The following is a 72089-nucleotide window of genomic DNA, read 5'->3' as shown; positions in this document are numbered from 1 at the left end:
CAACATGACTTGAGTGCTACTACAGAATCTAAACAAGGTGTATGCAGAAAAGTGCTACAGACTCATTATTACACAAGCTACTCACTCGATGGATAATTGATCATCATCCGTCGGGACTATATTGATTCATCCGTCGGGACTATATTCCTTATCCTTCGAGTGCTACATTTTTCACTAGGTAAAATCTACTAAGGTGTTTTGTTAATGAAATCATCAAGTTCACAACATATCCACAACAAGACTATTGTGGACTCTGTGCAGATTGATGAAAAGTTTGGCACAAATGTCTAAACAGTCTCAGAAAGAAATGGCAAGTGAGCCAACAAATCATCTAGAAGATGATGCTCACTTGCTTGGATTTTCGGCTTCTCCATGAGAGTTAAAGATGGAGAATTTGGAAGTGATGTGTTTATAATGTCAACATCCAAAGAGTGTGTGGGAGAATTTGGTGTTTCAGGTGCTTCTATTATTAGAGATTTTGGTTGTGACTCCACATTTATTGGAGCCACATCAACCTGACTTTGAGAAGGTGCAGTGACTGTGTCTTTAGAACCAGTTTGCACAGTATGTGAACCCTGTGCATCCCCAAGGGTCTTTGATTTCTTCTTTCTAGTGTAATTTTGGGGTGAGCTTGTGTCCCTTACCCTTTTGTCCTGTGCTCTTGGCTGAGAGCTTGTTTCAATGGTAACACCCTTTTGGGAGGATGAAACCAGTAATGAGCTAATATCCTTATTAAGCACTGCAGTTTGTTGGGAAACTGCAGTGTGGCTAGGCTGGGAAACACTCACCTCTCCAACCTTATCCTTAGGGTTTCTTTGATGTTCACCCTGTCCCTCACCTTTCTTACCCACCTTCACACTCCCCTCTCTAGGTTTGGTGGATTTTACAACTGGAATCTTTTGAGAGACACCAGAGGGGGCTTTCTTTGTCTTTGTTTTTGAAATTTTGGATTTGGTAGCTTGGGTAGGCAACTGTTGGGTCAATGACACAGTTTCCATAGTTACACTAGAATGCAAAGTAGTTTGTGAGGTTGGAAGAGTAGAGATAGTGGTAATTATCTCACTTACCTGAGGTGCTTCCATTACTGGGAAGTAGAAGAGTGACACCTCTTTGTGATGGTTTGCCTGTTCAAATCTGTAATGATTCTCCTTTCTTGAACCCAACAATCTAACTTGTTGGTTGGGTTCTCAAGCACAATATCCTCAGAGAGGTGGTTAGCAAGCATCATTTAAAATCTAGCATAGTAAATATTTTTACCCCTCTTATTCAGCTGCCCTAACTTAAACCCCAACTCAAATATGAATAGATCACTAAAGTTGAAAAATTTATCAGTTATTAGCATGTAAAGAATGTTGAGCATAGAGATATTAACTGAATCAAAATTGCTAATTTTACCAGAAAATACTTTAGTGACTACATCACACAGATAACTCCATTCCTTCCTAAGACCTAATCTCCTAATTTCACTTAATTTAGAAGTAGAGAGTGCATAGCCCATGGAATTAAGCATAATAATAATATCAATATCTGTGTGTGGAGTAGTGACAGTATTATCAGGAAGCTTGAAGCATGCTTTAACCATATCACTATTAACACAGAATTCCTTACCTTTAATAGTGAAAGTGATAGTCTTATCAGTTGAGTTGTACACTACAGTCGTCCATATTTCTTCAATAACCTCACAGTAGATGGTGGGTGATTCCAGCATGGCATAGTTGAGTTTGCAGTTCTTCACAAAATCCATCATTTTGTGGTAGTCGCCAGACTGCTGAATCCCCTTATTCACAAGAGCAGTGAAGTTGTTCTTCTCATAGATAAATCCAGTTTGTGACATGATTTTGACGACTGGTGCCATTGTTAGAGAGTGAAGGTTGCAGAGAGAGATGATAATTGCTTTTGAGAAAGAGAGAAGTTAGAGCAGATGATTTGAGATGATAAAAGAAAAGCAATGAAAATGAATTATGCTTTTATACTATCTCAAAAATAACTGGCAAAAATAATAAAGTAAAATAAAGTAACCAATAAGAATTGCTCAAAATAGCTGTTTAAAAATAAACTGTAAAAATTCCATCACTTATCAGTCGTGTTATACTTACAAACTGTAAGTATACTCGATGGATAATGTTCAGAGAATTAACGGCTAGGATTAAGACAATTCAACGGATGAGGATAAACAGTTATCCATCGAGTTATAAAATATTTCAGAAAAATAATAGATTTTATTAACAAATTGTATTCCAACGGATGATCAAACTCGATGGATAATGATCATCCGTCGGGATGTAAATTTTAACTTAGCCAAAATTTTATCCAACACTGAAAAATCAATTAAATTTCTGGCTGCATTACAACTTGCAAATTATCTGAAAAGATTCAAGAGTAATTAAGCATACCTAACTCACTTACCAACCTTGAAAAGGTGGATTCATCCAGTGGCTTGGTAAATATATCTGCAAGCTGCTTTTCACTTGGAACAAAATATAGTTCCACAGTACCATTCATCACATGTTCCCTTATGAAGTGGTACTTGATGTCTATGTGCTTTGTTCTTGAGTGCTGTACTGGATTTTCAGTGATGGCAATTGCACTTGTGTTATCACAGAAAATAGGAATCCTTTCCACTTCTAGACCATAGCCTAGCAATTGGTTTTTCATCCATAAAATCCGTACACAGCAACTGCCAGTAATAATATATTCAGCTTCAGCTGTAGAAGTAGAAACTGAATTTTGCTTTTTACTGAACCAGAACACAAGCATGTTTCCTAGAAATTGACAGGTTCCTGTAGTACTTTTTTTTATCAATTCTGCAACCTGCATAATCTGCATCTGAATAACAAGTTAGATCAAAACCAGAATCTCTAGGGTACCAAATGCCAAGTTTTGGTGTTCCCTTGAGATATGTGAAAATTCTCTTAATGGCTACTAAGTGAGATTCTCTAGGATCAGCCTGAAATCTAGCACAAAGACATGTAGCAAACATTATATCTGGCTTACTAGCTGTTAAGCACAAAAGTGAGCCAACCATGCCCATATAACTTGAAATATCCACAGGCTTTTTAGTAGTGTTTAATTCAAGCTTAGTTGCAGTGGCCATGGGAGTTTTTGCAGGTGTGCAATCTATTAGATCAAACTTCTTCAAAAGATCATAAATGTATTTAGTTTGACTAATGAATATTCCATCACTAACTTTTTTTAACTTGCAAGCCAATAAAGTAAGTTATTTCTCCCATCATGCTCATTTCATACTTACTTTGCAACAATTTGGAAAACTTTTTGCAAAGTTTTTCATCTGTAGAGCCAAAAATAATGTCATCTACATAAATTTGAACAAGTATGCTAGAGCCATTAACATTTCTAAAGAATAAAGTTTTGTCTACAGTACCTCTTATGAAATGATTTTCTATGAGAAACTTTGACAAAGTGTCATACCAGGCTCTAGGTGTTTGCTTCAGTCCATAAAGTGCTTTTAAAATATAGTAGACATATTCTGGAAAATTTGGATCTTCAAAACCAGGAGGCTGATTGACATAGACTTCCTCCTCCAAATCTCCATTCAGAAAGGCACTTTTGACATCCATTTGATAGACCTTGAAATTGGCATGGGCTGCATAGGCTAAGAAGATTCTAATGGCTTCAAGTCTTGCAACAGGAGCAAAGGTTTCATCAAAATCTATTCCTTCTTGTTGACAATAACCCTTAGCAACCAATCTAGCTTTGTTCCTGACTACTATGCCATTTTCATCCATCTTGTTTCTGAATACCCATTTAGTGTCTATTGGATTCTTTTCTTTAGGCTTAGGTACCAACTTCTAAACTTTGTTTCTTTCAAATTGGTTTAGCTCTTCCTGCATAGCTAAAATCCAATCAGGATCTAACAAAGCTTCTTCTACCTTCTTTGGTTCTTCCATAGAAAGGAAGCTGCTATATAGACATTCTTCGTGGGTTGTTCTCCTTGTTTGAACTCTAGAAGATATATCACCAATGATGAGCTCAAAGGGGTGATCCTTTGTCCATTTCCTTTGTTGAGGCAGATTAGCTCTAGATGAAGAGGCCTCATTATTGTCTTGATGTGTGATTGAGTTTTGATTATTAGAAACTCCCCCTGAGTTTATGGATCTTTGATTTGAGAAAGGGGAACTTTGTGTAAGTAATATATTCTGACTTTCAACTTCTTTTGATGACCCGACGGATGGTGAATTTTGAGTACCGACGGAAGAAGCTGGTTGTCTCCTGACGGATAAAGCAGACTGTCTCCCGACGGATGAAGCATTTTGCAACTCGACAGATGTTGAATTTTGTGCTTCATTGGTAGTAGATTTTTCTGCATTATCCTTTGATACTGTTTCTTGATCACTTTCATCATCACTATCATCACTAACCATCTCCACATTGTCAAATTTGAGGTTCTCATGGTAATCTCCATCTTGCAGACCTTCAATCTTTTTATCATCAAACACAACATGTATTGATTCCATAACAATGTTGGTTCTCAGATTGTGGACTCTATATGCTTTACCAACAGCATATCCAATAAAAATTCCTTCATCTACTTTAGCATTAAACTTCCCATTCTGATCAGTTTGATTTCTCAAGATATAACATTTACAGCCAAAGACATGAAGAGAATTTAGAGTTGGCTTCTTGTTCTTGAACAATTGGTAGGGAGTCATGCATTTTGCTTGATTAACCAAAGAAATATTCTGAGTATAACATGCAGTATTTACAGCTTCGGCCCAGAAATATGTTGGTAACTTAGATTCTTCAAGCATTGTCCTTGCAGCTTCAATAAGTGATCTGTTCTTTCTTTCTACTACTCCATTTTGTTGTGGAGTTCTTGCTATTGAAAACTCATAAAAAATCCCATTTTCTTCACAAAATGCTCTCATGACAGAATTCTTGAACTCAGTACCATTGTCACTCCTGATTCTTCTAACTTTGAAATCAGGATGATTGTTGACTTGCCATATGTGATTGATAATGATTTCACTAGCCTCATCTTTAGACTTAAGAAAATATGTCCAAGAGAACTTTGAAAAATCATCTATAATCACTAGGCAAAATCTTTTCCTTGAGATGGACAACACATTGACTGGTCCAAACAAATCCATGTATGGCAGTTGAAAAGGTTCTTCAATTGTTGAATCAAGCTTCTTTCTGAATGATGCTTTGATTTGTTTGCCCTTTTGGCAAGCATCACACAGTCTATCCTTAGAAAACTCCACTTGAGGAATACCTCTAACTAGTTCTTTCTTTACCAGCTCATTCATTGTAGTAACTCGAATTTTTTAGACCTTGTAAAATGTTTAATGAATAGTAACCCTGACGAACGGGAAAAAAAACTTTTGAGCCCACACTATGTAGTGCATGAGAAAATGAGTTTCGGAGTTGATATTATGGTTATACGTACCAAATGAGTATATGTAAACGCTATTAGTTTTCGAAGATTACGAACTTTGAAAAATGACCGTGTTTACAACTCATCGAGGATTACAGGAATCACAATATAATTACAAGATTAAAACCCTACGGATCTATATCCAAGTACGATAATTTAAAATATAAGGAATAAATACGAAAGGAATTACGTCGCAAACCATTTACGATGAAGTATTACGAAAATGTTTAAGCGATCGAGCGAACGCGTAAACGATTAAATAAATGTAACGCACTAACTAACCATGGTAAGAAAGTAACCATGGTTACTTTATCAAGTGATCTAGATGTAGGATGATCAAGCAAGGCTAACCAAATAGTGTGCTAAGGAAGCTAGAACATGTGTTTAGCTTGTAAACTAGGAAGCTACTTAAGATATGTCAATGGATTTGGCAACAAGGAATAAACCTAGGATTCTATACTAGGAATAATATCAATCAATAAAAAGATATCACCCATCCCATTTCCTAGAAGCAACCAAAGGAAGCAAGCATAAACCCCCCCTCCTTCATTCTTCCGTTCGGCCCTTCCTCCCCAAGCAAAGAATTCAAAGTCAAATCTCAAAATCTAGCCATGGTAAAATCCTCCCATTAATTCTCAAGCTTTCTAACAATCAAACTAAGGTAAGAAAATTCTTTGATCTCTTTTTATCAAGGTTTGATGGGTGAAATAAAATCAAGAAAGTTAATTATCATTTAGGCGCTTGAATCGCTTGATTCCGATTTACGGATCAAAAGTTATGGCCGTTTTACTAAAAGTGATTTACGCGACAAAAACTGCTACGAATTACGAATTTTGAAAATATAAAGGATTGACTTAAAAGTGTTCCTAAATTATGAAACTTTTACAGAGAGTAGTATTTTGAGTTTCCTAACTACCATAAAAATTTCAAGGGAAAATAATGATTTTTCAATTTTATAAAAATATCGGAGACGAGACCGCGCGATTAGAAACCGTAGAATCCCTAAGCGGAGCCAACGGCAAAAATTAAAATGAACCTAAGATACTTAGATAAATGAAGCGACCATGATGTGAATGAGAACTTGAAGGAATAATAAGGGTAATATAAGTTGAGAAGGTGCATAATAAGTAGCACATAAGTGTGAGTCACCGTAAATTAGAACGGGACCTAACAAAACGAATTATGTTTATGATTATAGATTTCCGAGCGGAACCCAACTCCATTTTACTGTTGTGTTGTGAAAGAATTGTTTTATTATCATTTCATAAATACCATGCTTGCCATGATACATAGTAATTGAACTTTTTCGCATAATATAGCGATGTTGTACGATAAATATATATTGTAAAATATTTAATTCCGCTTTAAGCGTGTCGTATGATTATAAGACCGAGAGTCGGTCAGGATTTTAAGATAAAAAGCCCGGGAATCATTCTGGTGATATTATAGGACGATTACAAGTCCATAATAGTACGTTTTAAAGGGACTTAACGTCCACTTACGAAATATTAAAATACCTCGAACTTTTATTAAAACGATTTCCCAACGATCAAATTCCCTCAACTATATTTTATTGTTCGAATAATAAATACTATATACATATTCCTTTATTACGGGAGAAGTATACTCCAACAATTATTTATTTCAAACCTGATTAAACATTAAAGATTATTAATTACGTAGACATAACCTAGTTGAGGAATATTATTTTAAATATTCTTTTAGAGAGTAAAACCTCATTCGAGGTTTAATTATTTATCGATTATTATTTAATTATTTATTATTCATTAAATGGTTTATTATTGATTTAAAAATCATAGATCCTGATTTAAAATTATACTTTCTGATTTCAAAAAATCATTCGAATAATTTCAAATCGTCGGAGATTATTATCCCGACTTATTTAATATAGTTTCAAGGAGAAACTTTTCCCCCTTATTAAATTATCTGTTGACAACGCTCGACTCACATCTTTAGTACTTCCTCCAAAAATCTCGGAAGTACGTATAAACATATATACATTTATATCTTAGTACGATAAACTGTTTCTATCAACAAGCAAAACGCTTGGGGAACTTCGATGTGGTTCGAGTTCTCGAGATTGATAGAATTCTTTTTAAAGAACAAGAGAAGGGTAGACTCTGGTACTATGTGTGCTAGATGGACTACCAAAGGTACCACAGACGAAGGTACTCTGTGTACTCAGGAACTTGTGAAGTATGTGTATACCCAAAAATGGGACAGGTAGCCCGAATGCGGCAAGGGTGATAACCGGGATACGAAGGTGTTGTCCTTCTACTAGTAGAAAAAGTTACTATTATCGTATTACGACTGATCATCGTATACGATGGCTCCAACTGGTGTCCTAATTCTTCCAATTGGAATTGTGATGCAATACCGTAACCCAAGACTAGGTGTTGGGTTTACTATTAAGGTATTCGCAGGATAATAAAATCCTCTAAAGAACTGTTTTTATAAGAAGGTGTGTATCACCAAGGAAAATTAATTTCGAATAAAACATAACTATCATATATGATGTTTTATGTAAGGTATCATACAGTCATTTTCATACTGTACATTATTATTTTAGGCATTATAGCTCACCTTTGTTTTCTTAAATTGACACAACACAACAGTTAATCAAGATGCCTACCATGAGAACCACAGCCAGGAAATGGGTAGGAAATGGCCAGCTGTTCCGTAGATTGTTTGGTGTTGTACCACAGGTAGTCCGAATAAGATGGGTTGGTTTTCAGTTGTTTTTAGTTTGGCTTATTTATAAGTATGACTTATGTAAGGTAATAAACAAGAAACTTATATTTGACCGATGGACTAGCCTTACTTAAAGTTTACTCCCCGGTAAGACTTAATTACTTTTGGGTTGTAATAATTATCACTCTATGATTGAATTACTCTAACAATGAATATTTCGTTTCCAAGACAATAACCTGTAAGTGTGTATGTGTGTTAAGTGTGGGGTCGTAAAGCGTGAGTATTTATATATTATAGTGTGAGTTATGTGGTTGTAGTAGTTTAGATGGCGTGGCCTCCGAGATTCCTGAACCCGGGTTTTGGGGCGCCACAGAAATGGTATCAGAGCCTTAGGTTATGAAATCTTGGAAATGATAGGATATAAAATAAGTAGACATAGGAATAAGAAAATAATCAATTATAGCTCAAATCGAGTTCGTCGTCGGGCTACACGGGTAGTCTTGACAGTTTTACCCTCAAGGGAATTCTGACTCTAAGTTAGTAACACCTTGCCTATTCTGTTAGGTACCAGTGGAGCCTATGAGGGAGGTTGACCCTGTTGATGATGTTATGGTTCCTGAGCATGACCCCACTCCCGCGCCAGAGGACCCACCCATTGATGACTCAGATGATGACCCTGCTGAGGATCTCCCGGAGGAGGAGACTGACCTTCCTATCCTCATAGCTGATGACGTTGAGATGACCCAGGGAGATGGCGTAGGCTGGAGGGATGTAGGGATGTACCCTCCCCGACTATTCGCTCTCCTACCCCACCCCAAGGGATTCAGAGCCTTATGCCCTATACTGATGATGATGACGAGGATGGAATATATGCACAGGTCTACGAGGCTTACGACATATCCTTTAGCGACCCAGATTCACCTCTACCACCCCCGACGACCATACATGTAGCTGTACATGACTGGATGGTGGCTCAGCTTAACGCTGAGATCACTGCGGCATCTGCTCGCATTGCGGAGTTACGCTAGGCATTGACTGCTGAGAGAGCCATCCGACTAGGATACCCAGGGGATTTCAGAGCTGCTTCCCCATCCATAGCCCGTAGAGAGATTGATGGGATCGAGCTCCGTACCCGGGTTCAGATGAGGATGACAGCGATTGGAGGATACATCCCGGTAGTTGATACAGAGCTGATGTTGGCAGGAGCGATGAGGAGGATGCGTGACCTCACGCGCAGTGACAGTGACTGAGGGACTAGTGACTAGATATGGACCTTGAAGAAGGCTGGGTGACTTGTCACCAATTTTGATAGGATAGCTAGTAGTAAATAGCGTTCCTAGCCCTTTAGGGTACACGGCTTATGTATTTGCATTTCAGTATTCAGTACAAGTAGTGATGTATTATAATCAGGCATATATGAACTCAGCTAGTTGTTTTGTCCCCCAAGATATAAGTGGGAGACCTTATGAAATATATATCTAACAGTTATTAAGAAGTTGATGTCCATATTATTGTACTTTATAAAAACTTGTTAGATAATGAATGACATGTTTACATAAGAATAAATTAATCCAATTCTAAAATATCACAACTGCGTTGACAAATTTTTATTATCAGAATAATGCGACCCCGTAGAAGAGGAACCAGGGCACAGCCTGCAGAATCTGTTAACTAACAACGGAATGAACCTGACCCTGTAGTGAATGAAGACAGTGAAGAGGACCTAGACTATAATGAATATGATAAAGAAGATTATGTAGAAGAAGAGGCTGAGGATACCCATCAGGGAGGGAACCCCATGAATGAATTTATGGAACTGTTAAGAGCAAACCTGAACCAACAGCCTATTCCACCACAGCCACATGCTGCCCAACAGACTGCAGCCACTGCCTTTAGGGCCTCCAAATCTCTCAAACCCCCAGAGTTTCTAGGATCTGCCGACCCCGTTAAAGCACGGGCCTGGCTCAAGGAGATAGAAAAGTCCTTTGAGATACTAGGTGTAGAGGAACGACACAAGACCATTTTTGCTTCTTACATGCTGAAAGGAGAAGCTAACTACTGGTGGGAGTCCAAACGAAGCCTAGAGACTGATGCTGTGATCCCATGGGATAGATTTACCCGACTGTTCTTAGACAAGTATTTCCCTAGGTTTATGGAGACCCAGATGGAGATTAAGTTTCTGGAATTAAAATAGGATAAGATGACTGTGGCAGAATATGAGGCCAAGTTTACTGAGTTATCAATATTTATGCATGAGTTTGCGAATAACGAAGAGAAGAAAGCGCAAATATTTCAGCTTGGTCTGAAACAGTGGATACAAAACTGAGTGGCGGTGTTAGAGCTGACAGACTATGCCAACTTTGTGCAGAAAGCCTCGATTGTTGAAGCTGGTAGTGAGCAGAGTGTAAAGGAAAAGGAAAATAGGAAAAGAAAGATGGGAAGCCAAGGAATAGGAACTGGGAACAAGAGCCTTCCAAGAAGGTTCGTCAGGAGAGCATGTCCCAACCTGCACGAGGCCCCGGATTCAGAAAGGCCCCGAGTGAGAGTGTTGGCCAGGGCGACGGACAATCTAGGGCCACATTTCATAGCCAACCCCGTGCCCCAATACCGGAGTGTCAAACCTGTAAGAGAAGACACCTTGGAGTGTGTACCCAGGCGAGAGCCCCTCTAAAATGTTACAGGTGTGACCAAGTCGGACACCTTGCCAACAACTGCACCTGACCCAATGTAACGTGTTTCCAATGTGGAAAGGTAGGACACATGAGAAAGGATTGCCCGACATTAAAGCCCCCAGCCTCAGGGATGAGCAGAGCTTCATCTAACCGACCCCCAGCTGCTAGGACCTTCAACATGACTATTCAGGATGATGTCCGAAACACTGGCGTGATAGCAGGTACCCTTTTATTAAATTCCGAACATGTAAATGTCCTATTTGATTCTGGAGAAACCAAGTCATTTATATCTCAAGATTTTGCTAAAAAGTTAAAACTTAATGCCATACCCCTACGTGAGATATTACAAGTGGAAATAGAAAACAAATAAATAATTCCTGTAAATCAAGTACACCCTAAGTGTAAGTTGAAATTAGAAGGGAAGGTCTTCGAGGTTGACCTATTCCCATTTGCGTTAGGAGAATTTAATGTAATCTTAGGAATGGATTGGTTATCCAGTTCGGAGCGCAAATAGATTGTGAACGGAAGAGTGTAAAGATAAGAGTGCAGAATGAAAAAGAAGTAGTGTTTAAAAGTCAACGACAGAACCAGAAATTTCTGACCATGCTACAATCAAAAAGATTGTTAAGGAAGGGAAATGAGACCTATTTAGCTTATGTGATAGATACCAAGAAGGGAGTCCCTAATATAAAGGACATACCCGTAGTGAACGAATTCGAGGATGTATTTCCAGAGAACTTACCAGGGTTGCCACCTGACAGGGAAATAGAATTCGTTATAGAATTAGCACCAGGAACGACACCAGTATCTAAGGCCCCATATAGGCTAGCCCCAGTTGAGATGAAGGAACTAGCTTCTCAACTACAAGAGTTATTAGATAATAGAATTATAACACCCAGTGTGTCGCCATGGGGAGCGCCAGTACTGTTCGTAAAGAAAAAGGACGGCAGTATGAGATTATGCATAGACTATCGAGAATTGAATAAGCTGAATATTAAAAATAGGTACCCTCTCCCCATGATTGATGACCTATTCGACCAACTCAAAGGAGTTGTACATTTTTCCAAAATAGATTTGAGAACAGGATATCACCAGTTGAAAATCAAACCGGAAGATATACCGAAGACTGCTTTTCGCACTAGGTATGGGTACTATGAGTTCTTAGTCATGTCGTTTGGGCTAACCAATACACCCGCAACCTTTATGGATTTGATGAACATAGTGTTCAAAAAGTACCTAGATATATGTGTGATAGTTTTTATAGATGATATTCTGATCTACTCAAAGACAGAGCAAGAACATGCAGAACATTTGAGGATAGTCTTAGAAATCTTGAGGAATGAGAAATTGTATGCCAAGTTCTCGAAGTGCGAGTTTTAGTTAAGAGAAGTTCAGTTTTTAGGACATGTGGTGAGTAGAAAAGGAGTTTTAGTTGACCCTGCCAAAATAGAGGCGGTATCCAACTGGGAAAGACCAACTACCCCGATAGAAGTTAAAAGTTTTGTGGGTTTAGCAGGATATTACCGAATATTTGTGCAAGATTTTTCTAAGATAGCCGGTCCACTGACTAGACTTAACCGAAAGATAGAAAAGTTCGTATAGACAGAGAAATGTGAGGAAAGCTTTCAGGAACTGAAAAGGAGGCTGGTGTTAGCACCAGTGCTCGCTCTTCCTGATGGAAAGGGAGAGTTTGTGATTTACAGCGACGTATCGCTTAAAGGATTAGGATGTGTACTGATGCAGCACGACAAAGTTATAGCGTATGCCTCTCGGCAATTGAATGAGTATGAGAGCAGATACCCGACGCATGATCTAGAATTAGCAGCCATAGTGTTTGCCCTAAAAATTTGGAGACACTACCTATACGATAAGAAATGCAAGATTTACACAGACCATAAGAGCCTCAAATATATTTTTACTCAGAAGGAACTGAACATGAGATAGAGGAGATGGTTAAAGTTGATTAAGGACTACGACTGTGAAATTTTGTATCACCCGGGTAAAGCCAATGTGGTGGCTGATGCCCTTAGTAGGAAGGAAAGACTCAAGATGATAATGACATCAGAGGATTTAATTAAAGAATTTGAGAAAATAGAAATCGACGTGAGAATGACCGGTAAAGGAATGGAAGGATTATTTGAAATTAAGCTAGTGTCAGAACTGACTGAAAAATACGAGTATGTCAGGAAAAGAAGATGAGCAAAGAAAGAGGAACGTTGACCGGTGAAGAAGTGAGATGCGAGAAGGACGAGAAAGGGATCATGAGGTATGCGTCCCGAATTTGGATTCCAAATGTGCAAGAGTTAAAGGATGAGCTGCTGCACGAAGGGCAAAACTCCAGATATTCAATCCACCCAGGAAGTACGAAAATGTACCGTGACCTTAAGGAATATTATTGGTGGCCTAACATGAAGAGAGAAGTAGCAGAGTGGGTCAGCAAGTGCTTGACATGCCAGAGAGTGAAGGCGGAACATCAGCGACCTAGTGGATTATTACGGCCCCTGGAAATTCCAGAATGGAAATGGGAGCATATAGCCATGGATTTTGTGACAGGCCTACCAAGGACAAAGACCAATCACGACGCTATACGGGTTATCATAGATAGATTGACCAAGTCCGCACACTTCCTACCAATCAACGAAAGATACACCGTAGACAAGTTGGTGGATATTTACTTGAAGGAAATTGTAGTAAGACACGGCGTTCCTATAGCCATAGTGTCAGATAGAGACCCAAGGTTTAATTCTCGATTTTGGAGAAGCTTCCAGGAATGCGTAGGCACCAGACTAAACATGAGTACCGTTTACCACCCCCAGACTGATGAACAAAGCGAAAGGACTATTCAGACCCTAGAATATATGCTACGAGTGTGTGCCATTGATTTCAAAGGAAATTGGGATGACCACTTACCCCTGATCGAATTTGCTTACAACAATAGCTATCACGCTAGCATAGGAATGCCTCCGTATGAAGCTCTTTACGGAAGGAGATGTCGCTCTCCCCTATGTTGGGTTGAAGTTGGAGAACACAAGATATTAGGGCCAGAGTTAGTCCAACAGACCATGGAAATGGTGAGACTCATTAAAAAAAGACTGGTAGCAGCTCAGGACAGACAAAAGAAGTACGCCGACCAGACCAGGAAGGATAGGGAATATGAAGTAGGAGATTCTGTGCTATTGAAGGTATCTCTGTGGAAAGAAGTGATGAGGTTTGGGAAGAAAGGGAAACTGAGTCCCAGATTCATAGGACCCTTTAAAATATTGAGGAGAATAGGACCTCTAGCTTACGAGCTCGCCTTGCCTCCTAATCTGCAATAACTGCACAACGTGTTCCACGTGTCCATGTTAAGGAAGTACCATGCAGATGCACGACATGTAATAGAATACGAGCAAGTAGATTTATAACCAGACCTGACCTACATCGAGCAGCTAGTAAGGATAATGGACCAAAAAGAACAAGTGATGAGAAGCAAGACTGTGAAGCTGGTTAGAATCTTATGGAGGAATCAAAATATCGAGGAGTCAAATTGGGAACTTGAAGACGCAATGAGGAATAAATATCCCCACTTATTCACTAATTGATTCCGGGATGGAATCCTTGTTAGAGGGGAAGACTGTAATAACTCGAATTTTTGAGACCTTGTAAAACGTTTAATGAATAGTAACCCTGACGAACGGAGAAAAAAAACTTTTGAGCCCACACTATGTAGTGCATGAGAAAATGAGTTTCGGAGTTGATATTATGATTATACGTAACAAATGAGTGTATGTAAATGCTATTAGTTTTCGAAGAAAACGAACTTTGAAAACCGACCGTATTTACAACTCATCGAGGATTATGGGAATCACAATATATTTACAAGATTAAAACCCTACAGATTTATATCCAAGTACGATAATTTAAAATATAAGGAATAAATACGAAAGGAATTACGTCACAAACCATTTACGAGGAAGTATTACAAAAATGTTTAAGCGATCGAGCGAACACGTAAACGATTAAATAAACGTAATGCACTAACTAACCATGGTAAAAAAGTAACCATGGTTACTTTATCAAATAGTGAGCTAGATGTAGGATGATCAAGCAAGGCTAACCAAATAGTGTGCTAAGGAAGCTAGAACATGTAGTTTAGCTTGTAAACTATGAATCTACTTAAGATATGTTAATGGATTTGGAAACAAGGAATAAACCTAGGATTCTATACTAGGAATAATATCAATCAATAAAAAGATATCACCCATCCCATTTCCTAGAAGCAACCAAAGGAAGCAAGCATAAACCCCCCCTCCTTCATTCTTCCATTCGGCCCTTCCTCCCCAAGCAAAGAATTCAAAATCAAATCTCAAAATCTAGCCATGGTAAAATCCTCCCATTAATTCTCAAGATTTCTAACAACCAAACTAAGGTAAGAAAATTCTTTTATCTCTTTTTATCAAGGTTTGATGGGTGAAATAAAATCAAGAAAGTTACTAGTGAATAGTATGAATAGTAACTCTTCTTTGATTTCTTGATTTCAATGGTGGTTTTAGGTTCCAAAAATCATACCAAGCACTTCCAAGACTCCACCATCCTCAAGAACACATCTCAAGATTTCAATAAAGGTAAAAATCTTTGACCCAACTTTATTTAAGATTCAATTTCAAGATCCATTTAGTATGTAGTTATAAACCTAGTTTTAGAGGTGATGTTGTTGAAATCTTGATGTTTAGCTAAGTAGATTTAAGGGTGATTGTTGTTGCCTCAAGAACATGATGTTCTTGAGAGGAGTTTGTGTGTTGATGATGATATGATGATTGTTGGTGGTTGTATAAAGATTTAGGGCATAAACGAAACTCTGATCGTAAACGTAATTCTGTTGAAACGAACAAATCGTAACTTTAAGTTTCTGCAGAAAGTCCCGAAGATTTAAACTGTAATTTCTTGAAAAATAACCCCTGATTATGATAGAAAATGTTATAAGGATCGTTTAGGCGCTTGAATCTCTTGATTCCGATTTACGGATCAAAAGTTATGGCCGTTTTACTAAAAGTGATTTACGCAACAAAAACTGCTACAAATTACGAACTTTGAAAATATAAAGGATCGACTTAAAAGTGTTCATAAATCATGAAATTCTTACAGGGAGTAATTTTTGAGTTTCCTAACTGCCATAAAAATATCAAGTAAAAATAATGATTTTTCGATTTTATAAAAATATCGGAGCCGAGACCGCGTGATTAGAGACCGTAGAATCCATAAGCGGAGCCAACGACAAAAATGAAAATGAACCTAAGATACTTAGAAAAATGAAGCGACCATGTTGTGAATGAGAACTTGAAGGAATAATAAGGGTAATATAAGTTGAGAGGGTGCATAATAAGTAGCACATGAGTGCGAGTCGCCGTAAATTAGAACGGGACCTAACAAAACGAATTGTATTTATGATTATAGATTTCCGAGGGGAACCTAGAGCATCATCCACCTCGAGATACCCAGGCAAGTTTATGAACCCAACTCCATTTTACTGTTATGTTCTGAAAGAATTGTTTTATTATCATTGCATAAATACCATGCTTGCTATGATACGTAGTAATTGAACTTTTTCGCATAATGTAGCGATGTTGTTTGATAAATATATATCATAAAATATTTAATTCCGCTTTAAGCATGACATATGATTATAAGACCGAGAGTCGGTCAGGATTTTAAGATAAAAAAAACCGGGAATCATTCCGGTGATATTATAGGACGATTACAAGTCCATAATTGTATGTTTTAAAGGGACTTAACGTCCAATTACGAAACATTAAAATACCTTGAACTTTTATTAAAACGATTTCCCAATGATCAAATTCCCTCAACTATATTTTATTGTTCGAATAATAAATACTATATACCTATTCCTTTATTATGGGAGAAGTATACTCCAACGATTATTTATTTCAAACCTGATTAAACATTAAAGATTATTAATTACATAAACATAAACTAGTTGAGGAATATTATTTTAAATATTCTTTTAGAGAGTAAAATCATTTGAGGTTTAATTATTTATAGATTATCATTTAATTATTTATTATTCATTAAAGGGTTTATTATTGATTTAAAAATCATAGATCCTGATTTAAAAATATACTTTCTGATTTTGGAAGATCATTCGATTATTTCAAATCGTCGGAGATTATTATCCCGACTTATTTAATATAGTTTCAAGGAGAAACTTTTCCCCCTTATTAAATTATCTATTGACAACGGTCAATTCACATCCTTAGTACTTCCTCCGAAAATCTCGGAAGTACGTATATACATATATACATTTATATATTAGTAAGATAAACTGTTTCTATCAACAAGCAAAACGCTTGGGGAACTTCGATGTGGTTCGAGTTCTCGAGATTGATAGAATTCTTTTTAAAGGATAAGGGGGGGGTAGACTCTGGTACTATGTGTGCTAGATGGACTACCAAAGGTACCGCAGGAGAAGGTACTCCGTGTACTCAGGAACTTATGAAGTATGTGTATACCCAAATATGAGACACGTAGTCCGAATGCGACAAGGGTGATAACCGGGATACGAAGGTGTCGTCCTTCTTTTAGTAGAAAAAGTTACTATTATCGTATTATGACTAATCAGCGTATACGGTGGCTCCAATGGTGTCCTAATTCTTCAATTGGAATTGTGATGCAATACCGTAACCCAAGACTAGGTGTTGGGTTTACTATTAAGGTATTCGCAGGATAATAAAATCCCCTAAAGAACTGTTTTCATAAGAAGGTGTGTATCACCAAGAAAAACTAATTTCGAATAAAACATAACTATCATATATGATGTTTTACGTAAGTTATCATACAGTCATTTTCATACAGTACATTATTATGCTGGGCATTATAGCTCACCCTTGTTTTCTTAAATTGACACAACACAACAGGGAATCAAGATGCCTACCATGAGAACCACAGCCAGGAAACGGGTAGGAAATGGCCAGCTATTCTGTAGATTGTTTGGTGTTGTACCACAGGTAGTCCAAATAAGCTGGGTTGGTTTTCAGTTGTTTTTAGTTCGGCTTATTTATACGTATGACTTATGTAAGGTAATAAATAAGAAACGTATATTTGACCGACGGACTAGCCTTACTTAAAGGTTAGTCCCCGGTAAGACTTAATTACTTTTGGGTTGTAATAATTATCACTTTACGATTGAATTACTCTAGCTATGAATGGTTCATTTCCAAGATAATAACCTGTAAGTGTGTGTGTGTGTATGTTAAGTGTGGGGTCGTAAAGCGTGAGTATATATATATTGTAGTGTGAGTTACGTGGTTTAAGTAGTTTAGATGGTGTGGCCTCCGAGATTCCTGACCCCGGGTTTTGGGGCGCCACATTCATGGTTTTGAAGTTTAGATGGGATAGCTTCTTGTGCCATAACCAACTTTCATCTTGACTTGCTTTACTGAGAAGGCAAGTAACAGATTCTGCATTTGATGAGTTGAAGTCAGCTAGGTACATATTTCCTTTTATCACTCCAGTGAGAACCACTTTGTTGCTCCTCTTGTTAGTCACAACACAGGCTTCTGAGTTGAAGGTTACTGAATTGCCTTTATCACAAAGCTGGCTGATACTCAACAAATTGTGCTTGAGACCATCCACTAAGGCAACCTCCTTAATGATGACATTGTCTTTTGAAATCAAGCCATATCCCATAGTATAACCCTTGCTATCATCTCCAAAAGTAATACTTGGGCCAACTCTCTCCTTGAACTCTGTGAGCAGGGTAGAATCACCAGTCATGTATCTTGAACAACCACTATCCAAGTACCACAGATTCTTTATGTTTCCCTGCACACATTAAAATCAAATCAAGTTGATTTTGGTACCCAAGTTTCCTTGGATCCTGCCTTGTTAGCTTTTTTCTTTAGTTTCTTAGGTTTGATCTCATTTGAGTTGGGGATATCAGATTCATCCTTAGTCATCTGAGTTGGACCTTTGAAATCATTCATTAAAATAGAATTATCATGCACATTTTGATTAATAGGAAATGACATGCTATTAGTAAACATGTTATTCCAGTAGGGCATTCTAAATGGCATTTGAGGCATACTAAATGCAGCATAATAAGGATTAGGTGCAAATGGCATATTAGCAAATTGTGCATTCATATTCTGTGTAGACATAGCATTCATAGGCATAGAAGGCATGGCATTCATGTTAGGAAAAGGGGAGGGTACAGACATAGGAGTGGGTACAGACATAGGAGTAGGCATGGCAAATTTGCAATTAACAGACAAATGATTAGCACTACCACACTTAACACAGATTTTTCTAAGAGCGTATTTATCAGGTGTGTAGTTGCTATATTTGTTAATCCCTACTTTCCCATTTCTATTGTTTTTCCTTTTAGCCTCGGTGTTAACCTCAATCTTTTCTAGTCTATCATTCAATTGTTTGATAGACAGATGACCAACATTCACTTTCTTCTCCATCTTCACTTGACTAGATTCTCCTGAAATGAAGTTTTTGGAAACTGATCCATATTTTTCATTTAACTTGGCAAGTTTGGCTCTACTCACAGATTTGCTTACATTCGGCGGATTAGGATTTATGTCACTCGATGGATAATCCTTTTGGTTATCCGACGGATGACTCTCATCATCCGTCGAGTCCACATCTGTTAGCAATCCTTCAACCAAATTGGATTCCAGCTTGTCCATATTCTTCTTCCAGGCTGCATCACAAAAGGACTCAATACCTTGAACTTTGGTGATTTGAGCATGAACATCTCTAGATGTTTTCCATGCCTTAATCACCTCATGTTCTCGTTCAAGCTGCTTCTTCAAAATCTCTTCTTTCTTCAAGGACTCAGTTAATTCCTCCTTAGCAATCTTACATTCTATTCTCAATTTCTCAAATTCAATAAACTGAGACTCTAGCACATTATTCCTCTCACTTAAAAACAAATTATTTTCTTTGATTTTAGCATTTTCCTTAGTGAGGGACTTAAATGTAACATGCAAATGCTATAATTCTGTAGACATGTCATTTATTGCATCATTACACTCAGCTTTAGATAAATGTGCAAGGTTAGTGGTGATTACCTGATTACTTGAAGAACTTGTCTATGTTTTATCAGACTTGGCCATTAGGGCTAGATTGACATAACTGACATCCTCATCCAGACCATCTGCTGCCCAGTCATTTTCTTGTGTAATGAAAGCCCTTTCCTTTTATTTGAGCAACTCAAAATACTTCTGTTTATAATCCACAGGCTCAAACTTCTTCTTGCTGGAATCTGACTTTCTACACTCACTGGCAAAGTGCCCTGCCAAGCCACATTTGAAACATTTGAATTTTAATTTATCCACCATGTATCTATTTGGCTTAGCTGCTCTAAAGTTCTTTTTGAACTTGAGCTTGGAAAATCTTCTGGAAAGAAATGCTAGATGTTTATCAATGTCATCCATATCATCTTGGCTCAAAGAATCTTTATTCTCTGCTACCAGCCCCTTGCCCTTGTTTTCACAGACCTTTGAAGCAGACTCAACAACTTTTATCTTCATCTCCTTCTCTTTCTCTAACTCAGAAACAGTGCAATGGATCCTCCTTTCTTCTTTCCTCTCTCCATCCTCTCAACTTGCTATATTTCAAGCTCATAAGTTTTCAGGATGCCATACAGTCTCTCCAAAGTAAACTCCTTGTAATCTTGAGAGTTTCTCAATATGACTGTCATTGGTTTCCATTCCTTTGGAAGAGATCTAAGGAACTTGAGATTGGAGTCTTTTGTCTGATAGACTCTTCCATGCAACTTCAAAGCATTCAGTAGTTTTTGAAACCTACTAAAGATGTCAGTGAAAGATTTACTATCTTCACAATGAAATTGCTCATATTGCTTAATTAGCAGCTGCATCTTGTTTTCTCTAACTTGTTCAGTGCCATCATAAATTATTTGAATGGTGTCCCAAACCTCCTTGGCTGTCTTGCAATTGATGATGTTGTCAAACATGTCACCATCAACTCCATTGAATAGAATATTCATGGCCTTCTTGTCTTTCCTGACTTGTTCAATATCAGGATCTGACCATTCATGCCTTGGCTTGGGAACTGATGGCTCATTTCCAGTTACAGCTCTCATTGGTACATGAGGACCTCTCTCTATGCAATTCACATAGGCCTCATCTTGAAAAAATAAATGAAGATGCATCTTTACCTTCCAGTGATGGTAATTATCTTTGTCCAGAAAAGGAATCTTGACTCCAATATCCTTCTTGTTCATCTTGCTGTTTGTTGTGATCTTTAAACTCTTTGTTCTTCAAGAGCTTGCTCTGATACCAATTGTTAGTCCTTAACAATGCAACAAGAATTACAGAAGGGGGTTCAATGGAATTCTTGAAACTTTTTCTGAATTATAAAATGTTCTAACTCAAAATATATATGTAAGTGTTTTGATTTGCAAAGTGCGGAATGACAAGTTAAAATGAATCAAAACACAAAGTAATAAAAACACAAGTCTTTAAAACTTTCTGGTGGATTTGAAAGTATCCACCATATATATATATATATATATATATATATATATATATATATATATATATATATATATATATATATATATATATATATATATATATATATATATATATATATATCGAGAGAACCCTATAAAGCTTGAATAACTCACAGCTACTTACAAGTATGAACAACTAAACTTACAGAGAAATGCTATAGTATACAGCTTACAATTATTTCTCTGAGAAAGTACTTGCTTAGTCTTGTTGTTGTTCTACTTGCTACTCTTTGGTTTATTTATCACCAAGATTACACAATAATAAGACAAGATAATAAAACAAAACTTATCAAGTCTAATACTATGCTGCTTCATTACTCTATTCCAGCATCTTTGAATATCTTCATAATAGCATGGAAATGGCAATGCTTCTTTATTCTCAAAAACCCAGTTGAATAGGCTGCCACATTCCTTTTGCATACACTCAACACATGTGACTGTGTTGTCACTGTCAACGGATATTTGAATTGATCATCCGTCGAGTACATGATCATCGGTCGGGTTGCCTTGTTGATCATCCGTCGAGTAGCTTTGGTGATCATCCGTCGGGTAGGTATTTGGCACTTGACTTTATTTTATTTATGCAGAATTACAAGACATCATCTATTTATAATTAATCAACCTATTCTGCATATCTAATTAAAGTCAACATGACTTATAAGCTACTACAGAATCTATACAAAGTTGTTTGCAGAAATGTGCTACATGACTTATTGTTACATAAGCTACTCACTCGATGGATGTCAAATCATCATCCGTCGGGACTATGTTGAGTCATCCGTCAGGACTATATTGGATCATCCGTCGAGTGCTACATTTTTCACTAAGTTAAATCTACTAAGGTGTTTTATTAATGAAATCATCAAGTTCACAACATATTCCCAACAAATCTAAATGAGCACTGCTCAATTTCTTTCTGGTTTATAAAGTGACGAAGAACATCTCTGTCTTTCAGCACACCAATAACATCTATAATAGATATGCAATATATTGAAAAAAACATTACTTATTTGCTATAGTATAAATATATTAAACAAAACTTGTATAATAGTATTATTTATATTCGTACCAATCAGATAGTTGTTATCTGGCTGCTTAACAATATCCCGGATGTCAGCAATATCGAAGAAGTCGAATTCAATGTTACGTATCATCTTTCCTGATTTCTGATCATCTTCAACCTTTACTACTTTGGTATAGTTGGAAAACCAAATTTGTTTGTCATTTCTAGTGCATCTCAGAGATTCCTTGCGGTACGTCTTGACAGAAAAATTTCTAATGGAATATATCTTTCCTTCTTCAAAAGTGTCCTTAAACTCATCCATATAGTTTGGCCATATGAAAGCATGTATTCTATTGTGTTGTTTTTTCGAGAATAATTTGGAAAAGTATGTTATAATATGAACTGAATTATACGTTTATCTTTGAAATTAACGTTTATAACAATTAGTTTTAATCACGAATTACCTTGTCATCCAGCAACATCATATTCTGGCCTTTAAATTCTTTATCTCCTCTTGTGCTGTAAGAGTCCCACATGTAAATCACCCTAACTTTGATTCTCCATTCATACTTCTTATCATCCAGAGAATCTAAACTGTAATGCTTGATCATGCTCGACATCTTATACTGCAAACACAAAGTTGAATCTTGAAATAAATGTTGAATATGGGTTATAAAATATAAGTTTACAACTAATACCTATTGAGATAATGACTTACATAGCTGGATACAAAATAATATATTGCTTCAGGAAATTACTTTATTATTGAGTGAAAACAGAACGACTTATATAGAAGTTGAGATTTGCCTATTGTGAGAGTAATGCGGCAAAGAAACAGTCATGGCATACAACATATAAGAATAAGGTGGAAACATATCACATTAATTGAGGCTATGATATAGTGATTTGTAGAAAAATAGTAGGCCATTAGTTTAGACATACAACAGATGAGAATGCGATTAGAACATATCACATTAGTTTAGGCTATGATATAGTGATTTATAAGAAAAAAATAGGTTGTTATCTTAGATTGTAACATTTAATATATTTCACATTTATCATGTATGTTCTGTTATGATTCTTATAATTTGTTTAAGATTGTGTACAAACTTGGTGAAGCCAAGTAATAGTCTTATTTAATCAGCTATGTTTAACAGTAACAGTTATCACTTTCAGAACTGTGATACATATATTATATTTATCGAGGTTATTACCCATATATCTTTCAAGCGTGATCAAGATCTTATAATTATAATTTGGCCGGACTCAATAATTACCTTAATTCTTATAATCTTAAAAATGCCTTTGTATTTGTTTGCAACAAAGTATGTGTGTTAATTAATTTGTGTAGTGTTTATATATTCGTGTATTAATAAGGAAAGATTGTCAAATATGATTGTGTGTAAAACGGAAGTTTGAACTCTTTTATGAGTTTGTGCATCGTGGAGTATGACTGGTAATTGCCGCATTTAAATGACATGTTTGGGAATCATACAGTCATCACCAAAATGTACTATAGCATATTCATTTGCTGGAAAAATGATGATCGCAAAGCAGAAGGAACATATCTAAAATTCTATGATTATTCTTTACAACGGAAGACAGACATTTGATACATTTTTCCTTTTATGATATTATTTGCCAATTGTATTTACAGAATGCTGCATAACAAAAGCATGCATCATTGCATTGTTAATTTCATAACTTAATGATGTTTAAGAATCTGAAGGAAACATATAACAACAGATAGATAATTGTAAATTGACTTGTTTTTTAAACAAACTATCTAACATATGTAAATGTTCTACAATTACATCTTCTCGAGGAAACTGATGAAAGAGTATTGCGAATCGATTGTTTATGAGTAGAAGAAAAAGTCAATAATTAACCCATTTGAGTATTGAAGTTGCAAGAAGAATTGTTTTAATAGTTTTAATAATTTGTTTGTGATATCAGTATACATATTGTACAAATGGAATGATTATATTCAGGTCTGATATGCAATACAGTTACAGTTCCAAATTAAATGCCCTGCAACCATAGTAACTCAATGAAAACATCCATAATCAAAACAAAGGCAATTGATTAACATCATAAAAGTATATGAAATGCATTGATGAAATTGAAGATTGTGTCATAAAATTTGAAATTTAAAATAGAAAATATGTCTAAACTTGACGATTTATTTAGATAGTAAATGAAAAATTTTGAAGCAGAGACTTGGGACTCTTGATGCAAATTTGTTGTAATGCATAGTTATCCAAAGATGAAGAAGTGCATAGCTAATCACCTATTTCTCCTGCCAAAATCAACGGAAAATATCAAAAACAGATTTAAAATGAAGCAGCAATATGACATTTAACAGTGTACATTCATGGCCTAGACTAAACTAATTTAAATAAAACAAAATTACCAGAAAACATTGATCAATCATTGTTAGGACCATTATAACCAAAAATATCAAGCCTGGAAGATACAATAATGTTAACAATTGATTATAAACGAAAAGTATTGATATACAAATTATATATAGATTTTGTATTTGCATACCGATGCTTGTAATTAAAGACCTCGTCCCAACCCTCGTTGATATAAATTTTTGATGCTAGAGTATTAGTGATAGTAATAATTCTTGGTAGTAAAGATAATACACGTAAAATAAATTAGACGACAGAGGTTATAATTACATATACTACTTTTTAATAATTACTGGAATATAAGGACTTCCTTTATACATCCCAACTTTTGCACTTGAAAGAATGACCACGGCTGGTGTTTCCAATAGTTTTTCATAAAATGGAGTCATACTCTCAGTTAATTCGCCCCATATATTAACTTTAACAGTGAACCACCTAATTAAAAAATGTGACACCCCCAGATCCGGGGTCGGGAATCCGGGTCATCACGGTCTTTCTTTCCACAATATCATTTCACTTAATTAATAATAATTAACCTTATGCTATGACCCCACACTAACACACACCACAACCCGTTATAGTCTCAGAGATGAAATCGAAATAAGTACAAGTCCTTGAATCCACAATTTAAAAGTTATTACAACCCAAAATGATTACTTGATAAATTTACAGTTAATTGCCATTATCTGCCACAAGTTATAATTATACAATATTTGGTTCCCAAAAGTAGAATGCCTGATCTACCAATAGATCTACCTCTGCAGCTATAGCAGCTACAACATCAACGGGAAGACGCGGGACGCTTCCCACGCGCTTGCACTGGGTCTGCTTGAGTCTGGCCATCTTTCCTAACTGTTGTTGTGTGATGAAGAAATGAAGCAAGAGTGAGCATTACAGCTCGCAAGATAATATATAGTGTAAACAATAATGCAAATATCTAAATGGATAACTTACTAGAATCATTTATCAAGTGTAAGGTAATTACTTACTGGATATAAGCAAAAACAAGGGATGAAGTTACCAAATACTTCACTATACTTATATCATTTTTAGAAATCTACTTGAACTACTACTGTTCAAAGTATAATAAGTTTCAAAAGGTCATCCCATAGATGAGACCACAAGTTAAAACTTGAATAGATTCAATCTTTGAAATATTTTTAAAGGAAATGAAGTTACGAGATACTTCATTCAATGGGAACACCATTAAAACTATTTGATCCTGTCAATGCTTCGGAAACCACCCATACGTAGTCTTTCGATCGAAATGCTCTGGGTAGTGTTGCAGAATTGTCCAACTGGATGATGAACTCATTACGGGAGTTTGTCGCGCCAGGAAGACCACTTACGATGATCAGTCGCAGTAGTACAACCCCACCATTTTCTACATGTAAAGGAGAACCTGTCGGATTTACTTGTCAACCGAACACTGGACTCCTAAGGAATGTACCGTCTTGCGGAACTTCCAGGCCATTTGGGCCAATATAATAAGGCTGGGCCGGCGCCACTCGACCACTTACGCTACTCCTAGTTCAGATGAAATCCATGACTCTGAAACGTAAAGCTCGTCCTCACCTTCCCCAAGTAGAAACTTGTTGATATGACTCCACCAAGAAGTCGTGTCTAGTTGGAAAGGAAAACTTACCGATATTTCCCAGGCGATGCCTGTTAATGGATTAACTTAAGTAATCAAAAACTCTTTTATCAAGACAGCAACCTTGTTGCGAATATAAAACACACCACAGAGCCGGATCCCTCAGGTTTTGAGCGAGTATTTAAATCCCCTTCGAAAGGAGGATCTTAAATATAAAATGAGTTTTGGGATCCGCTCTAACTTTTAAAATCATTTTGAAGACTCGCAAAACATTTTTAAGAATGTTTGGAGTAATGCTGATTTAATAAAATAAATCAGTCCCAATATATTAGAAAATATCTGAATATTATTATTTAAATAATATTCCCATAAAGAATAATCTTTATAAAAATAATTGAAGTAGAAGTTGTAAAAATTATACTTGAAATGAATCTTAAATAACCAAAGATGTACTTATACGAAAGTATTATCTTTCTTTGAATAATCAAAAGTAAGTTTGATTATCGACACATTATTCTTTAATAAAATAAAGAATATTATTTAGTAAATAATCGGAGTCATAAGTCCTCGAATGAATATTCAAAGTGATATTCATTAATAAAATAAACGGAGTCATAAGCTCTCGAATGAATATTCAAAATAATATTCAATAATAAAATAAACGGGATCATAAGCCCTCGAATGAATATTCAAGATAATATTCATTAATAAAATAAAGTTATCGAATAAACCTTATTCGATTCATAGTTTTGAAAACTATTCATATATATATAAATATATATATATTATACTCGGGAGCCTCGACTCCCGGTTTTAGAAAAAGTTCACCTTTGGGTCCCCTATACTAAGGGTATATGCAAATTACCGCTTATCTCTAGCATAGGTATTATCAACTGAATCAACAGATATATGTATCAAGAATACGAAACATGCATGCATATATACCATATCACATGCTACAATATATCGCAAGAATTTGCTAAGTAACCATTATGCATCTATCACAAGATAATGCATGTATAAATGTATACATCACAACAACAGTATAACGGATAGAAAACTTGCCTGAGCGACTGGGGGTTATAAATGGCTTGGGACGAGTCTGGTAACCTATAAACAACATATAAGTTGGAATTAAACCAAAGTCACTTATAAATCTATACTTTAACCAATTTAGACTCTAATGCTCGCTTTGCGCTTACTGATTCTCTTAAGTCGCTCGAGTACCCTCGGCTCCACTACTTTTAATAAATTAACCATTACGAGTTTTAAGGCGATTCTTTCACGAGTGTCTTACCAACTGCCTAACACACTTTACATAAATGTTTCATACTCCAATTAGTCCTTTTAGGTCTTTAACCTATGTTTCAAAGTAAGGCGAGGGGTAATGATTCGTTCGCGAAACGTCGTTACTTAAAACGGCCGTTTCTCCTAAACCGTACATCAGAATCAAACGAACTACATATCAAAACGAAGCTCGTAACATGAACTATCTAATCATGGAAATGGTCAAAACCTAGCAGTGAGTTAACGGGTCCTAATGTTAAGAACAAAAACAGCCTAAAGTAAATCGGACATTACGATGGCTATGTTTACGCGATTACCCAAATTTAAAACACTCTAATTCAACCCACAATCAATCCACAATCACAACCCAATCAAAACTCCATCCATACTACATCATAACAGCTCCAACACTCAACATTAATAATTTATACTTATTCTTAAACTTGAATTTAACTACACTTCAGTTCATTAATCAACAATCCAAGAATTACCACTCCAAAACTTCACAAAACTAACTAAACTCTACATTCACAACAAGCAAGCCTCCCATGAATTAAAATCAACAAAACTAAACCTAATTACTCAAATAAAGTTAGGGTTTGGTGGGGTTATACCTTCCTTGGAGAGTGGAGAATCAAGAGAATGGCTTGGAATCACCCTTAAAGTCCTTATCCAAGCTTAAACTAAACAAAACTTCAAGAACAAAAAATTTAGTTCTTGAAAAACACTATTCACCATCTTCTTCCATGATTTTTAGGAAGAGATTGTGAATGATTTAGGAGCTCAAACTTATAGGATATCCATAACTATGCATAAGGAGTCTTAGATAATTACCTTGTGATTTAACAATGCTTGGAACTTGATTTTTGATTTTCTTGCTTTGGAAAAGAAGAAAAAGCCGAGAGCATGGAAGAAGAAAGGTGAGAAAATGTTGTGTTTTTGGTGAAAACGAATTGTTGGCTTGGTTGGTTGATTTTTTGATTTGTTTTGTTTTGTTTTATTATTTTTTTACCATGGTAACTTTTGTGTGGTTCTAATTCAACCAACAACACACTTGCTTGGTCATGCTTATGTCACCATGTGATGTCACCCTCCCTCCTTTGTCCTCTTCTCATTGGTTTGATGACATCATCCCCACTAATCTCTTTGATTAGCTTTTAATTATTTGGCTAATGACCGCTGATCTGTTATACGGTTCGCTTAACTTTCATTTTCGTTTATCGTTTGAGGGATCATACCCGGGATCTTATTACTTAGGTTCCCTTAACCTTTCTCAATACATTATATTCCTTTTTATGATCCTCTATTAAAATCCTTGAATTTAAATCCTTTTTATCCTGTTACCTTATACTCAATTCTTTCGATATCTGGTGGATTTTCGGAAAAAATCAAAAGGTTCAAATTTGGATTCTGACGATCTTTACATACACTTATATATCATATAGAGTACCAATAAAATCTCAGAATATCCATAAAAGAAACCCTACATAGTGTGGCATGAGAAGTTTTCTTATTCAGCAATATCAGCAAAAACACTATTCATAAGGGTTACAAAAAAAATTCAAAATTTTGGGGTTATTACAAAAAATATTAAGTTTATAAATTTAAAATAGTAAATTGTATAATTGGTATATCAAGTCGTATGAGCAAATTATTTTTTATAACCTGCCATGACAAAGATTAAATTTTATTAGAGGTTTGACTCAAAATATCGTATTCTTCATCATCGCTGGTTCCAGGTCTTCAACTAATCCAATGACATTTGAAAAATGATTTATTTAAATATAAACAACAAAGTGTTTGATATGATTTATGAATAAGTTAAGTGACGATCAATATATAAATACCTATTGCGAAATTTTGATCTGACAAATAAGGTTGTGGATTTGTGGCTAACTCAGGCAGTTGCACAAAGTCGAATTTATGTGTTGGTAAGTTGTTAATTTCATGATTTTTATGAATTAAACGAACCATTGTTGAAGGTGAGAAAAAGATTTTTAGTGCAGCACGAATAGGTCTCAATTTTCCAGATGCTTCCGTAATAAGAAATTTAGATATCTCATATATCTGACCTTCAACAATAGTATTTCCTAGAGCATTCCATAAGTCCGCCCTAACAAAAGCATGCATTTGATAAGACTGGAAAATCCAAAATAAAATCTGTCAGGGCTGTATATTCAACAATATGAAGTTGATCCAAGTAATGAAAAGTATGATTGTCACACAATTTACCTAAGCGTCGATAAGAACCAGATTACAACCAATGAATTTTCCATCTCTATTGTTAGAAGGCCATAATCTTGTAACACGGACTCTTACTCTGCAATTGGTGTTGTATATATCCAGTGAAGAAAGCGAATTGAAGTTATCCGGCTCTATAATGAAATCAGTGTGTGAGCAATTATTAACGATTAGCACAGTACATATAACATTAATATTAATGCTGCAAGTTATCATATAAACTCAGGGATGATTACTAACCCATAATGTTATGAGATTAGCCTAAACAGCGTTTCTGCAGAAGCTTCAGAACAAAACATATCAACAGTTCTTATAACATTGTATTATGATCAAAGAAAGGCCTATAATTACGGAATTGATTACATGTAAAAAAAGATAATACGTTTGATATGAAAAGATATGCATATACAGTTTTTGATTATGTGAAATATTTCAATAAAGATCAGATTACATGTAGTGTTGAAATTTGTTATAGTTGATATGTAGTAGATGAGAAATAGTAGGTGATGATGTTAGAGTATATTATGGTTGTATATATAATTTAGGAGTATTTACTGATTGATTTTTGTTTTAATTTTGGTTAGTAATTAAGTTTTATTTCTCAATTTTCTTTGATTTCCTATATCAATTATTGAGTTGTTGAAATCATATCGATACAAACTGCCAATTACTTAAATAAACACCAAGATAATATTTTTTAAAGAATTATTATAATAAGTAAGGAATGAAGTGTAGAGCATACATGAAATCTTTTACTTTCATTTTGTATCAATACTAAATACACCGTCATAATTCTTAAAATAATTTTAAAAAATTTCTTTTACTTTTTCAAAATTAAATGAAATTTACTGTAGTCCTCCATTGTTAGAAACATCGTATTTGATAAATTGGGGTTTTTTTGGAAAGTAGTTGTGAGTTAGTTGTCGATTTTCCACGACTACACATGTTAATCATCCTAATTATAGTCATATATTTTCAAATTTACCCCTAAAGTATCGAATTGTTATCTCCCAAAGTAAAAACAAATTAATTAAGGAATGACGTATAGGGCACATATTAAAACTTTTACTTTTTATTTTGTATGAATACAATACCTAGAATAACCTATTGCAAAAATTTCTAGTACTATTTAGTCATAATTATTAGTATTATCTTGGGTAGAATCGTTAAAATTGTTGAGTATTGTTAAACGTTGATTTAATTATATTGATTAAGTAAAATAATTTATTTACCTATCCATTTTGGTTCGACATACATTAACCATATAATAATAATTATTTTAACATTATGAAACTATAGTGTAAAGCACACATGAAATCTTTTATTTTATTTTTTTATCAAGTACAGATACAAAAAATATTTTATGCTTAAAAGAATTATTACTATTTAATCATAATTATTGTTATGATCTTATTTACAGTCGTTAAACTTTTGAAATCCATGATTTTTAGCGAAATCAATTGGAACAAATGGTAGATGACACATGCAATCTTTAGATTTTTTTTATGAAGTACCAATAAAATAAAAAGCGTGTGACAACATTGGTGTGCTGGTCAGGTGAAATCTATTACTATATTTTGTACAAATACCAAATATAATGGAAATAAAATTTTGAAAATATTATTATTTTTTCTTGATTTTGTATTTACATATTTACTAAATTTTACCTGTACGATCTAGGTTAGAATCATTATATTTATTAACAATATAATTTTATGCATTTTTGAAACACGTTTCTGGAATTAACATTATAATATTGGTAAAAGCTGATTTTTTATATTGATTAAGTAAAAAAAATAATTATCACTCCATTTTGGTTTGACATACATTAAACATACAAAATAATCTCCATCATAAACTTTAAGGAAATAATCTTATTAAACTAAAACTTAGTAATTAAATTCCAATAAACCATGTTTACTCATAAGGTAACAAATCATAAAAAACTTCTTCGTAAACAATATTATTTATAACACTGCATGTTCCTCCCTGCGAGTTTTCAATGAAGAACGTAAGACCTTCAGGCGAGGTTACACGGCTCACCGCAACATACAACTGTCCATGGCAAAAAACTGCTTCTGGAAAGTAGAGTCCAACACGGTCAAGTGACTGACCCTGAGCTTTGTTTATTGTCATTGCAAAACAAACCTGTAATGGAAATTGTAACCGCACCAAATTGAAAGGCAAATTCGTATATGTAGGACATAGCTCAATCCTTGGAATCAAGTGTTTTATTCCACTGTGGATTCCACCAATTATTTCAAAAATTACGGTGTTCTTATGACATTTCCTAACAATCATCTGAGTTCCATTGCAGAGACCAATGATTTGATTGAGATTCCTTAGAAGCATAACAACAACACCTTCCTTCAAAATTAAGTTGTGTGCAGGAAGGCCAGGCAACTTAATAGAGTTTAGGTATTCTACTGGAAAAGCAGACGTAAGGTTATCATAACAACCAACAGGACTTTGCACTGAATCAGAACTATGATACGTAAATGACTCGCCTGGAACCTTATCCAATATAAGATTATTAACATGATCAACTACTTTATTCGTTAGAGTCAAAATAGCACGCTCACACAAATATCCAACTTGAGTATAACGATGCAACAAATCTGGAAAAATAGCATCAAGGAGTTGGTTAACATCACTTTGTTTAGATTCAATATAGTATTCTGTAGGGATTTTGATAGTTCTGAATATATCGTGTGAACTGCTTTCATCAATATGCGGAATATTACCATCACCAATATCAAGAACCCACCTACTAAAATGCTCAATATGACGTTTCTGCAGTTCTGAACTTCCTTTGCACAGTCGCATATTTTCCTTTAAGATGTATAACTGACAGGCAGACCATAATGAAGACCTAGATATACATGAGTGAACAATATCACTTCTAGATCCTTTGGTAATCACTGGTAATATTTGACGAAAATCACCGCCTAATACTATAGTGATGCCACCAAAAAGCTTGTTATATCTATCTGGACTGACAGACCTCATTATATCACATAATGAACGATCTAAACATTCAAAGGCAAACCTGTTCTGCATCGGTGCTTCATCCCAGATAATAAGCCTTGTCTCTTTAATAAATTTCGCAATATCAGAATTATGAGGAATAGAACATGATGACTCTTCATCCAATTTTAAAGGAATTTTAAATCGAGAATGTGCGGTCCTGCCTCCAGGCAATAGAGTAACAGCAATTCCCGATGATGCGACAGGTAGCACAATTTTCTTCTCTCACCTGAGTTTTGTAATAAGTGTATTCCAGAGGTAAGTTTTTCCACAACATCCACTTCTGTAAACAAAAAAGAAACCACCATCATTTTTGTCAACAGAATTAAGGATTGCTTCATAAACATTCTTCTGTTCCTCATTTAGATTAGATACCAATTGTTCATGCTGTTGCAACATTTCTTTCCGATAATAGTTTGTCTCTTCCAAGACAAATTTATTTTTGCATCTGTCCAGGAATTTTGCAGGTGGCATTGGAATGGTAGGATAATTCTTCAATGATCGTCCAATTGAGTTCAGCAAATGTTCTATCTCTGCAAAAACAATTTTCCATCATGATATTGACAAATTTAAAACATAGAATATACTTGCTTGTACTATACAACATTATTTAAAAGAGAAAAGCATTATATATATTATACCCCCAAGAGTGTAGTATTTCAGTTCTTCTTCACTCAGTTCCAAATTATGACGCCCAGTAACATTTCTCTGTTTCAATAAGATGTCATCAGACATGCAACTCCAGTGTGTTAAAAATAATTTGTAGACATCACCAACTTGGCAATTCACAATTATATGGACAAAAAGGGTTCGCAACTGGTGTGGCATTGCAGTGTCAACATTTTCCTTAATAGCTTCATTCCATTCGTTATCATCATTGAGTAGACCTAAAGCACCACACGCTTCTTGGAATGTATTATATTTTACACCATCTACAGTTCGTACGTCATTAAAGAATTTAGGTCCTCTCACTTGAGAAAGTAACTTCGAAGGTACCACAATTCTCCAGTAGAATAATGTGATGAATTCAATCGACCAATTCGATTTCCTTTTTTTCTAATCCTCCAAGCACATTCTCCTGAATCCCACACAAAATGCTCAGGAATTTCTTGATAGGTATATACTTTAGCCTCCGAAAAATCTCGGCACAATTGGAAAAAGGCTTCTCACTTGCTATTTTTTAGTTCTGCTCTTCTGCAAACTTTTTCCAAATTGTCATTATCGTTAAATATAACATACTTTTCATTCGACAAATGAAAGGATAAACTTTCAACAGATATACTTCGATGATGTATATCAAATCCGAAAATTCTATGGGCGACTTCAGCACCACACACATACCTGTAATGTAACAATATTCATTATAAAAAAAATAAGTTGGATGTTGCTCTTAAGGTTACAAATCAATATGCATATCTTTCATACTACTTAAAGCTGTACTGACATTTACCAACTGGTAGGTTTTTTAAGACAACGAACTTAATATATGCATATCACAAATATGGAATTATATGTAATATGTAATAATATTAATTAATAATATATTTAGATATACTGTTTCTTTATCTTCTTAGAATTATATATAATGAAAAAATTGTTGTAACTGGATATAAGGTTGATGATATACCTGCTATCCAAATATTATTTTAATTTCATTCCTACCCTTCTCCTTTTCGATTCCATTATTTTCAGAGGATTGAATCATCACAGTAGCACGATCAGGTCCCTTCAAACAATATTTGAACAGGTATTTAATGCATCAACCATGGTTACATACTTCAAGATTGATATGAAATTGATATTGAACTATCAAATCCCGGTTATATGGAACAACCCATCTGTTATCCAGCTCAGCTTTTCGAACTTTGACTGTGTTCATAGTTTTCCTTCTCTTGTATATGGGAAATCCAAATTCGTCGAACATTGTACTTGCACAATAACTAAATTAAAAATTTTAAATACAAATTAACATATGATGCATCTCAATAATTTTAATAAAACTTGTAGATGTAGTGAAGTAATCTTACTTTTTAGGAAATCCGTGAGTACAAATATTATCTTTCATACACGGTGACTTGTTGAATTCAACACTGCAAGGTCCATGTATCATATATTGCTTAACTGTAGCATAACCATATGGGTCATCTACTTCATTTGGAATTTCAGCAGATATAAATTTATCAATGTCTTTATTCAATCTTGACTTCACAGCAGGATCCAACCAAATTAGCATATGAGCGTGTGGTAAACCTCTTTTCTGATACTCCACGAAGTACATCACTGCATGTCATGAAGATCTTATCAAACAATATACATAGACATAAAATTTTAGCAAATGCGAATCCATATACTAATAATGACATTGTTATATACAATATAATACCTGAAATACACTTTCCAAATCTATTTTTATTCTTGATATCATCATACAGTTGGTCTAATTTTAACTTAAATACTCGAGAAATTATATATGGTGTTATTCCCAGTGGACTAACAATGAGATTTACAGAAGGGGGGTTGAATGTAAATCTCAAAACTTTTTCAAGTTTTGAGCAGTTTCTAAGGCTAAGTGTTTTTTAGAACAAGTGTGTGAATTGCTTGAAGCTAATACAGACAGATATATATTCAAACACAAATGTAAAGAACACAAAGAACTTAAAAACTTTTCTGGTGGATTTGTTGTTCTACCAGAGATGTGTTATTTCAGAAAATCTGTGATTCAAAGAATTAAATCACAGTTGCTTCCTAGTACAAACTAGATGATTTTCTATCTGGATATTTCTAAACAGCTCAGGAAAATTCTTATCTAATCACTAGCTGCTGCTTGGTTTATATATCACCAAGTTTACAAGTGAAGACAAAACTGTAAAATACAATTAAAAAGATTCTTCACATGTTTCTTCTTCAATTCTTTATCAAATGCAATTTAGGCTTGGCTGTAGATCTCTGAATACTTCCTTGTTTGTATCAGAATAGAAATGCTGCATTTTCTTGATTCCTCCTAGAGGCTTCTACATTTCAGTTTGTCTCTGTCAACCCATGTGCCTCTGTCAGCTTGTGAATTGTCACTATCAACTGCTAATGAACTAAGCATCCGTTGAAGCTTTCATCCGTTGATGCCTTATCCGTTGAGGCTTTATCAGTTGAAGTTTTATCCGTTGATGCATTATCAGTTGAAGTCTTTATCCGTTGAAGCACTTATCCGTTGATGGATATTATCCGTTGAAGCATTAGAGACATCCGTTAAAGCTTTGTTTCTTATCCGTTGAAGGTCTTCAATATTCGTTGATACTTCTTCACTTATACAAAATTACAAGGCATGAAATATTTACAATTAGCCCTCCTATTTGCATATCCACTAGTAGTCAACATGACTGATAATTTCCTACAACATCTAAGAATTACAACTTGAATCCAGAGAATGAAATGTGCTACAATACTAAACTTATTGCTAAGTAAAGCTACTCCTTCAACGGATAGCCAAGATGGTCTTATCCGTTGAGGCTACAAACACTAGATTTCTACTTAAGTGTTTTGTTTAACTTATCATCAAACTAATACACATATTCCTAACAATCTCCCCCTATTTATGTCTACTAGAACTATAGGCATAAATTTGGGTTTAGCTTGATGATAAAAAAACACTTGACAAATATATAAACTGTAATAAAGCAGAAATTCAAAAGTGCTGCAAAAATGTGTATGCTGAGATGGAATTGAAGAATTACATTGTTTCCAAGGGTGCTCCTTTAGCCTGAGCAGATTAGTTTCTTTTCCTTTGATTCCTTGTTTTCTTTCCTAGCCTCCTGTCATTCTCCTCTATTTGAAGTTGAAGTTGTCTGTAAAATTCAGCTTCATCTTTTTCATTGATGTCCAACTTAGATTGCATATCTTTGAGAGTTTCATTACTGGCAATCTTGAGCTGATCTTCAATTCTGAAAAATCTTCTGACTCCTTTGTTGTCTCTGAACTCCATCAATAGATGAGGTGATTTGTGAACTGTAATTCCTCTTTCTTGAATGAGTAATGTTCTAGGCAAGGCATTGGGCTCCCTCCAAGTTTTCCTTATGTTGGCAATCTTGTTGAGAATCTCAGTCTTGGCAGTCCTGGTAAAGCCAGAATCCCTTTGTATGGCTGAGTAGACTCTAATCAAGGTAGAGTAGCCTTCATTCAAAATCCTGTAGAGAGGCCAAGTTATTTCCCCACTTCCTTTATATTTGAACACTAGTCTTTCTGGTAGCTGTCTGTAGGCAGCTATTCCTCTTACTTCCTCCAGCTCATCCAGATAGAGTTCAATGTCTGAAAATTCTTTTATGACACAGATGTGAACATAATCATCCTTAGAGGCTTGAGGCTTAGGCTTAGGCTTCTGTGTGAATTTGATTGAGGCTTTAGAGGGTGTTGATTTGATTCTTCTTTTCTGCTTCTTTGATGGTGGAGAAGAGGTTAAGAAGATGGGCAATTTGATGGTGTCCCAATCAATTGGTTCCTCCTTAGGAATGATTGTTTCACCATGAATGTTCATGAAGGGGTCAGGCACAATGGGTTCAGGAATAGAGGGTAGTGGTTTGGATATTGATTGGATTTCTTCTACCATCTTTCTCTTTGCATTGGCCTTCTTTCTGTTCCCTTTCTGCCATTCTTCTCTTTCCTTACCTCTTTCCTCCATATCAGTATCAACCATGTCCCCCATAGCTTCATCTTCACTTTTGTCTTCAATTTCTTTCTGTTCTTCAGCCTGACTTGACTTTAGCTGTTTTTCAAGCTTTGCTTGTGCTCTTTTGTCAGCCTTTAGCTGTTTGGCTGCTTCCTTCAACCTTCTGGTTTCTTCCCTCTTGGCTATTGAGAATTTGGGATGTCCTTGCATCACACATATGCTCTTTCCTTCTCTGAAGATAATAGCCATGTTCCTCCTTACAGCCACATCCATGGTCTCTTTGAGCTTTGTGATACTTCTACCCAAAAGCTTGTCCTCATCAGCCTTTGGAAGAGGAAAATCCACTTCTTTCAGAGGATTCTTTGTAGAGTCCTTAATGGATCTGTTGTTGGGCTTGAGAACCATAGGTTTCAGATCCTTGGAAGAAGTCTCTCCAACCTTATTCCTCCCTACTGGCTTGAGCTCCACAATAATTGATTCCACTTTTGTGCTGTGCTTCACAGATTGTGATTGAGAAGTTGTAGAACCAAATATTTGTTGCATCTTTTCATCAATCTTCTTCCTTTGCTCTTTGACTTGCAATTCAGCTGCTGCTATCTGGATTAGATCAATTCCATCAAGCTTTCCTTTAATTTGAATAATTGGAGAAGTGGTGATGGCGGGAACTAGCACTTGAGAAATTTGAACTGTTGTTGATGGCTCTCCTTCCCCTTCCCCTTTATTCTCCCCCTTTTGTTATCATCAAGGGTAGGGGTCAAGCCTTGTGCTTTTGCCAGCTGCATGAGTAGATTTGTTTGAGTTTGTTGATTTTGAAGAATAGTGACCATAGAGTCTTCAATGATCTGAACTCTGGTTTCCAATCTGGCCAGCCTCTTGTCAGCATCAGATTCTTTCCTCAGTCTCCCCAACAAATCTTGCATAGTACCATAAGGTATGACTGAATCCAACTTCTCAGCATTGTAGGATTTCAGATCAGCAATGTCCTGCTTGAGCTCATCCACACTTAGATTCTGTTTGAAATGCTGCAACTGTAAGAGATGCAGAGATTCCAGATGAGCTTGAAGTATTTCCTTGGTACCAGCATCTGTAGTCTCCTAAAGGGCCTTCTGAATTGTCATGACTTGTCTGACCAAAGTGACACCAAACTCTCCTGGTGTTGATGTTTTTTCCCATGCCCATTCAGGAAGATCTGGAACAGAACTTGGGTTTGCTACTCCCCCTAAGTTCATGCTCTCATCCAAAGAATCAGAGTCATCATCATTAGAATTTACTCCAAATTCTTCAGATGGCTCACCAGCTTGAGAAGGTAGCCTGTTAACAGCAGCTTTGTCTCTGAGAAGAGATTCTGAAGTGTGTACAATGTTTAAAGTCTGTTCTGCCTCCACATTGCCCTGAGCAGCCAATAATTGATAGGCTGAAACAGGATGAGTAAAAGTGTCAGAATCCAAGGAAATGTTATCAATTACAGCTTTGTAATGTTGCTGAAATTGTCTTTCCTTTTCTGCATCATCCACTTTCATTGACTCACTAGCAATGGCTGGATTCACCCTTATAGCTTCTGTACCTGCCTTTCTCTCATTTTCTCTATTTTCTTGCATCAGGGGCTCCCCCTGGCTCACATACACCCTCACACCCTCACCCTCACCTTCTAAGGTGGCACTCCCCTCACTCACTTTTGCCATGCTGGAAGAAATAGCATGCATATGGTGACTCTCAACCTCTCCTTTTGCCTGGGAGCAACCCAGCCTCTCACTCAAAAGATCACTCCCTTCCCTCAAACCTAAAAGTGATTGTACAGTAACCATGTCCTCTACAGTTGGAATTGTTTCTGTTATGTGTGTAGAGACCATCAACGGATAGGGAGTATCCGTTGAAGTGGAAACTGATGATATCAACGGATAACTGCTGTTAAGCTTATCCGTTGAAGAACAACCACTTGTCAACGGATGAGAGATATCCGTTGAAGAAGGAAAAGATGTAGATATAGAAAGTGACATAATTGTTGAATATGTGTGAATTGATTTTAAGTGTGGTGACACAGATTCTTCAACTACATCTGAAAGAATTGGCTGATGATCCAACAAATCATCTAAAAGATGATGATCATCAGGTTTTGAGTGGGGCTCCTCCCTGAGTTTTAATGAGGGAGAATCAGGAATTGATGTGAATATCATATCCACATCCAGAGAGGGTGATGGAGAGTTTGATGATTGGTGTGTTTCTATTATGAGAGAATGGGGCTGTGACTCCATATTTGCTGGAATCACATCAAGCTGAATTTGAGAAGGCTCAGATACAGGTGGATGTATCTGTGCTGTGTGTGCCCCTTGTGTGGAAACTAGGGTCTTGGCCTTCTTCTTCCTTGAAAAGGCTTTAATTGGTGAATGTGTGGCTTCAGTGTGCCTCCCCCTTTTGTTCTGTGTCCCTGGTTGGGGACTATTTTCAATAGTTACATCCTTTTGGGAGGATGCAACTAGGGATGTGTTAGACTCCTTTGGAACCACCACACTCTTTTGAGAGACTGTGGCTTGGCTGGCTTGGGTACCACTCACCTCTCCCACCTTATCCTGGGGGGTTTCTTGATGTTCACCCCTCCCCTCACCACCCATACCCTGTTCACTCCCTTCAGGGTTTATGGTAGTTGTTACAACTGTTGTCTTTTGAGAAACAACAGAGGTTGTTTTCTTTGACTTGAGTTTTGAAACTTTAGTTTTGGTGGCTTTGGTAGGAACCTGTGTGGACAAAGACACAGATTCCATTGCCACACTGGAAGACAAAGAAACAATGAGGTTGGAAATAGTAGGAGTTATAGAAGTGTTTACCTCACTTACCTGTGGTGCATTCATGATTGGCAAATATACCAATGGCACCTGGCTGTTGAGGTTCATTCTCAAAAGGTCTGCAAGGACCCTTTTCTCTTGTGCCCAACATTTGAGTTTATTATTCTCATTTGATATAACCAATCCTTCAGCAACATGGTTAGCCAATAACATAAAGAATCTAGCATAGTAGATGTTATGTGGTCTATTAGCTTTGTTACCTAATCTGGAACCTAATTCTAGCATGACACAGTTGCTAAAATTAAAGTACCTATCAGAAACTAGCATATAAAGCATATTAACAAGAGATGAAGTTATGGCATCAAAATTGCTAATCTTCCCAGAGAAAACCTTAATAAAGGCATCTCCAAGAAAACTCCATTCTTTCCTAAGGCCTTTCCTTCTAATGCTACCTAAACTAGCAGAATCAAAAGCATAGCCTATGGAATCTAACATAGCAGATACATCTTTATCAGTGTGTGGTGTTATGGCATTATTCTCAGGCAACTTAAAGCAAGACTGTGTATCATCACAGTTAATGCAATAATCCTTACCTTTGAGAGAGAAGGCAATAGTCATATCTGTGGAGTTGAACTCTGCAGTTGTCCAAATCTACTCAATCACCTCACAGTAGATGGTTGGGGCTTCCAGCATTGCATAGCTCAGTTTGCAGTTTTTGATGAAGTCTATCATCTTGTGATAATCAGAATGGGCTTCATTCTTTTCAACCAAGGCTACGAAATTATTCTTTTCATAAACAAATCTTGTTTGAGACATAATTTTGACTACTAGTGCCATTGTTGTGAGTAGAGGTTGCAGAGAAAAACTTGAGAATTTTGGGAGAGAAGGAGAATGAAAATTGCAAGAAAGCGTAAAGTGAAAATAAGAGTCCAATGGGATTTTATACTTTCTTGAATTAAAACGTAAATAAAATGATACTTTTAAGTAAATTACAGCCGTTCAAGAATAAATAAAACTGTAGAAATTCTAAACTGCCTTTAAAACAAATACATACAATAGTGTATATCTGTATCAACGGTTAAGTAAAGAAATCAACGGCTGTGACTTACTGAAAGTAACTGATGTGACACTTCAACGGATAAGGTAAATAGTTATCTGTTGATGACCAACACTATTTTATCCGTTGAGGGATAAAATTACCAGAAATGTATTTGTCTTTCAACGGATAATGAACATCCGTTGATAGAACAATTTTGGCTTTCAACGGATAGGGAATATCCGTTGATAGAATAAGTTTTACTAAAAGCCAACTTTGTTCTTGCAGCAAATTCATTTCAGGCTTCAAAGCAGATTATATAGAGGACATAAATTTATGAATAATTAAGCATACCTAGCTCACTTACTAATCTTGTGAATGTTGATTCATCAAGTGGCTTGGTAAATATGTCTGCAATCTGCTTTTCACTTGGAACAAAATAAAGTTCCACTGTACCTTTCATCACATGTTCCCTAATGAAGTGGTACTTGATGTCAATGTGCTTGGTTCTTGAGTGTTGCACTGGATTTTCAGTAATGGCAATGGCACTTGTGTTGTCACAGAATATTGGAATTTTGTCAACAGTCAAACCATAGTCAAATAGCTGATTCCTCATCCATAGTATCTGTGCACAGCAACTACCAGCAGCAATGTACTCAGCTTCAGCTGTTGATGTAGAAACATAATTTTGCTTCTTACTGAACCATGACACAAGCTTGTTCCCTAGAAATTGACAGGTGCCAGTTGTGCTTTTCCTGTCTATTCTACAGCCTGCATAATCTGCATCTGAGTAGCCAATTAGATCAAAACCAGACTCTCTAGGGTACCAAATTCCTAGATTTGGAGTCCCTTTGAGATATCTGAAGATTCTTTTAATAGCCACTAAGTGAGATTCTTTAGGGTCAACTTGAAATCTAGCACAGAGACATGTAGAAAACATTATATCAGGTCTACTAGCAGTTAAATATAAAAGTGAGCCAACCATGCCTCTATAACTTGAAATATCCACAGACTTTTCAGCCTTGTTTAATTCAAGCTTGGTGGCAGTGGTCATGGGAGTTTTTGCAGATGAACAATCCATTAAGTCAAACTTCTTTAAAAGATCATAAATATATTTAGTTTGACTAATGAAAATTCCATCACTAACTTGTTTAACTTGTAAACCAAGAAAATAAGTTAGCTCTCCCATCATGCTCATTTCATATTTACTTTGCATTAACTTAGCAAACTTTTTACAAAGCTTATCATCTGTAGATCCAAATATAATATCATCTACATAAATTTGAACAAGTATTTTAGAGCCATTAACATTTCTAAAGAAGAGAGTTTTGTCAACAGTACCTCTTGTGAAGTGATTATCTAGAAGGAATTTTGACAAAGTCTCATACCATGCTCTAGGTGCTTGCTTTAGTCCATAGAGTGCTTTCAACAGATAATACACATAGTCTGGAAAGTTTGGATCTTCAAATCCGGGAGGTTGGCTTACATAAACTTCTTCCTCTAATTCCCCATTTAGAAATGCACTCTTGACATCCATTTGATAGACTTTGAAATTGGCATGGGCTGTATAGGCTAGAAAGATTCTGATGGCCTCAAGTCTGGTAACTGGAGCAAATGTTTCATCAAAATCTATTCCTTCTTGTTGAGAATAGCCTTTAGCAACCAATCTGGCTTTATTCCTTATGACAATGCCATTTTCATCCATCTTATTTTTGAATACCCATTTTGTGTCAATAGAACTCTTGTTCTTTGGCTTGGGTACCAGCTTTCATACTTTGTTCCTTTCAAATTGGTTTAGCTCCTCTTGCATTGCTAAAATCCAATCTGGATCCAATAGAGCTTCTTCCACTCTCTTAGGTTCCTCCTGTGATAGAAAGCTACTATATAGACATTCATCTTGAGTAGCCCTTCTAATTTGCACTTTAGATGTAGCATCACCAATGATCAGTTTAAAAGGCCGATTCTTGGTCCAATTCCTTTGAGGTGGTAGATTAGCTCTAGATGAGGTTGCCTCAGTATTGTCATGATGTGAGATAGAATTTTGATTGGTTGAAACTCCCCCTGAGTTGCTGATCCTTTGAAAGGAATTGGGAGCTCTATCAACTGATGAAGTGAATTGATTATCCGTTGACAGACTGTGATCAACGGATGCTTCATTATGAACTTCAATGGATGATGCACTTTGTCTTTCAACGGATGCTGCATTGTTTCTTTCAACGGAAATTGAATTATGACTTTCAATGAATGCAGCATTCTGTGCATTATCCAAAGGTAGATTTTGAATTCTTTTTGAGATGCCTTCTTCATCATTCTCATCTTCACTATCATCACAATATATCTCAATGTTGTCAAATTTGAGTCCTTCATGATTTCCCTCATCTGTTAGTCCATCAATCTTTTTATCATCAAACACAACATGCACAGATTCCATGACAATGTTGGTTCTTAGATTGTAGACCCTATATGATTTTCCAGCAGAATAACCAACAAATATTCCTTCATCAGCTTTTGCATCAAACTTTCCTTTGTGATCAGATTGATTCCTTAAGATGTAACATTTGCAACCAAAGACATGCAGAAAGTTTAAAGTTAGTTTTCTTCTCTTGAATAATTGATAGGGAGTCATGCCTTTTGCCTGATTGATTAGAGAAATATTCTGAGTGTAACATGCACAGTTAACAGCATCAGCCCAAAAGTAAGTTGGGAGTTTTGACTCTTCAAACATTGTCCTTGCAGCTTCAATTAGTGATCTGTTCTTCCTTTCCACCACACCATTTTATTGTGGAGTCCTTGGAGCTGAGAACTCATGCATGATCCCATTTTCTTCACAGAACAACTTCATGGTTGAATTCTTGAACTCAGTTCCATTGTCACTCCTAATATTCCTTACTTTGAAATCAGGATGATTGTTGACTTGCTTGATATGATTGATAATGATTTCACTAGCTTCATCCTTTGATCTAAGAAAATAGACCCATGAAAACTTTGAGAAATCATCTACAATCACTAGGCAATATCTTTTCCTTGAAATTGACAATACATTGACTGGTCCAAAAAGATCCATGTGTAGCAGTTGTAATGGTTCATCAATTGCAGATTCAAGCTTCTTACTGAATGATACTTTCTTTTGCTTTTCTTTCTGACAAGCATCACACAGTCCATCCCTTGTAAATTCCACTAGAGGCATTCCTCTAACTAAGTCCTTTTTGACTAGATCATTCATTGTCTTGAAATTCAAATGGGACAGCTTCTTGTGCCATAGCCAACTTTCAACTACACTTGCTTTGCTGAAAAGACAAGTAATGGATTCTGCATCTGTAGAGTTGAAGTCAGCTAAGTACACATTCCCTTTTCTAACTCCAGTTAGAATCACTTTATTGTCCTTTTTACTTGTGACAATACAGGCTTCAGAATTGAAGGAAACAGTATTCCCTCTGTCATATAGTTGACTGATGCTCAATAAGTTGTGTTTGAGACCATCAACCAATGCAACTTCATCAATGATGACATTTTCTTTTGAAATCAAGCCATATCCCATAGTGAATCCTTTGCTGTTATCTCCCAAGGTTATGCTAGGGCCAGCTCTCTCCTTAAACTCTGTGAGCAGGGTGAAATCTCCTGTCATGTGTATTGAACAGCCATTGTCCAAGTACCATAGATTCCTTCTTTTTCCCTGCACACAACAAAATCAATCAAGTTGATTTTGGTACCCAAGTTTCCTTGGGTCCAGCCTTGTTAGTCTTTTTCCTAGACTTCATTCCTCCTGCATCTTTTGACTTAGGTAACTTTGGGTCAACCTTGATCTCAGATGTGGTTGGTTGAAGTGTAGGGTTAGTCACAGAATCACTTAGCACATTTGATTGAATTTGATAAGGCATGGATTGTGCAAACATGTTATTCCACATAAGCATATTGTATGGCATTTGAGGCATACTAAATGCAGTAAAATAAGGATTATTAATATATGGCATGTTTGCAAAATGTACATGGGGATTCTGATGAGACATAATAGGCATAGCATGCAGAGGTGACATAGACATGTTAGGCATGGAGGGATTTGAAGGCATGGGAGCATTTTTAACAGATTTGCAATTATCAGATAGTTGATTAACACTTTTACAATGCACACAGCTTTTTCTAGGAGCATACCTATCAGGTGTGTAATTGTTATGTTTATTAATCCCTACCTTCCCATTTCTTTTAGATTTTCTTTTAATTTCCTTCTTATCCTCAACCAACTTAAGCCTATTTTTCAGCTGATCTAAAGTCATGTGTCCTATATTCGCCTTACTGACATCTTTGGATGTACTAGCTCCTTCTTTGACAAAGTTCTTGAGAGTTGAATCATTCTTCTTATTGAGATTTTTATTTTTAAAATTACTTGCCTGTTTTAATTGATGAGCCTTCAATAGATGCTCCTTTTCTTCCTTCAACGGATAACTTTCATCATCCGTTGATTCCACATCCGTTGATAATCCATCAATTAATTCTAACTCCTTTTTGTTTTTCTTCCAGGCATCCTCACAGAATGATTCAATTCCCTGAACCTTGGCAATCTGAACGCTAACATCCCTAGATGTTTTCCAGGCCTTGATTACCTCTTGCTCACTTTCTAACTGTTTAGAAAGAATTTCTACTTTCTTAACAGCTTCTTCTAGTTCACTCTCAACAGTCAAGCATTTAAGTTTAATCTTTTCAAGCTCAATTACCTGATTCTCTAACACAGCATTCCTATCACTTAAAAACACATTATTCTCTTTGATCCTAGTGCTTTCTTTAGCTAGTGATTTAAGGGAAACACGCAAATGATATAATTCATTGGACATATCAATTATGGCTTCATTGCATTCATGTTTAGAAAGCTGAGAGAGATCAGTAGTAATTACCTGGTTGCTTGATGAACTAGTTTCATTTTCGTCAGAATTAGCCATCAGGGCTAGGTTGACATATTCCACATCATCATCTTCATTGACCCCATCTGCTGCCCAATCATCTTGAGTGAGAAAAGCGCTTTCCTTTTGTTTGAGCAAATCAAAATACTTCTTTTTGTAATCAACTTGCTCAAATTTCTTTTTATCAGAAGTTGGCTTCATACACTCACTTGCAAAGTGTCCACTAATGCCACAGTTGTAACATTTGAACTTTGATTTGTCCACCATGTTTTTGTTTGGCTTAATGAATTTTGTATTTTTCCTGAACTTCATCTTTGCAAACCTCCTGGACAGAAAGGCCAGATGTTCATCAATATCATCAGAGTCATCCTGACTGAAATTGTCTTCATCCTCAACTACTTGCTCTTTACCCTTGCTTGATTCTGATTTGCTTGTGCCAATTTTGAGACTTGGCATTGTCTTTTCCTCATTCCTGACTTCAACTTTTTCACTGTCAGCTACAAGTGCAACTGATCCTCCTTTTCTCTTTCCCTTTTCCAACAGCTCATCTTGCTCCATCTCAAGTTCATAAGTCTTCAAAATTCCATATAATCTTTCAAGTGTGAAGTCCTTATAATCTTGAGAATTTCTTAGAGAAACAGTCATAGGCTTCCATTCCTTTGGTAGAGACCTTAGAAATTTTAAATTGGAGTCCTTGACTTGGTAAATTCTCCCATACAGCTTCAATCCATTCAACAGTTTCTGAAATCTGTTGAAGGTATCATTCAATGATTCTCCTTCTTCAAAGTGAAAATATTCATACTGTTGAATGAGAAGTTGCATTTTGTTTTCTCTAACTTGCTCAGTGCCTTCACAGATAAGCTACACAGTATCCCAAATTTCCTTAGCAGTTTGGCTGTTGATGACATTGTCAAACATATCTTGATCTAGGCCATTAAACAGAATGTTCATGGCTTTCTTGTCCTTGTGGACCTCTTCAATATCTTCAACAGTCCATTCTGCCTTTGGCTTGGGAATAGACTGTCCAACAGCAACTGTTGCAGTAGCAGCTGTTGCCACCTTGTGTGGGATGTGAAGACCATTTTCAATGCAGTTGATGTAGCTTTCATCTTGAGAGAGAAGATGTAAATGCATCTTCACCTTCCAGTGATGATAGTTATCTCTTTCCAGGATTGGAATCTTTACACCAATATCCTTCTTACTCATGATGTTAGCAGAATAGATCTTTAAACTCTTTGTATGTTAAGAGCAGGCTCTGATACAAATTGTTATTCCCAGTGGACTAACAATGAGATTTACAGAAGGGGGGTTCAATGTAAATCTCAAAACTTTTTCAAGTTTTGAGCAGTTTCTAAGGCTAAGTGTTTTTTAGAACAAGTGTGTGAATTGCTTGAAGCTAATAAAGACAGATATATATTCAAACACAAATGTAAAGAACACAAAGAACTTAAAAACTTTTCTGGTGGATTTGTTGTTCCACCAGAGATGTGTTATTTCAGAATATCTGTGATTCAAAGAATTAAATCACAGCTGCTTCCTAGTACAAACTAGATGATTTTCTCTCTGGATATTTCTAAACAGCTCAGGAAAATTCTTATCTAATTACTAGCTGCTACTTGGTTTATATATCACCAAGTTTATAAGTGAAGACAAAACTGTAAAATACAATTAAAAAGATTCTTCACATGTTTCTTCTCCATTTCTCTATCAAATGCAATTTAGGCTTGGCTGTAGATCTTTGAATACTTCCTTGTTTGCATCAGAATGGAAATGCTGCATTTTCTTGATTCCTCCTAGAGGCTTCCACATTCCAGTTTGTCTCTGTCAACCCATGTGTCTCTGTCAGCTTGTGAATTGTCACTATCAACTGCTAATGAACTAAGCATCCGTTGAAGCTTTCATCCGTTGATACCTTATCCGTTGAGGCTTTATCCGTTGAAGCTTTATCCGTTGATGCATTATCAGTTGAAGTCTTTATCCGTTGAAGCACTTATCCGTTGATGGATATTATCCGTTGAAACATTAGAGACATCCGTTAAAGCTTTGTTTCTTATCCGTTGAAGGTCTTCAATATCCGTTGATACTTCTTCACTTATACAAAATTACAAGGCATAAAATATTTACAATTAGCCCTCCTATTTGCATATCCACTAGTAGTCAACATGACTGATAATTTCCTACAACATCTAAGAATTACAACTTGAATCCAGAGAATGAAATGTGCTACAATACTAAACTTATTGCTAAGTAAAGCTACTCCTTCAACGGATAGCCAAGATGATCTTATCCGTTGAGGCTACAAACACTAGATTTCTACTTAAGTGTTTTATTTAACTTATCATCAAACTAATACACATATTTCTAACATCTGGACAATCAACAGGACTACATGAAGGTAGGAGTGACATCATTTGCAAAATCTCATCCTAGTAAGGATTGCATGTCATTGTCAAGAAGAGATCGGGATATCCAACTTTACGACAAACAACTAGTGAATCTTGAAAATTTTGCTGCATGTACCTTGTTGAGCCAACAAATGAAGAAGGTAAAATAAAACCCTGTCCAACATTTGCTGGATCTACAGCATTAGTACTATAAACCACATCACAAAGATTACGATATAATTCAACACGTAATTTCTTTTGATTTTTTTGAATATACCATAACCTTGATTGTTCAATAGCAGAAAATGCATCAACAATGAACTGTTGATATAGCCTGCCACCAAGACGTAGAGTTTGACCTTCAAAATATTAATAAAAACTGTTAGGTTACTGAAAGTATTAATATTCAGATTTGGAAATATGTATCATCATTGAGATCCTATAAAGACACATACCTTGCTCTATTCTAACCATGAAAGTATAAGAATAATATTCTTTCATGGTCACATTTTCTCTTCTCTTTTGACTGTTTCCAGGTAGCTTTTGGTACTTTATTTTTTTATGAAAACCATCTTCACCATTTGGAAAAAGTATCGGATATTGGAGAGCCATCATTAATGGATGCAATGTAGTTATTCGCTTTAATCCATCGGTTTTACTACTGACAACAATATCACGATCTTCACATTTTGGATCATCATCCCCAATCATCAGAACCGCAATTTCATCTGAAGGAGTTATATAATTTTCGCGACCACTTATAGATCATGAAACCTTCATTACAATTTTCATATCTACAACTTTATCATTTTTGAATCGATCTCTTGCCATTCGGAAAGTTTTTACCAAATGATTATTTTCTTCTAACATCTTGATAAGACCTTCGAGAATCTCTGGATCAATGTTGGATGAGTTCTGTACATTAATTAACTTCATCATGTTTTCAACTTCGTTCTCGGTGTCATATATGTAAAGTTGACAGAATTTAGGTGTCTCTCCATCATTTGGTAATAAACTTCCCATCTTGTGATGATTTACACCTGACATGCGAAATATTTTTGGACCACGACTCCTGTTTATTGAATTGTCAATCCTGCCACCTAGGGAAGAAAAGTTGATCATTGCATTATAGGAACTTATAGAACGCAAGAATTTTGGTCCATAGACTCTATCCTGGTGAAGGTCCATTAGAAACTTTGGTGTCGGCTTAACCTTTGGAAGCTTGATTTCTCCTTTTCCACAACAGATAGAAAACAATGGAGGACTTTTTCTATTACCCTTATTGACACGCTCCTTGTCCCACATTATAGAATTACAATATTGACAGGTTGATGTTGGAGCGCCAAGACTACGATATTCCGGACATATTGGCGAATGTCTGTTAAAAAAAAATTAAAGTAGAATTTGGATTACCATGTTCAGGATCAGACATTGTTGATGCCTGAGTTTCTAAACTATGTCCATTAACCGTTCCAAAAATGAGAAATGTCAAATTCATTCTCAAATGGATTTTCATCTTCAGACTCATTGCCAGATACATCAGAATGTAAATCTTCTGAATAACCATCACTTGAAAAATCATTTGATTCAGTGTCAGAATCCGGTGGGCTGAGTGGAAATTCATCTGGAAAATGATATAATGTAAACGAATATCTGGTCAATAAAAAAACATTATCAAATGTCTGAAAGAATTATACGAGTGAAGGCCCCTGTTTGTGAAGGTTCTGTAAACTCTGGTACAGTTTCATAATCATCATCAGAATTCGGTTGAAGTAAGTAAGGAAATTCATCATCAAAATCAATAATATATTCCGGTTTTGAATATGGGATAATCTGCAACGTAGATTATGCAACTTATAGGTAATTTAAATACTAAAACATGTCTATGATTAGAAAATTATAATTGCACATTATATTTTTGACATACCGTAATTTTCAAAATCCTCGTTTGTATAATATGCCAAATTATCATCAGCATCTGCAAATGACGTATCCAAGTTCCTTGATACAAACTGGATCTTATGTTTGCCTGGGAATATACAAATAAAGTTGCCTCATTTTATGAAACATTTAATAGTTAAATATCTATCACAAAATATGTCTCTTACAATTGACTATTAATGACAAATGTCTTATTGATACGCAAGATACTTAATATAGATTTTAACCTTTTCGTCTTTCTGCACAATTATTGTTGACCATAGACATGGATACACTCTTGTATAATGTCTGAGCTGGAAGAGCTGTAAGAAGTGGAACACATTTTTAGGTTAGTTGTATATACATTCTAACTTAGTATAATGTAGTTCCTTTTATATATGTCAAAATAATAAATATATTACCGCTTTGTTTTATGATATCACTATTTGGTCATCTTCTTACTCTTGAAGATGAACAACTACCTTGAAACATGGTCAGACCTGCAATATTTAGGTATAAGTGTTTGTAAGAACTGGAACATATTTTTAGAACTTGTTGTATATACATTCTAATTTAGTATAATGTAATTGCTTTTTTGTATATCATAATGATAAATATACTACCGCTTTTTTTGTGATATCACTATTTGCTAGTCTGCTTTCTTTTTTAGGTGAACAACTACCTTGAAACATGGTTCGACCTGCAACATTTAAGCATAAGTGTTTCAGTTCAAATAACTCAATACTTGTGCATACTGCAATGTAGTATAATCAAGTAACCAACCATTTTCAATTATTGTTCGATTTGTAACTGCACTTAATGGTAATGCTGAACTGTTGCTCCAAACAGATTTGCTAAATTTCTTTACAGTGGATATATCACCTAGTATGGCAACTCCGTTAAAGAAGTATATTTGGACTGTACAATGTCTTATAGATTTGTGCATAGATATTGATTATGCAATCCAATTAAACCACTACAGATGAATAAATGAGTTCAGTTGTGTACCTTTTTCGCTTTTTGTAGAATGATAGTTGTTCTCAAACATGGATACACTCTTGTACAACATATTACATGGAATAGCTGCAAAAAGTATAGCATATAATTACATTAGTACTATATATATTTTTACCCAATCAATGTAATTTAAATGGTTTTTTATATATCAAGAAAAAAAATATATTACAGCTTTGATTTGTGATATCACTCATTGGTCGTCTGCTTTCTGATGTCGGGAATGGATACCGTAACTTGAGGCTAGAAACAGGATTGTTATCTTCTTTTTCACCAACTGTATTACCTAACATTTGAATTTTTAAGTGACATATTTATGTAATATTAGAAATCAAAATCAAAATAAAATTATCACTCAATTACAGATTTCTATCACTCATTACCGCTTGGTTTTGTGATATCAATCCTTGGTCGTCTGCTTTGTGTTGAAGGTGAACAGCTACCTTGAAATATTGTTCGTCCTGCAGCATTTGGGTATAAGTCATACAGTTCAAATTATTCAATATATGTGAATGTTAGCTAAATTAATAGAGGACTACTTTAATCTTTCAAAAATACTAATCCAGATATATGGAGCCTTCAAATATCTAAGCACATATTTAAACTGAACATATGCACAAGTTTGAATATCTAACCGGTCGTATTTATCGTTGGAGTATTCATATTCTTGCCAGAGTCAGGTTCAATATTCTCTTCTCCACCAAATTTCATATCTAAGAGGGAAAAATCTTAAATACATATATTTATGAAGTCGTATAAGAATAAATAATAGTATCCGTGATACCTTTTGATATATGGTCAGTAAAAAACTTGGTTGATTTAAATCTGTCTTGATTAACTGGACTTGAAACAACATTCTGTTTTTTTGGCCTTCCTCTCTTCTTGACAGGATGATTTTCTGGATTGACATGAGTAACCTGTGCGTTTGCAAATGAAATGTCCTTCCGAGGTCTTCCTCTTTTCCTTGGTAGTATATCGACATATGACGCACTCGAATCAAGCTTCACTTTGTCGGGAATATCTTCACAAGCATTATCTCTTTTTCGTGATGATGATTGATCCATTACTTTGGGTGTATTATCTTATTTTATGATTTTTGACATATTGAAGAACATATGATTCGAGTTCATCCATGAATGCATAGATGAGACCAGTGATGTGTTTTTTGTTTTGAATTACATAGATATTCAAAATATGGAAACCATAGATACTGTTACAATCATATGATCAACTGTGATAAATGATAAGCATAAAAACAGGCTCTAATGTTGGATGATTGTATAACTAATTAGGTGACGTGGCTTTTTTTAAGATTTTCCAATTGTAGTCAACTACAATAACATTAGGATAAGGAAAATAACATTCCATATATATATTTATGGTATATTTATATTATCTTATTTAAATTCTAGTTATATATTTGAAATGGTTGATGATGGAAACATAAGTATTTTATTATTAAATATAAGATAAGGACTTTTGATTCCTTATAAATAAGAAATGAAAATGGATCTTATGTTTTTTAGGATCCAATATTGTTGGAGTTCAAATTTATTAAAAAAATTCTAAAATATAGTTTAAGATCCAAGCTAACCTACTGGAGTTGCTATAGTTCCTTTTTTACGAGGAACCCAAAGTCATTGTTTATCTTATTTTTAATAATAATTTTTATTTTTCTCTCATCAACCACTTAAAAAATATTATTATATTTTAAATATAATAGTATAATAATACTATGATCCAAATATAGGAAAAGTTGTTGGAGTTGAAATGTCATAAAATATCCTAAATTATTAGAATTTATTATTTTAATAATATTTTTAAGAATTATATTAAAAATTTGTTAGAGTTGCTCTAGCGGTGGATCTTAGGTTGTATATTATTATTTATTAAAGACGGAAGGAGTATTTTTAAGCAAGACCCTGAATTCCAAATTATTCATTCACAAATTATTGTTTAATATCATGATAACTTTTTTAGTTATATCCCTAAGTAATTGACAAAAGTGCCAATATAATTTCAGCCATCGGATTTTTTTTGACAAACAAGAGATTTTATTAACATAAATCCGCAATAAGAGCTACATCCACTTCAGTAGGAACAGAGCTCCTGTCGAAAAATCGATCTGGAAAAGAATACGATGCCCGAACTAGCTCGTGTGCAACCATATTAGCAGACCGCTTAAGAAATAACGACGACACTGTGTTTGTTCATCCAACAATCTCCGACACTCCTCAACTACGTGACCAAAGGGAGAAATTATTTTTACTTTACTAAGAATCGATTGTACTACAACTAAGCAATTTGATTCAATAGTAATGTGCTGTCAATTGTGATGCTTAGTCCATGTAAGAGCTTCCTTAATAGTCATAACTTCAGCCATTTCAGGATCCAAAATCTCCTTGAAGCATATTGTTTTTTCCATAACCATTCTTCCTGTTGATTCACGAGCTACTAATCCCAAACTAGATGCGTTAAACTCAGAAAAAAATGCAGCATCAACCGACACCTTGATTTCAAAATCCTGTGGCCTCACCCAAGTTACTCCTCCATCCCCCTACATTAACTGAGGAAACGAGGAAAATGAATCCTTTATTTGGGCATTTCTCCATTGCTCAAGGTATTGTTTTGCACCTGCAATTATAACATAGAGTTTAGTGAACTTCTTATTCCACACGACCTCGTTTCTGGCTTTCCACAGTGACCAACAAACTGAAGCCACTTCTGCCCTCTTGTTGTTATCACAATTCTGTAAAATTCACTCCCACCATTGCATTAAATTCACTCCTTGGTTCTGCACACTCGGGATAATTTTTTGCCAGTATTGAACCGCAACTAGACAATGCAGAAATACATGGTCAATTGTCTCTGGTTCCCTCCTACACACCGGGCAAATATGATCCACCTCTACTCCTTTCTGCTGAAGCATAACCACTGTAGGTAAGCAGTTAGCCAACGACCTCCATACCAAATTTAGAATCTTTTCCGGAGCCTTAATACGCCAATTTTTCCTCCAATAACTATGATTATCAGATGGGTTCCAGTATGATTTCTGAGCTTGCAACCACCTATATGCACTTCGGACAGAATAATTACCATGTTTCTCAAAACTCCAGTAAATCACATCTCTCTCCCCATGTCCTCCTATCTTTGTTCTTCGAATACACTCCTGATCTCTCTCATTAAACAGATCACTGATAATTTCTTTTTCCCAGCTGTTGTGATTCATTGACATGAGAGAGGCCACTTTATTGTTATGGGGAGAAGGTGAAACTGTCTCTATATATTGCCTCACATCATCAAGCCATGGCTACCCAACGATGTCAATATTCTCACCCGTACCTACTCTCCACCTAACACCACCAACAACCAGCTCCTTTGCTTTCAAAATACTATGCCATATGAAACTAGGATTATTTCCAATCTTTGTATCAAGAAAATTGACCTTGGGGAAGTAGTGAGCTTTATATACCCGGCTAACCAAACTAGACGGATTAGACAATAATCTCCACCCTTGTTTTCCCAACAATGCCAAGTTAAAATCTTTGAAGTTCCAAAAATCCATCCCTCCAACTAATTTATGTCTACTCAATCGATCCCAGCTCATCCAATGAATACCCTTTTTATCCCCTGACTTCGAGTTCCACCAAAATTTAGAAATTGTCCTTTCTATGTCACGATGAATTTCAACTGGAAGCATGAACACGCTCATTGCATATGTTGGCAATGTCTGGGCAACAGATTTCACCAAAACCTCCTTACCCCCTTGAGATATTAAAGGCCCATCCCAAGATAAAACACGCTTCTTGACTTTGCCTCTCAAATAGCCCAGAGTAGCCACCTTACTTCGCTGCATCATGTTCGATAGACCCAAGTACTTGTTATTTGCATCTGCTTCCTTCATATTAAGTCTTTGACACAGCTCTACTCTGCTTCCTTCGTTAATATTCGAGCTAAAGAACACCACTGATTTTTCCAGGTTTACTTTTTGACCCGAAGCACCTTCAAAAACCTGCAACACCTTCAACATATGATCAATATATGTCTTATTAGCTTTGCAATACAGATAACTATCATCTGCGTAAAGCATATGAGTAATACTAGGCGCTGCTTTACAAACTCTGACAATTTGTATCAACTTCTCCTGCTCGTACTGATGAAGTAATGCTGACATGCCTTGAGCACAAATAATGAACAAGTATGGAGAAAAAGGGTCCCCTGATGGAAACCATGACTTAGAAAAATAGGGCCAATATCCTCACTTGCATGTGTCACTTTGTACGACACCGTGCTCACACAAGTTAGGATTAAGTGAACCCACCAGTCATTGTATCCCATTTTGATCAACATTGCCCTTAAGAAACTCCATTCAATTCTGTCATACGCTTTACTCATGTCAAGTTTAATAGCCATATGACCTTCCTTGCCCCTTCTTTTTCGTTTCAAGAAATGCATGACTTCATAAGATACCATGACATTGTCTGTAATTAACCTTCCCGACATAAAGGCGCTTTGATTTTTCAGATATAACCGACTCCAATATCCTTTTCAATCGATTTGCAGCCACCTTCGTTATTATCTTTACTAAAACATTGCATAAAGATATTGGCCTTAAATCACTAATTAGCACTGGACATTTCTTTTTCAGAATCAAAACTATGTTAGTGGCATTCAAATCAGGATTTAAAGTACCTGTCATGAAGAAATCTTGCACCATCTTCACTACATCTGTCCCGACAATTTTCCAATGCCGTTGGAAAAATGCCGGAGTCATACCGTCCGGGCCTGGAACTTTGTCCGGATTCATTTGAAACAACACTGTTTTGACCTCCTCCTCTAGAACTGGGCTAAGTAACTTATCATTTTAAACCTCCGTTATTGTCTTTGAAACACAATTGACTACACCTCGCCAATCAGCCTCGGTTGCTGTAAATAGATTATTGAAGTAATTCGAAATTAAACTTGGCAGACCATGTTCCCAATCCAGCCAATTTCCATTTCCATCCTGCAACCTCTGGATACGATTGTTTCTCCTATGACCACTAGTTATTTTGTGGAAATATTTAGAATTTTTATCCCCTGTTTGTAGCCATCGGATTTACTCGTATAGTCGTATGTGTATGGCTTTGGATTTATCCAAAGTTATTTCTTGCATTCATTTACTCTTGTAAGAGCATCTCCAACCATCTTCACCTGTTAGCTAAAAAGTCTAGGTGGCACAATTATATACATATTAGCTAAAAAATATAGTACTCCAACCATAATACCTGTTAGCAAAAAAATTAGATATCATGTATCCCATCTTCTATATCTATTGATCAAGTAGCCATTAGCTAAAAAATCCACGTCAGCTTTCTGTCAACTTTTTGCCTTATTTTAACTTAACTTTGCACATTAATACACACATATATTCATATTATATTTATATTTAATATATAATTATGTGTTCAAATTTTTATTTCATATTTAATATTTTAACTCTATGTTATATTATGTGTCAAAATATGATTTTCTTATTGACCAATTTTATTAATTATTTTAATAAACATTACAAATTTATAAAAATATTAATAAATATAATATAATATAATATAATATAAATATAAAATTTTATTATACATATAAGTATATGTTTTTAACGCATATAAGTGTCTTATTATACTTATATAATTATATATTCAATATTTTTTCATTAAATAAATATTTTATTTTTACTTATATTTAATTAAATATTTAAATTTATTTGAACATGTGAAATTTTCATATATATAAAATAATTTAAAAATACATATAACATACTATTGTTGAATTTAGCTAATCAATATAACTAATACCACTGGAGCAAATAAACTTATTTCAACAAAATTTTAGATGATGATGATTTAGCTAACCATTTTAGTTAGTTATTATGATAGGAGATGCTCTAAGCGGTTAAAAAGGATAACTAAATGCAATCTTTTAGAACATTGTGCAGATAGCGGCCTGGGCAAACAACCTAATTAAAAATTATGGCTTCTAGTTTCTCTTTGTAATAGGTCTGCCTTTCTATTGAAAAGACCTATCAAGATTCTACTAATAATAAAGCTATAGCCACTATGGCAAATTCAAGATCAGGGCACCATTAAAATTTCCTTAATTGAACTTATAATTTTAAAGGAAAATATTTTCATATGCATACAAACAACTAGACAAACAGAAAGCGATGGAAGAAGGACAAACAGAAAGCGATGGAAGGAGGTAGGCGTTAATTATGTGTTATGAAAATCCTAGTTCATTAGCGTGGCATAAATGGCGTTTATACGGCAGGCCTTATACTTTGTTGCTGAAACCTTTTTTGGAAAAAGTTTCTTTTTGTTTTGTTTCCAAAATTTTCCCCACAACATTAGTAATCAGGAGACGAAGACCTAGAAGTACAATAGGACCAGACATTTGAGATCTTTGAGAAGCAATGAGTACCAGGGTGAACTATCAGCAATAACACTCGGTTATTTAACGATCTGTTATCGCCAGTACTTGGTTTAGCAATAAAAATTTTCAACGGAAAACTAAACGTAGAACCTGACAGAAAAAAAGAAAGAAAAAAGAAAACTAAACGTAGAAAATTTAGGTTATTCATTAACATAAAAAATGTTACATTCCAATATTACATTTGGGTGGTTGAAGATGGAAAGAAATAGCTATTTTCTTCAAGGCCGGACGGAGAACTGGGTTCATCAGAAATCCGCAGAAGCAAGATGGATACTCTTTAACACCGTAACAACATTGCGCTGACGGATGGTCGAGAAAAAATATAAATGGTGCACACGGCTTCAGTAGATATTTGCCGCAGAATTTGTTGGAAACGTGATAAGCTTTACACACAAAATATATAAATTGTACACTAAAGATAAATACTCAAACTTTTATTACTTATTTCACTCGATATATAAAGCTACAGCTTTTTGAACACAAGGTTGCTGCCTTCCTTTCTTTCTAATGAGCTACAACTCCTTATAACAAATATATATTTTTCTCACTTTTGTGTATCTTTAAAATCTTGTTGGGTGTCCTATTTATAGGCTATGTTGTACGTGTCATTGCTTATGTCAATTTTCTAGCTGCTATTAATACATACGCGTATAGCCACCTTATTTTTAGGGCTTCATTCATTTTCCACATGACCAGCTAGTTGTTGCCTTCTCTGTTTAGATGTGCAGCCTACCTTAACTTTAGAATACAAACATATAAGTCTTCACTTCTTTAATTTCCAGCCTATACACGTAAGTTGCATGTAGTCTTCTATTTAGCTTCCCAGACTGCCACGTTCCTATTTCATTTATCAGTACACGCTTTTGACCACCACCCTGTATGAAAGATAATAACATATATCAGCCTACCATATTTCCTTGGTTGACTGCTCTTATTTTCTTTTTCATGTTACTGCATTTATAAACCCAGCTGTAATTATTACTGCTTGAGAGTTTGAATTCTAACACTCCCGCTCAAACTCGACTTTGCATTCCGAGCTTCTCTTTCATTTTGAGAAATATATCCGGCTTCAATGGCTTCGTAAAAATATCAGCTAAATTATCTTCTGTCTTGCAGTGTACCAGCTCCACAATTCTCTCATTCACTTGTTCTCGAATAAAATGATATTTAATGTTGATGTGCTTGCTTCTACTGTGGGAAACCGGATTTTTCGCGAGGGAAATAGCGGATTTATTATCCACATAAATTTTAACCAGACCTTCCTCTGCATGATTTAACTCGCCCAATACGTAGACTAGCCACATAGCCTGACATGCGCATGCTGTTGCTGCCATGTATTCCGCCTCACATGTTGAGAGGGCAACTGTCTGCTGCTTTTTTGATGACCACGAAAATATCGTTGAACCAATATGAAAAGCATAGCCCGAAGTGCTTTTACCGTCATCCAAGTCACCACCGTAATCACTGTCTGAATAACCAACTAATTTCAAATCTTGAGAATGCGTGTAAAACAGACCATGATCAAGTGTTCCTTTTATGTACCTCAAGATTCTTTTAGCTGCCATGAAATGATCTTGCTTCGGTTTCTCCATGTACATACTAACCAATCCAACTGCATACATAATATCTGGACGAGTAAAAGTTAGGTACCTCAGACTTCCAACCAAACTTTTGAACAATGTCGGATTTACCGACTCCCTCGTTGAATCAATCCTGAGCTTTATGCTTGCTTCTGCTGGCGTGCTCACTTGCTTGCATTCCTCCATTCTGAACTTCTTTAAAATTTGCTCCGCATATTTTTTCTGACACATAAAAATCCCGTCTTTGTTTTGCTTCACCTCGACTCCAAGAAAGTACGACATTTGACCAATATCTGTCATCTCAAATTCATTAGTCATAACTTTCTTAAAATCATCGAACATACCAGGGTTATTTCCGGTAAATATCATGTCATCCACGTATAAGCAAATGATCATAATATCTCCCTCTGAATTTGTTTTCGTGTAGAGGGCATGCTCGTATGGACTCTTCACGAAACCTTTTCTCTGAAAATATTCATCAACCCTTATATTCCATGCTCGCGGAGCTTGCTTCAAACCATATAAGGCTTTTTTCAGTCTGTAGACTTTGTTTTCCCGGCCTTTCTGAACATATCCGGGAGGCTGCTCATTATAGACTTCTTCTTCAAGATAACCGTTTAGGAATGCTGACTTCACGTCCATCTGAAAAATCTTCCATTGATTTTGAGCGGCAATTGCTGTAAGAAGTCTGATGATGTCAACTCGTGCAACTAGAGCAAACACCTCATCATAGTCAATGCCATATCGCTGCTTGTAGCCTTTAGCCACTAGCCTCTCCTTGTATTTCTCCATTTTTCCATCCTGATTCGTCTTGGTCTTGTAGACCCACTTGACACCAATTGATTTGTGTCCTTCTAGAAGATCTGTGAGCTCCCAAGTATTATTTTTCTTTATTGCACCAATTTCCTCATCCATGGCTTTATTCCATTTGCTTTCTTTAGAAACCTCTTCAAATGTAACTGGATCACATTCAGCCATTAAACAAAATAGAGAATAATCAAAGGTTGTTTGTACCGGACTTGTTGCTTCATAGATATTATCCAGACTCCGCATCTTTCATGGTGCTCCTCCTGAACTACTGCTTTCTCCCGTGGATGGTGTTGATCCAGGAGTTTGTTGATTTGGACTTGGTGGAGGAGTTTGATCATCGTCATCTTCAATGTTTTGGTTATCACTGTCATCGTCATCACCATTGAAAAATAAACCAGCAACTTTTCTTTCATCCTCGCTCCATCTCCAGTAATCAGATTCATCAAACTCAACATCTCGAGAAATGATTAATTTCTTCGTTAGGGGATTGTAGAGTCTGTACGCCTTGCTTCTTTTGTCATATCCGGTAAAAATGCATTTCTCGCCTTTATCATCCAGCTTCTTCCTTTTCTGATCGGGAACGTGGGCATAAGCAATACATCCAAAAATTCTGAGATGTCCAACTGATGGTTTGCTACCACTCCATGCTTCATTCGGAGTTTTGTTTCTGACACTTTTTGTTGGACAGCGATTCAACAAATAAACTGCACATTGAACGGCTTCCGCCCAGAAAGTTCTTGGCAAGTGTTTTGCTTTCACCATACTCCTTGCCATATCAAGAATAGTGTGATTCTTCCTTTCTGCAACGCCATTTTGTTGAGGAGTGTAGGCCGTTGTTAATTGATGATTTATTCCATGTGCTCGGCAGAAGCTTCTAAACAAGTTTGAAGTGTACTCGCCTCCTCTGTCTGATCTGAGTATCTTCAAATACTGCCCACTTTATTTTTCCGCCAGTGCTTTGAACTCCTTGAATTTATCAAGAGCCTCCGACTTTTCTTTGATGATATACACCCAACTTTTCCTGCTAAAATCATCAATAAAAGTTAGGTAATACCTATTACCTCCAAGTGATGAGATATCAAATGGACCAGCAATATCTGTGTGAACAATCTCCAATGGCCTCCTGGCTCTCCATGATTTTCCAACGGGAAAACTTTGTCTGTGTTGCTTCCCCTTGACACACGCTTCACACAAATTATCTAGTTCGTTGATTTCTGGAAAACCGTCCACCATTTTTGTCTTTGACAATAATTTCAAGCCAGAAAATCCGAGATGGCCATATCTCAAATGCCATAACCATGAATCATTTTTAATGACCGACTTTAAGCACTTTTGTACCTTCGTCTGCATATCAAGTGTGAACAGACGATTTTTTGACATCTCCACATCTGCATTTAATTCTCTAACCTGATTTCTGATGATGAGAGAATTATCCTGCATCTGAATATTATACCCTTTCTCCACAAGTTGGCCAACACTGATGATATTACTTTTCAAAGCAGGTATATAATAAACATCATTTATATATTTTTTCTCACCATTCTTTGACACAATCGTAATTGTACCTTTCCCTTTGACTGGAATCTTTGATGAGTCACCGAAAGTAACTTCTCCTGTAACGACCTCGTCTATCTCTGTAAATAAATCTTTATGGCCAGTCATGTGATTGCTGGCCCCTGAGTCAAGATACCAAACATTCTTCTTGCTCTCCTCGTCTCCTTTATAATTGAGGAACATAGCAGTGCCAACACCTTTGTCTTCTTTTGTTGCTGCAAAATGACTTCTTTCTTCCACCTTTGGTGCTCTACACTCATAACTGAAATGACCATATTTATTACAGTTATAGCACTGATATTGAGACTTATCACCTCGTTATTGATATCCGCCTCGTCCTCGGCCTCTGAAATTTTGACCACGACCAGATGGCTGATACCCTTCAGAATTCTGGCCTCTATTGAAGGACTGCCTTCCTCGTCCTCGTCCACCATGGTAGCCACCTCTAAAGCCACCTCTTCCACGTGCAGAACTGCTACTGCCAGAACTGTCACCAATAGACACCTTACTTTGCAACGCCTTTTCCAAATGGCTTGCATCATCATACTGGTTCATCCGCTACTCATGAGCTTGAAGTGAACCTACGAGCTCATCAATAGAAATTGTGGACAAGTCCTTTGATTCCTCGATAGAAGTAACAACGTAATCAGATTTCCTCGTCAATGAACGGAGTAATTTTTCCATCACCCGAACATCATCGAGACTTTCACCATTTCTTTTCATCTCGTTTGTCACGACTTTCAAGCACGTAACAAATTCACCAATATTTTCTGAATTCTTCATCTTTATATTTTCAAATTCCGCGCGTAACACCTGGAGCCGCACCTTTTTGACTTTTTCGACTCCTTGGAATGATTTTTGCAGAATCTCCCACGCTTCTTTCGCCGTTTTTGCATTTGAAATTTTTTCAAAGGTTGATTCGTCAACTCCTTGAATAATTGTATATAACGCCTTTTTATCTTTTTACCGGGTCTCTTTCAAAATTGTCTTCTCCGCATTTGAAAGGGCCGCTTCAGTGGTAGCATCTACGGGCTCGTCATAACCACTTTCAACAATATCCCAATTATCGTATGAACCGAGTAACACCTTCATTTGGATACTCCAGTTCCCGTAATTTGTTGCCGTCAATTTCAGGATTTGTGGTTGCACCATCGTCGCCATTTTTCACGAACGGAACCTTAGCTCTGATGCCACTTGTTGGAAACGTGATAAGCTTTACACACAAAATATATAAATTGTACACTAAAGATAAATACTTAAACTTTTATTACTTATTTCACTCGATATATAAAGGTACAGCTTTTTGAACACAAGGTTGCTGCCTTCCTTTCTTTCTAATGAGCTACAACTCCTTATAACAAATATATTTTTTCTCACTTCTGTGTATCTTTAAAATCTTGCTGGGTGTCCTATTTATAGGCTATGTTGTACATGTCATTACTTATGTCAATTTTCTAGCTGCTATTAATACATACGCGTATAGCCACCTTATTTTTAGGGCTTCATTCATTTTCCACATGAGCAGCTAGTTGTTGCCTTCTCTGTTTAGATGTGCAGCCTACCTTAACTTTAGAATACAAACATATAAGTCTTCACTTCTTTAATTTCCAGCCTATACACGTAAGTTGCATGTAGTCTTCTATTTAGCTTCCCAGACTTCCACGTTCCTATTTCATTTATCAGTACACGCTTTTGACCACCACCCTGTATGAAAGATAATAATATATATCAGCCTACCATATTTCCTGGGTTGACTGCTCTTATTTTCTTTTTCATGTTATTGCATTTATAAACCAAGCTGTAATTATTACTGCTTGAGAGTTTGAATTCTAACAGAATTTGTCTGTGGTAGCCTCAGTATCTGCTACCATCATTATCACAAGGAATAATGCAGCTAGAGTAATGATACGCCTCGTCATTTATGTAAACTGAATATATGAGACTAGCTACTATGATTTTTACAAAGGTGCAGCTACTGAGGCAGCGTGCTCCCGGTTATTATTTTCAAAGGTATTTATAAACAAGCTATTATATGTGCAGTTACTGAGGCGTACTCGATCGTAGTTATTGAAATGTATAAAACATAACATGTTTAAAAAAAGAAATTCTCCGTCCTCAAAACTCAGGTTGCTCCTGAAATAATTTATGTAAAAATTGGAAATAAGATGTGACCGAGAATATAGTTTAGTGAATAACTCATATTTACTTGCTGCAATATGTATGACTAAAATTTTATATTTTATAAATGAAATTATAGTATGAGATTTTATATGGGAATTCATAGTTTTTTTTGTATATTATCGGTGCATGTACCATATTTTTTTATGGAACAATGATCTAAGCAAAATTAATTTTATAGTTTAGAATTCACAAGTCTTTACCAATATCTATTTATATTATACGATATCTATTTATATTATACATCATTTTAATAAAATTTGGATATAAGTGATTAAGTATCGAAAATTATTTTCAAAAAGTATTGGTCATCAAGAAAATGCGTTATCTGTTCGGATGCAAAAAAGGTGGTCGAGTCTTTCACGAAATCAAAAAGTTGGCATCCAAAATTCACCGTTGGACTTGGACTTCTCCTGGTTGAATATTGAGTTCACAGGTATTTGGGCCTGTAGTGTCAAAAGGGATTGGAATTTGGAATCAGATCAATCGGCAAAAATATGTATTGCTTCCCAAATTAATAGTGGGTCGTATCTATACTAAATTATAATAGCCAAACAGGGGTATAATTTGTAGTTTGGTTGACCCCTCAATTTGGTTATCCTTTTAAAATGATTATATTATAAATAAATAAGTGTAAATAATAATATTAATAAGCAAAAAACAGACAATTTAGAGAATGCACACGCCACGACAACACAAACAATACACAAGCCACAGATGCCAAAAACTCTCTCTGCAGTTCATTCTCTCAGCAATTCATTCTACATACGGCTTCTTGCACCGCTACCGCTCCATACGCATCACTCCATACATACAGGTCTTGCACTTTATTCATTTGTAGGTGTTGATCAATCTTTTGCATTATGGTTTTGCAATTAGGTTCAGATTTTATAATTATAATCAATTTTATTTAATTACTCGGTATTTAGGAAGTGGTGTTTATCTGTTGTGATTGTTTACATTATAACTTTGCTGTTAGGTCCAAACTTCAATTTCTATTATATTATAGGAATTGGTGTGTATGTATTAGGGAAAAATATCAAGTCGGTCACTCGTTTCGTCCAAATATATAAGTATGTCATTACTTTCCAGTTTGACTCAATTTGATCATTAATTTGAAATTTTGTATCAAATAAATTATCTTCCGATGACTAAATCGATACAAAATTTTAACTTTTAAATAACTAAATTGATACAAAATTTCAAACTGGTAACCAAATTGAGTCAAACTGGAAAGTAATAACCTATTTGATACATTTGGATGAAATGAGTGATCAGTTTGATATTTTTCCCGTTGTATATATGTATTATGCAGTGTTATCACTGGAGGTACAAAGCCTTAATAGATTGTACAAAACCCAGGAAAATTGTTGTGATAAAGCTCAATGTCAGGATAGGAATATCGAGTAATTAAAAAGAAACTAAGGTTTGGAAAGGATTCAATAATGGAAGCTGATTCACAGGTCTACTATATATATATATATGGTACAGTCACATTGCTCTTTATTCATGTCTGGAACCTGCTATGCTAATCATGGTCACTTATTAATCTTAAAGAAAGCATAATAAACTATAAAGATATTAAAAAAATCACAAGACTACACTTCCTCCTTTTGAAGAATTCCCTGTATCTGGTCTCGCATTTAGAGACTCTCTCTGCAGTTCATTCTCTCAGCAGTTCATTCCACATACAGCCTCTTGCACCTCTACCGCGCCATACGCATCACATACGCATCACATACGCATCACTCCATATATACAGGTCTGCCACTTGGTTCATTTGTTCCCTGCAGTTTAGATGCTACTCTGCAGTCTATAATCTGCATTGTTGTGTAATCCACATGATTAGATACTGTGTCACATTTTATTCTCTTAGAGAGTAACAAACTGTAAGCAAATAAGAAACTCATTCAAGAGTTTGAGCTCTTTCGTAGGTTAAAAGGTACGAAGGATGTACATATATTTCAGTTAGACTAGCACTATACATCATAAACTGTCAAAACATGAAACTTTGCAAAGCTTTATGACATCACTCACAAAAAATTGCTCATTTATACACACACACACATATATATATTAAATAACTAAATAAAAACTCATGACTTAAAATAATGATATTATAAGCAATAAGATACTTAAAATGACAGCTGGTGCAGACAACTCTTTAGTAAACTTCAGTATCCTAGCGGAATCAGTAACTCTGGCACCCATTGTAGACTTCTAGACCTCTTTGGTTGCACTCTTATTAGTTGAAGTTGACGTTTTCAATTTACTATAATCTGAATCAGTGTCTGTCTGGCTTCTAATGTGAGTTTCTTTCTACATTAAACAGTTATAGAGAAGTATTAGCTTTGATAAGCATGTAAAAATCTGTATTAGCTTCTATATAATATCTCTGTTATAATGTACTAAACAAATACTATCAACAATACCTCAAAAGAATCATCCATGTAATTACTTGGTCCATAGTTATTATCTGTAGGACTCCTAATGCCCGGGGACATCAAAGTTGGGTAATCAATCAGGTTTGTTCTCCTGGTTATTAAAACTTTTGCAGGAAAGCTGCGGCCTTTGAGCAACCTATACCAACATCAAAATGTAAAATTCTTAAAAGGTCAATAAAAAGTACCGAGAGTTTAGACACACCAAAGACTATGAAAATAAATACGAACGAAGTGAAAGGATAAGCATGACTAAAACTATATATATAAAGCATTTGTCACGATCCAAGTTCCACAAACATCATGTTTAATGGCTATCAGAAAATTAACTTCTCCAAAGTCCTAGATGTTTTTGTGCAACATTAGTGTGTGTGTGTGTGTGTAACAATTTACAATGATTGTAAATTGTTATATACACCCTTTTCCCCTCAGTTAGGACTTGAGGTCATAGTAAAGCACCAAGTGGTGAGAAGCTGGAGTTAGCTCTACCATTTTAACGGATTGTTCAGTCTTAGATGACATAAATAAAAATGTGTATGAACATGATATATCTACTAAAGTAATTATTCTGTGAAATTTGTTATTATATGTAGCTAGCTCGGTGCAAGAGCCAACTTTCTTAACTGACTCGAAAAATGCAAAGCATGTCTTGGCTTGCTCCAATGAAACTGATTTAGATTTTATTTGCATTTTTACTCCAGTCTCCTGTATCAACAGTGTGCTTTGCTGATGAAAATGGCCAAATTATATATTTGCGAGGTGATGAGGGCACTACAAGAAATTTGGCTAAATTCGACCGAATTTTTTTGGTTGAATTTAGCTAAATTCGACCGATTTTGGTCGAAAATAGCTATTTTCGACCAACCAGTTGTTGGTCAAACAAAGACTAGTCGAAAATAAGGAGTGCGGTCGAGTTTAGCTAAATTCGACCGTACTAAATTCGACCGAATAAATTTGGCCAACTTAATTCGACCAACTAAATTCGACCGAAATTGGTTGCAAAAACTCATCCCTAAATTTTTTTGACAAAATTTCAAAATTTCGTAAAAATTCAAAAATTCCACCCACAAATACTAAATTCGACCAAATATGGTCAAAAATGCTACGCTAAATTTGACCAAATCAGGTCGAAATTAATACGCTAAATTCGACCAAATTTGGTAGAATTAAGTAAGCGCCAGATTTTTAAAAAACAGTAGCAAAATGCAGCAGAATACATTTTGTTGCTCAAAACTTTTTTTGGAATTTTTTACTAGGTTTTCCATAATGTAATATTACAAAATAATAACGGACACAATAGTAAATTTTATTTACTAATATTAAAATTACATAAATATGTAATATAAATTTTAAAATACAATAATTTCTATCCTTTAGTAACATATTAAAAATCAAATAATATAAAATTAACTCACCCAAATGATAAACAAATATGAAAAAAATTAAAAATAAACTTAAATTGGTTCATATACATGAACTAATTTATACAAGACTTATTTTACTTCTAAGTTTTCGGAAATGAATTTTCCGGAGGTGATGGCATAAACTCTCGTCGGAGGTGATGGAGTTGAACTCACCGGAATTGTTGTGAAATTGTGAACTCGTCGGAATTGGTGTGAATCGAATGAATTCACCGGAATTGGTTTAAATTAATTTGCGATTTGGAGAAATATAATTAGAGGAGATTTAGTATGAGAGATGTGTGTGTGTAGGTATATATATATATATTATCTGGAATATATAAAATATAGATGAGTGTGTATGTAGTTAGAGAGTAAGGTTAAGTATGAGTATAATTTTTTATAAGGGAATGAAATTGAATGGGGAATATAAAGAGAAAGAGATGAGGGAGAAAAATTGAATGGTTGAGATAAAATGATTAAGAAAAAAAATGAATGATCAAGATTAATTCAAGTTGGCAATCCATGTGCTTTCTTCTCAGCCAATAGAAGCGTGACAAATGGCAATTCTGAAATGTGCTAAATTCGACCAATAATGGTCAAATTTACTATTTTCAACCAGATTTAATCGAAAATAAAACACGGGTAAATTCTACCATTTTTGGTTAAATTTAGCAGTTTAATTTAACTAATTTTGGTCGAATTTAGCACCTAAATTTGACCAATTTTGGTAGAATTTAGTAGCTAAATTGAACAACTATTGTAGTATTTAATGCATATGACACATATATTTGTTAAAATATTTAAGATTTTAATATTTAAATAGATTGATTTTTCACATACACCCTTAATTTAAATATATATTTTTGTGATATGACAAAATGTTAAAAAAATTATTTGGTTTTCTATTTTAACAGTTAAACAGTAGTTTAATCGTCATTTATTACTAGTGTCTAACCCTATATTGATATTTCAATTTTTATTTAAAAAACATATATATGAAAGATCCAAACATACGGATGTCAAGATCTATATATTTTGGTTATGACAAAATTTTTAGAAATAAAATAAATTGATTTTGTCTGTTATTTTAACAATCAACTAAAAGTTTGAATATTACTTCTAACTAGTGTTTAGTCCAATATTCAAATTTCAATTTTTTATTTAAAAATATATATGAATAATCCAACCGTATGGATGTTAAGATATATATATATATATATATTAATGATATTAAAAAGTTTTTATAAAAAATAAATTTATCTAGTTTGCTATTTTAATAGTTAACAAGTAGTCTCACCAGTATTTCTATCTAGTGTTTAATCATATATTAATGTTTTGATTTTTAAAAAAATTATGATGAATGATCCAACTGTACGGATGTCAAGATATATATATATATATATATATTTTGCTGATGTGACAAAAGTTTTAAAAAAAATAAATTACTTTTGCTTGTTATTTTAACAATCAACCAATAGTTTGAATAGTACTTCTAACTACTTTTTAGTCTCGTATTCATGTTTCAATTTTTTAAAAAATATATATATGAATAATCCAACCGTACGGATGTTAAGATTTATATATTTTAATGATATCACAAACCATTTAGACAAATATAAATTTATTTAGTTTGCTATTATTATAGTTAACAAGTAGTCTCACCTGTATTTTTGATGTTTTGATTTAAAAAAAAATTATGATGAATGATCCAACTGTACGGACGTCAATATATATATATATATATATATATATATATATATTGGTTATGTGACAAAAGTTTTAAAAAAAATAAATTACTTTTGCTTGTTATTTTAACAATCAACCAATAGTTTAAATAATACTTCTAATTACTGTTTAGTCCTGTATTCATGTTTCAATTTTTTTTAAAAATATATATGAATAATCCAACCGTACGGATGTTAAGATTTATATATATTAATGATATCACAAACCATTTAGACAAATATAAATTTATTTAGTTTGCTATTATTACAGTTAACAAGTAGTCTCACCTGTCTTTCTTACTAGTGTTTAATCATATATTGATGTTTCGATTTTAAAAAAATATTTATGAATGATCTAACCGTACAGATGTCAAGATATATATATACATATATATATTGGTGATGTGGAAAGAGTTTTAGAAAAAAATAGTTTGATTTTGATTCTTATTTTAACAATCAACCAATAGTTTGAATTGTATTTCTAACTAGTGTTTAGTCTCGTATTGATGTTTCAATTTTTTTAAAAATATGTAAGAATAATTCAACCGTATGTATGTTAAGATCTATATATTTTAATGATATTACAAACTTTTTAAAAAAAATATAATTTATTTAGTTTGTTATTTTAACAGTCAACCAGTAGTTTGACCAATTTTTTACTAGTTTTTAATCCTATATTGATATTTCAGTTTTTTAAAAAAATATTTATGAATGATCCAACTTACATATGTCAGAATCTATATATTTTGGTGATATAACAAATTTTTTAGAAAAAAATAATTTGGTTTGCTATTTTAACGGTTAAACAGTAGTTTGACTAGTACTTCTTACTATTGTTTAGTCCCATAATCATGTTTTAATTTTTTTTAAACATTTATAAATAATCCAACCGTATGGATGTCAAGATCGATATATTCTGGTGATATGACAAACATTTCTGAAAAAAATAATTTATTTTGTTTGTTATGTTAATAATCAACAAATAGTTTGAATAATTCTTCCAACTAGTGTTTACTCCCATATTGATGTTAATTTTTAAAAAAAAATATTTATGAATAATTCAACTGTAAGGATGTTAAGATCCATATAATTTATTGGTATGAAATTTTTTTTAGAAAAAAAATAAATGTTTTTAATTTGTTATTTTAACAGCCAATCGTTTGACTAGTATTTCTTACTAATGTTTAATATATAAGTAAATTATTTTTTATGTACACTCTTTATTTTTGATAATCTTCTCATTCGTATGGTTGATTCACTTAAAAAAAATTAAAAATAAATATTATAACCCTAATTCATACCCTGAACTTCATGTTTAATTATGAAAACTTGTTCTTCATAATTATTTAACTAGAAGATTTTTTTATCACCATGATAGCATGCTCTGTAATTTTATATTTAAGCATATGTTTTCTTGATATATCAATTTTTTTGTATTTGTTTTAACTAATTAACATTTTCTTAAATTTTTATCAAATATATCACAAATAGAAATTCAAAATACTTATATTATATATATATGTATATATCTATATATATTCCTAAATATTTTTTTTAAACAATGAAAGTGTCCTTTAATTTAAATTTTTTCTTTACATGATATGTACTAACCATTTAAAAAACAAAAATAATTTTTTTAAAAAAATTAGAAATTTCAACTGATTTCGGTCGCTTTTAGCTAAATTCTACCATTTTTGGTCGAATTTAGTAAAAAAAATTTGGTGCATTTTATTTAGCAACAAATTTGTTATTTCCATTCATTTTGAAAAAAAGGCGGGAAATCCCCCCCAAACCATTTACTAAATTCGACCAAAAATGGTCGAATTTATTTTTCCAAAATTCAAGTTATTGGCGGGAAGTTTCCCCCCTTTTTTGGCAGAGTACTAAATTCGACCGAAAAAAAGTCGGTCGAATTTAGTTTCTAAATTCGACCGAATAAAAAATCGGTTGAATTTAGCTGCTAAATTCGAACGTTTTCGACCGAATAAAAAATCGGTTGAATTTAGCTGCTAAATTCGAACGTTTTCGACCGAATAAAAAATCGGTTGAATTTAGCTGCTAAATTCGAACGATTAAAAATGACTTTTCCTAAATTCGACCGTAAATGGTTGAATTTACCCGTGTCCCTTAAAATCGACCAAATACGGTAGAATTTAGCCGCAGTCGATTTTAGTTGGTCGAAAATACCCTGACTTTCTTGTAGTGGGGCCTCTGCGAAGTATAATATGCATTATTCTTTATTCCAACAGAAGTTCATTAGCTGGTGCATGGATTTCAGAAAGTCTATGCCAGTATTTTTGTAGTTATTGGTAGTTCTGCAATAAGGTTCGTAGTTAAATTTCTAACATTTACAGGTATGG

At 34.9% G+C, this 72089-nt stretch overlaps 1 protein-coding gene across 1 annotated transcript; it reads right to left on the bottom strand.

The window, feature by feature from the left end:
• Positions 1 to 31778: 31778 nt before the first annotated feature.
• LOC141711481 (uncharacterized) lies at positions 31779 to 49942 on the bottom strand. The gene is made up of 10 exons (XM_074513941.1): positions 49519 to 49942; positions 49093 to 49365; positions 48811 to 48996; positions 34916 to 35168; positions 34723 to 34828; positions 34551 to 34614; positions 34128 to 34229; positions 33530 to 33820; positions 33118 to 33421; positions 31779 to 33048 (listed from the first exon to the last, which is right to left on the bottom strand). Exons 1-10 carry the CDS (start codon positions 49940 to 49942, stop codon positions 31779 to 31781), a joined length of 3273 nt encoding a protein of 1090 aa, XP_074370042.1.
• Positions 49943 to 72089: the final 22147 nt, after the last annotated feature.

The sequence above is a fragment of the Apium graveolens genome, chromosome 1 (assembly GCF_009905375.1).
Source record: "Apium graveolens cultivar Ventura chromosome 1, ASM990537v1, whole genome shotgun sequence".
NCBI classification, from domain to species: Eukaryota; Viridiplantae; Streptophyta; class Magnoliopsida; order Apiales; family Apiaceae; genus Apium; species Apium graveolens.
The sequence above is the reverse complement of the archived record's forward strand: the minus strand, read 5'-3'. Positions and strand labels throughout refer to the sequence as shown.

What these genes read in the sequence shown, in the direction of transcription:
- LOC141711481 (XM_074513941.1), bottom strand. Translation starts at nt 49,942, where the DNA reads ATGTGGGACAAGGAGCGTGTCAATAAGGGTAATAGAAAAAGTCCTCCA. An exon ending in CATGGTTAGAATAGAGCAAG is followed by an intron (nt 48,997 to 49,092) that starts GTATGTGTCTTT and finishes AATATTTTGAAG; the next exon opens with GTCAAACTCTACGTCTTGGT. An exon ending in TGGAATCGAAAAGGAGAAGG is followed by an intron (nt 34,230 to 34,550) that starts GTAGGAATGAAA and finishes GTTACATTACAG; the next exon opens with GTATGTGTGTGGTGCTGAAG.